At 42.9% G+C, this 70,828-nt stretch overlaps 2 protein-coding genes, 1 long non-coding RNA gene and 3 other non-coding genes across 11 annotated transcripts; 2 read left to right on the top strand and 4 right to left on the bottom strand.

The window, feature by feature from the left end:
• Positions 1 to 21,603: 21,603 nt before the first annotated feature.
• Positions 21,604 to 26,243, bottom strand: Rpsa (ribosomal protein SA). The gene is made up of 7 exons (XM_020178445.2): positions 26,156 to 26,243; positions 24,896 to 25,061; positions 23,964 to 24,082; positions 22,886 to 23,131; positions 22,237 to 22,365; positions 21,979 to 22,144; positions 21,604 to 21,768 (listed from the first exon to the last, which is right to left on the bottom strand). The coding sequence occupies exons 2-7, from the start codon at positions 25,026 to 25,028 to the stop codon at positions 21,674 to 21,676; spliced, it is 888 nt and encodes a 295-aa protein (XP_020034034.1). The 5' UTR covers positions 25,029 to 25,061; positions 26,156 to 26,243; the 3' UTR covers positions 21,604 to 21,673.
• LOC141418685 (small nucleolar RNA SNORA62/SNORA6 family) lies at positions 22,691 to 22,838 on the bottom strand. Its single transcript, XR_012443343.1, has one exon. It is a non-coding gene; the product is annotated as a small nucleolar RNA SNORA62/SNORA6 family (small nucleolar RNA).
• Positions 24,222 to 24,371, bottom strand: LOC141418684 (small nucleolar RNA SNORA62/SNORA6 family). Its single transcript, XR_012443342.1, has one exon. It is a non-coding gene; the product is annotated as a small nucleolar RNA SNORA62/SNORA6 family (small nucleolar RNA).
• A 4,041-nt stretch (positions 26,244 to 30,284) lies between the features above and the next one.
• Slc25a38 (solute carrier family 25 member 38) lies at positions 30,285 to 41,280 on the bottom strand. Of its 4 annotated transcripts, none has more exons than XM_020178452.2 (7): positions 40,992 to 41,280; positions 37,340 to 37,461; positions 36,542 to 36,626; positions 35,267 to 35,446; positions 34,856 to 35,030; positions 32,296 to 32,462; positions 30,285 to 31,043 (listed from the first exon to the last, which is right to left on the bottom strand). In XM_020178452.2, the coding sequence occupies exons 1-7, from the start codon at positions 41,058 to 41,060 to the stop codon at positions 30,921 to 30,923; spliced, it is 921 nt and encodes a 306-aa protein (XP_020034041.2). In that variant the 5' UTR covers positions 41,061 to 41,280; the 3' UTR covers positions 30,285 to 30,920. The 4 variants fall into 4 exon arrangements, with proteins under 4 accessions (XP_020034041.2, XP_073916136.1, XP_073916137.1 ...); XM_074060035.1 differs by lacking the exon at positions 40,992 to 41,280 and adding an exon at positions 40,478 to 40,578; XM_074060036.1 differs by lacking the exon at positions 40,992 to 41,280 and adding an exon at positions 37,547 to 40,384.
• Positions 40,684 to 61,030, top strand: LOC109695734 (uncharacterized). Of its 3 annotated transcripts, XR_012443256.1 has the most exons (4): positions 40,684 to 41,062; positions 51,098 to 51,216; positions 52,629 to 52,923; positions 58,709 to 61,030. It is a non-coding gene; the product is annotated as an uncharacterized lncRNA (long non-coding RNA). The 3 variants fall into 3 exon arrangements; XR_002213248.2 differs by lacking the exon at positions 51,098 to 51,216; XR_012443255.1 differs by lacking the exons at positions 51,098 to 51,216; positions 52,629 to 52,923.
• Positions 60,182 to 60,267, top strand: LOC141418687 (small nucleolar RNA SNORD62). The gene has a single exon (XR_012443345.1). It is a non-coding gene; the product is annotated as a small nucleolar RNA SNORD62 (small nucleolar RNA).
• Positions 61,031 to 70,828: the final 9,798 nt, after the last annotated feature.

Raw genomic sequence — 70,828 nt, 5'->3', positions numbered from 1 at the left:
TCCTCCTGATTTCTGCCTCCTGAGTAGCTAGTATTACAGGCATGAGCCACTCGCACCCAGCACAATTTATTCTTAACTAGGTATTCAGAGTTGATTGGTTAATCACAGAGTTGAAATGCCTTTTTGTAAAAAGTATAGCACACAGTAAGTGCCCAACAAACGTGTTTTCCTAAGCCTCTTCTGTTGAACTCCACATCATACAAAGTTGGATATCATTTCTATTTAGAAATATAAATACGGGTACTGACTCGTGGGAACAAAATTAAACAGTTGTGGTCCCCTACTCTGCGCTACACGCTGCTAAATCTTCCCATTGTCCCAGGCTGCCAAATTCAAGCGGATTTCTCCAGAAGAGCTATCTGACTTCGGAAAAATTGGGTACTTAGTCTTTTTTTTCCCAGTGCTGGGTATGGAATCCAGGGCCTCACGAATGCTAAGCAAGCACTCCACCATCAAAACACTTCCGCAGCCTGGCGCCTGGTCCTGTATTGCCAGATGAATAACACACGTGCAAAAGTAATGCCTTCATTCTCAATTAGGAAATTGTGGACAAGCGTAAGTATTTTCTATGTGCTTTGTATATATTGCCCTGCCTATTCCCCTCAACAACTCTATTTATAGATATTTTTATCACCCCCATTTTACAGGTGATGAAACTGAAACACCAAGATCTCCAGTAATTTTCTCAAAGTCACCAAGTCAGGGTGGAAATGGATCTTAACTCAGGCCTTATAGTGTGCGTGCGCCCCCGCTCTGTGCTGCCCCCTGGTGGCCATCATGAAGCACAGCAGTGGCAGGTGTCGCGCATGAAACCTGGCGTATGAAATCCGGAATGGGATTTCCTAGATTTCAGCTCCCTCTTCCTCATGACCAAAGCAGCTCCCACACTCCACCAAGGCCCACAAGCAGGTGCAGGTGGGTGACATGCTTGACAGAGGGAAGCAGCCTGGGACAAACCCACTTAGATTCTGGTGCCTGTGTCCTTTCCGGATTGTCATTTGTCCAAGATTTTCCATGTTGTGACAAGGTATTGTTCTTAATCGCTGCATTTAAATAAGGCAGGATGGGTTTGGAGGGCTCCACCGTGTAACCCCGCATCTGCCATGACCTCTCTGGTCATGGCGTGTGACGCATATGCAGTGACCGTCTCAGCTTTCTCCTTCCCAGCAGCAGTTGCTCCCCGCTTTGCAGGACGGCATGGTCACTTCCTACTTGTCTCAGCTGATGTTCTCTGCTGTGGGCGCATCCAGCCTGCAGGATTGGCCATGTCAAAAATGAAAAGAAACAGCTGGGCACGGTGGTGCGCCTCTGTCATCCCACACTGCACGGGTGGCTAAGATCGAGAGGATTGACAGCCCTGGCTAAAAAGTTTGCAAGACCCCATCTCTAAAGAAAGGGCATGGTGCGCACCTGTCATCCCGGTGATGATGGAAAGGTTAAAATAAGAAGATTGAAGTCCAGGATGTCCTGAACAAAAAGCAAGACCCTATTTCCAAAATAACCGAAGAAAAAAGGGCCGGAGGTGTGGCCCAGGCAGTAGAGCGTTTGCCTGACAAGCCTGAAGCCCTGAGTTCAAACCCCAGTACTGTCAGAAAAGAAAAAGATTGAAAATGGCACTTGATAGGTGTACGATTTCTAGTAGGATGGAGTTTGGAAAACAGTTCCAGCAGCTTTGCTCCCCATGTGCCTTGGTGCTTGAAAATATAGAATGCGTGTGTACTAAAATTTTTACATGGTTAAAAGTTATGGGATCTTATAAATTACTAGTATGTAAAATGACAGACCATAATGAAATGTATTATTCGTCTTAGCTTGTATATCACAATTTTAAAAATCTTCTTTTATTGAGTTTAAAATTAATCATCCTGGACTTGGTGGTGGGTGACTGTAATCGTGACTGTAATCCCAGCACTAGGGAGGAAGAAGCAGGATGATTTGGTGTTTAAGGCCGGCCTGGGCAACATAGCAAGAGCTCAAAAAAAAAAAGAAAATTTTAATATAAATTATTACATAATTCACATATAAAACTGTTTCTATGGAAAATGCCATCAAACACTAATTTGTCATGTTAAACAACCAGAAGCATATACATTTTGGGGGAACCTGTAATTTTTCATGGGTGTCACTGGATGTCTTAGTTCACTTTGTGTTCCTATAACAAAATATCCAAGGATAATTTATAATGAACAGAAATTTCTCACTGTTCTGGAGGCTGGAAAGTGCCATCAGTGTGCCAGCACCAGGGCTTTCTTGTGTCAGCTCATGACCAAAGGTGAGGGAGTGAGAGAGGCACGAGAAAGGTCAAACTTCCATGTGGCCTGGACCTGTCCCTGAGAGCGGAGCCCTCATGGCCCTGGCACCTCTTAAGGGTCCCACCTCTTAATAGCTTCACAATGGCAATCAAATCTCAGCATGAGTTTTTTTGGGGGGTCTGGGTGGGTAAACATTGGTCAAAATTTTACTTAGATGAGAGAAATATGTTTGTGGATCCATGGCATAGCATAGTGACTACAGTCAATGATAATGGATTCAGTATTTCAAAATGCCCAAGAGAGTAAATTTCAAATATCTCACACACTGGATGTGTCAGTTAGCCTGAGTCCACATCATCTATTTGTACCACTGTATCAGACATAAGAGTACACCCCTACATGTATACATCTATGATTTGTCAATTAAAAATAATTTCTTAAAAAGATTATTCTTAAAGACAAGCTAGGGACAGTCCTGGATAAATAACTCATTTCTAAATACAGAATTAAGTGGGAAGATGGGCATGGTGGTGTACACCTGTAATCCCAGGTGAAGCAAGAGGATCTTAAGTTCTAAGCCAGCCTGGACTATGTAGTGAGTTTGAGGTCAGTGTGAGCTATATAGCAACCTTGTCTTGAAATAAAAACATGACCCAATCTGCTGAAGTAGCATTGCTACACGACAGACAATATTCAAAGGGCTAAAGATATGTTCATTCATTTGCTCCTCCCACAGCCGCTGACATGGCACTACTACTGTCTAATTTACAGGTGAAGAAGCCAAGGTCATGGAACTGACTGGCAAGGCCTGGCTTAAACCTGAGCTCTCTGGCCCCTGGGAGCCACTGAATGCTGCTCTGCTCCTGCCATGGAAATGGGAGCTGTGGGGCACTTGGCATGCAAAGGCACTGGGTTCCATCACCAACACAAGGAAAAGCAGCAACAACGATGACATCCAAGATCCAACATATTCTGTGATTGAAAACAAAATCATTATTTCACGAAATTCACTGCATCTGGACACCAGTGGCTCACACCCGTCATCTTAGCTACTCAGGAGGCAGAAATCAGGAGGATCACTGTTGGAGGCCAGCCTGAGCAAATAGTTCAAGAGACTGTATCAGGAAAATACCCAACACAAAAAAAAAAAAGGGTTGGTGGAGTGGTCGAGTGATAGAGCACCTGCCTACCAAGCATGAAGCCCTGAGTTTAAACCCCAGTCGTGCCAAAAAACAAAGTAAAAAGTAAAGAAAGAAACCCACTAGATTTTATGATCAGTAATGTTCCTGGTAGTATTCGATATTGGCTAACTCAGTTTCATTCTTACTGAATTGCAGTGTGCAGCATAACTTTGTAGTTTACAATTATTATGAAAAAAATTAAATATACACAAAATTAAGGGAAATTTTCTCTTTTTCGCCTGTGTTCAGTACCTATCAATATTTTCTGTTTTTTTGTTACTTATCCTTCATCCTCAGTCACCTCTCTCCTCTCATCTTCTCCAACTGCGCACTTTGTGGATGGGGGTGGGGAGGAGGAGGTATGTCTAGAGTTTAAAAATCAAATCTCAGCCACTGTCTTTCTTCACCCACAAGTTGGAATTCCACCCTGTGAGTTTTGACTTTTTTAAATGATCACAATACCATTATCCCACCTGACAATTTAATAATAATTAAAGACAAAAAAGATGGGGACTCAACACATATATGACTTAAAATATTCTATTTCAGACTGAACATTTCTCCCTCTGAGCCACCTTCTCTTTTTTTGGCTGTAGTGGAGCTTGAACTCAGGGTCTCACACTTGCAAGTCAGGTGCTCTACTACTCGAGCTGCTCCACCATCTCTTGAGTGCCTTCTCAATTGCAAGTATGTGCCAAATAAACCACCACCCCAGCTGGGAACAGCCCAAACCCTCCCCACTCTCGGATTATTGGTGATCAAGAATGAACCACGTTTTTCCCCTCCCACAAGTTAGCACAGGTTTTACAAGCACCCGGATACAGGAACAGCTCTCTCTCTTCTTCTCCCCCTCTCCCCCCCTCTCCCTCCTTCTCCCCTCTTTCTTTCCTCTCTCCCTCTCTCTCCCTCCCTCTCTCTCTCCTCTTTCTCTCTTCTCTCTCTTTCTCTCTCCTTCCCTCCCTTCTCTCTCTCTCTCTCACTCTTTCTCTCTCTACTGGCTCCACCTGGCCTACCATGATTTTCCATAGCCTTTAATAAACTTTTGTTATCACACTCACCACATCTACTTATCCTGCCTGGATGTGTCCATGTAGGATAAAAGAAATCTGGATTTTTTTTTAACCAGTGACTACAATGCCTCTGTTAACTTGAAGACGCATTGGTTCTGGCCTTTCAGGAAAGAACTCAGAAGGCAGCGAATGTGCTATCATGACAGTACAAACTGTCGTAGGACTTTTGCTTCTGTTTCCAAGTCACCTACTATTTTTTCCCAGCATGTTTGGTATATTTTAGGAAAAGAACACTTAGAAATGTTTGGGGCATATACAAAAAGAAAGTTTCTCTGTCCTTGATTTTATAAAACTGTTTGGGCTCTCTTGTGCATTCCAGAATGATATGCAGGACTGTGCCTACAGCTACAGCCTATGTTCAGCCTTATTTATTGAACTTCCAGGGTACTAGAAGCTTCACAAATAAAATAATGCATTTTCATGCAGTGTCAATCTTACTCTGGTATATTGTGGGTTAAGTCTCATATTTTAAAATGAAAACAAGAGTAGTTAAAGAAATACATTCTTCTTTATCTGGGCTGCTTTCCCTACCCTTTCCCCCTTGGTTAAGTTCAGTCTTACCTCTTCTTCCTCTGCCAAGGAGAGGGGTGTTCTTTGATGAAGAAGTTTGCAAAGAACAGAGGTAAAATCACAGCCCACAGGGTGTGGTGGTTCACACCTGTAATCCCAATTTGGGAGGCTGAGGCAGGAGGATCATGAGTTGAGGCCAGCCTGGGCTACATAGAGAGACCTTGTCTCAAAAAACAAACAAACAAAAAAGACAGGTGGATAGATGATAGATGATAGATAGATAATTGTATATATTCATGGAGTACAAAGTGATATTACGATTTGTGTGGAAGAACTGAGTCAAGCTTATTAATACATACATTACCTCAAATACATTTTTTATGGTAAGAACATTTGAAGTTTCTTCTCTAGAGATATTTTGAAATGCACAATAAACTATTATTGACTATATTTGACATGCTCTGTAATAGATCTTAAAAAAAAGAACGCTATTCCTCATCTCCTCCCCCTCCTCCCCACCCCCAGCCCCTGGAGGCCTCTGCTCTCTGTTCTCTGCTTCTAACCGTCTGATTGTTTTAGACTTGACATAACTGAAAGCATGCAGTATCATCTTCTCCACTGGTTTATTTCACTAGCATAATGTTCTTCAATCCCAACCATGCTACTGCAAACAAGAATCTCCTTTTGTAAGGCTAAGCTGTAAGAATACAAACTTTATTTATCAAATTGCATCAAATCTAAATATATGGCCATAGATAATACAAAGAAAGATCCAGAAAAAAAATAGGTGCACACATCAGAAACTAAATATACAAAATAAATAGTGGCATATTATTTGAACATAATCAATTTTTTTTTGTGGGACTGGGGTTTGAACTCAAGGCTTTGCACTTGCTAGGCAGGTGCTCTACCAGTAGGGTTTCATCCCCTGCCCTCAATAATTTTTTGAGACGGTCTCGCAAGGTAGCCCAGGCTGGCCTCAAACTGAAGATCCCTCTGCCTCAGCCTCCAGAGTGCCGGAATTAAAGTTGTGCACCTTAAAATGAATAACGTTATCTAACTAGACATATATGAAATTCTGCCTCCTAGTAATTAAAATATTGCTCTCAAATACTAATGTATATATTTTCCAAATTCAAAAATGTTTTGCATCACAAAGAAAACTTTGACCAATTGTAAAATTTATGAGGAATACAAAACACATTGACATGCAATAAAAATAAAAAATGGCAATGTTTGATACTAATAAAAAGTGCTCTCAAACAACACTTTGCCAAGGAGTAACTAAACTACAGCAGCAGATTACCTGGAAAACAGCAACAATGAAATGAATTCATAGTATTTTATAATAAATTCATTTTACCCATTGCTGAGCAAGAATGAACAAAAGTGTGAGTTCATAATTTTCTTAAGTTTGAATGCAGTAAATGAAAAGTGTAAAAATCAGAAGGAAAACAAGATAGAGTAGAAATAAGAATTTGAAAAATACAAAAATAGTGTAGAATTGAAAATAGTTTAAATGTTGTCATTGACTATTGTGTGACAATCTTTGGAGATAAGTGAGGGTGAGGAGGGTGAATATAAGTATGTTATAAGCAAGTATGAAAATGTCATAACCCATTATTTTGTACAATTAATTTACACTAATTTTTTTTAAAGAATTTTAAAGAATTGATCTTACCCAAATAGAGGTCTGGCCTTTGCCCTTGGTTCCCAGGAAGTGAACTCTAAGCTCTTGGACTTGTATCTGTTTATCTGGAGGGCTTCAGTCACATGAGGAAAGTCTGAAGATCCTTTCTGGTAGGGTCTCTAGCTTACACGATATCTACTCTAGAGCTAAAGGTCATCCTCGTGCACAATCAGGCACCAATAAGAACTCTGGACCTCAAGGCTCAGGTGAGCGTCCCAGGTTGGCAACGGATATTGCCACACGTTGTTGAGAGAATCCACCACTGCCAAAGAGTCTGCAGCTGTTAACAGCTGGAAGCCCCCTGTATGGAGCCCTCCCGGCTACTCTGAGTGCCTCTTCCCTAGCTGACTTTCATCTGTGTCGCCTTTCCCTATAATAAACCACAACCATGAAAAACTACAGCTCTCGGTGAGTTCTGGGGTTTTTACAGCAAATTATCCAACCCAAGAAGGGTCTTGAGTGCCTCCCAAACTGGTAATTGGTGTCAGAAATGAAGGTGTTCTTCAAACTCTCATTAACACTGCACTAACTGTCAAACTTAATAGTATACATAATTAGAAATAAATAAAATGACGCACAGTGATAATGTTCCAGGGAGTAGGAAGGATCCCTTGGGGAGCTTTGTAGATCCGATTCACATACTACTTCCAGGTCTGGATCTCCAGAACTTTTCTGGGCAGCCCTCTGCAGAGGACATCTCCTTGGCAAACTGCTTTCTTCAGAGGATCATCTCCCCCTCTTCTCCACTGACAATTCATATTTTCATGGTGACATTGCAATTCTCCTGAGATATACAAATAAAAAACCATTGTTTTCTAACCTCTTTCCTCAAGTTGGTGCGAAGCTGGGCAGTTTGAGGACTGAAGCAAGGCCTAGGTAATAATGACTACAGTGAGGCAAGTTTTCAGTGGTTAGGAGCCTTTAAAACATTCTGTGAATCCATGAGGGTGAAGGCCTGTGAGAGTCCTGTGTGCAGCTGGGAGCCTTGGAAACGCCTCTCCAGACCAATGGCTCCTCTCAGTACAGGAAAGAAACCTCTGGGGCTAGGACAGGGTATCAGGCCTAGAAAATGGAGCAAAGGCCCGAAATGTCCACACCTGTAGTCTATTCAGGAGGTGAGTCTAACGTTTTAGGTAAAGTTTTCTGGTTCCTGGGAATAAAAGCCCAGCTCAAGGCCTAGATATAATAAACTGGAGGCCACTGGTCCAGATCCAACTGCCCAAGTGGTGCCACAGGCACCAAGGCAAGGGGGTCATCACAAGGATGGGAGGAGAAGCAGGTGGTCTTTGTACCAGCATGAACCACCCCACTATTCATAGAGAGGGGAGAAGGCCCCCTGGGCCACTGTCCATTAGAAAAACCAAAGCAAGGAGCAGAAATGGGGCAATTGTCATTGTGGACAAAAATACCAAGCCCACCAAACAGTCCCATCCCCAGACAGACATCCAAATCAATGGCTCAGAGCAGTTGGACCAAACTTCCATGGGGCTGGGAATGAGCGAGAGATGAGGGTGTTCTCTAAACCCAGAGGTCACGGTTGGGAGGTTGGAGGTGAGGTTGAAAGTTCTGGCCCTTTAATCACCTGGTTGGTTTCTCTGATGGCCATTCCCATCCTAAAGCTATGTCGCCCCCTCCCGCCTTGAGCTATTTTATTAACATACACTCTTCTTAGCACTTATGACAACTCAAGGGTTTTAGGAGCTCTGTGCCAGGAATTAGGGACAAAGACGAAATATATTTTTATTATCCCATAGGAGAGGAGTAAGAAACTCTGTTGATGTTGTTTACCTACAAAGATGTAGGTAGAGGCCTCCTCCTGGTCCACATATGACTTATAGGCATTATCTAACAGGGAGAAGAGAGAGAATTCACAGTGAAGGGCCCCCTCCTGTCCCACAGAGTGAGTTCCAAGAGCCCCATAATTCTCCCCTGTGGCCCTATAGGACAAAATCCTATAGACACTCTTGAAGATTTTCCAGTCCAAGTTGGCACCTAGATCTATGAGGACTATTCTGTAAAGCAACCGAACTTTGACTCAACCCACATTACAGAATGGAACTGGTATCTTGAAATTGTTCATTCAGGCTATGAATGTATTACACCAAACACTGTTCAACCATATTAAGAGTGACTTTTTTCGTATTTTTATTTTATTGGCCACAGTACCACTGTTTCATTATAAAGATGCTCATTAGGCTGTTTAAATTAATGTAAATGAGAACTAAGAGTTCTCTATAGTTTGAACATTGTTTTCTTTTATTAATAAGAAAGTGGGGAAACCCATGCGTGATTGAGGTCAAGGAGTTTTAAGTTTATAAGTTCCATTTCTTCTTGGTATATAAAGTGAAAATCTTCCCTGATGAAATCTGAAGCTTTTCCTTCCTTTTTCAATGATTAGTTTTGTTTTGTTTCCTTTTGTTTGGTTTGGTTGTGTCCTGTTGTGTTGTGTTTGATTTTCATTTTATTTTTAGGAAAAAGCAAAGATTTATTAGGACACCATTCAAAAGGGAGAAAATGACTGGCCAGGGGAGAAGACGGTGGGCCAGTTCAATGATTAGTGTTCAACATGTGTCTTTCAGCTCCCTGATGTTGGGACAGAGAGGATGGAACTGGTCCAAGGAGTAACAAAGAGTTTGGGAGTCCTGTGGATTCTGGGAAGCTACCAGGAGGAGGAAAATGTGTCAGACAGTTGTGCTTTCACACAAAGGCCTTCTCTTTTTTGTTCTGTACTGTTAGCAGAGGGGCAGCTGGAGAAAGGAGGATGCAGATCGTCTCCCATTCAGTAACCTGAGCTCCCAAAGTTGTCTAACAGGTCTCCTAAAAGAAATTTTGTTCCATAAGCTACCCTAAGGAGCATGTACCAGTGACTGAGAGGAAGATTTTACTTCATTATTATACCAAAATCTACACCCAGGAAAGAGTTTCAGCCCCACTTCCATAGCACTAGAAAGATGTAGGAACATGTCAGACTACACCAGAGAGAATCATCCCTGCCCATGTGTGTGATGAGGGCTTTTTCTCTCTTAAATATACATTTCCTGTCCAGATAAAACTGTGGCTTGCCTTAGCTGGAGGAGTCATCATTTTGGAAGTGATTCCTTATAGTATCCTTATTTGCTGAAAATAAATTTCACTCTGTGTGACAGTTAGTCTTGGTGCTCTGTTCTGATTCAATTCCCATCAAGAAGCAGAATCTGGTGGCAGAACTACCATCTCTCCAGTCAACACTGCATCAAATGCTCCATCCAATCCCAGCTGTTGTTTCTTTGCCTTGTGACACTGGACACCTGTAGGACTTCTGCTCCAGTCTCTATGCACAGAAGTCCCCATAGCCACCTTTCCCTTGCTCAAATCAATGCCTTCGCTATATCTTGACACACACCAGGCAAAATGCAATTTGAGTTTCTCTAGCCAAATTCATAAGCAAAAAATTTGCCATACATGTGCCACAGTAGTTTGTAGAGTTCTAGGTCAGTTTACTGGCATTGAGTGGCCCAGAAAGAGACTCATGGAGCAGGCAGAAAACGAGAAAGGCCAAGATCAGCCTCTGTAGGTGGTGAACTTCGCATTTTTTGAGAGGCAGCAGTTGTGAGCAGTGAAGAAAGGACAATGTTTTCAACAGAAAGTGCTAAAGGCTATGTCTGTGTTTCCATGGAGTTTTCTATTTGACTATGAAACTATTGGGCATTATCTGGTCTCATGAAGAGTTTAAAAGAGGGGACACAGATGCTCCTGGGTTGCAGAAGTCATGCCAGAGTAGCCTAGAAAATGAACACTCCTTCCAAAAACAAAACACATTTTGGAGGCAGCCCCACCAGACCTTTTTTTTCTTCTGTGCAGGCTATGGCTTAGCAGCCTTTCCCAGGTCTGCAATACCAGAATCCCATCTCTCACTCTTTATGTTCCTGTGGCAAGTAAAGAACCATGGAGAGGTCCGATGGGATCAGTTCCTCCCTGAAAACCAGCATCTGAGTGTGGCCTGCCTTTTTCTCCACCTCCCTTTCCCTGTGGCAGCCTCACTTGAAGTTCACATCTAACAAGGAAGTTTGAAGTCTACCTACAAGTCATTTCCTGCTAAATATCTGAAATGGATTCTCTCACTTGACCTCATTCCAGGAGACAGTTAATATGGCTGTCCTTGTTTCATGAATAAGAGATAGGAACTTGTCTAGGATCACACATTAGCCAAACCAAGACCTCATCCTTATGCTCTGAGGCCTACCTAGTTGTCAGAGGCACTATAATTAAAATGTTCAGAGATGCTAATCTCTATAATTTTTTTTCAACAAGGCCTAAAGATTCTGAAAACTACCATGTTAGGATCAAAAGAGTACTTGGGGAAGTAGGACAGCTGTGACTGTTGAAAATGCTTAGAAGGCAGACATACCTAGAATTTCTGTTAGTACAGATGTGAAGATACTCAAAGACAGAAAGAAAAGAATAGAGGAGAATAGGAAGGTGATGGAAGGTCATTTAGAAGATCAAGGTAGAAGAGCAACTAACTCCAGTGAAATGAATGGCACCTCACTCATCCAGAAGCAAGGAGAATGCTATGAATCTTCTATGCCACTCTGACACAATGGGCAAGCTGTACACATCATGTGACTGTTTTCCAAGGAGAAAGGAAGCGTGAGGAGGAGTGCTTATGAGTTCATTAGTCACTGCTCCCATTTGGGTAGTAGAATCTCTAAATTCTTGAGGAAGGACCAGTGGTGGAAGCCATTTCAAAGGTGCTGTCCAGGAAAGAATAAACTCTGCCCTAAGATTGCCTTTAGACTTCAACTCTTCCCTGGGTCTTTACCCTGGCAGCCTATCCTGCAGATTTAAGATTTGTACTTCCATATGAACCAATTCCTTAAAATAAATATTTATATTAAAATAGAAAACCAATAGAGGGGGAAAAAACCCTGTTATATATTGATTCTGATATTGGTAGCAAAACACACATGGTTCTTTTCTGGCCAGGTTGGAGAAAGGCCTCCTTGGGAGGGATGGAGCAAGATCTCTCACAGAAAATAGAAGTGGTAGAGAGGCCTGAAGAAGTGAAGTAGGGTCTACAGCCACACCACCCTGAAGTGCCCAATCTTGTCTGATCTCAGAAGCTAAGCAGGGTTGGGGCTGGTTAGTACTTGAATGGGAGAAGTGAAGTAGGAGTAGGGATTTTTGGTAATTTCTATTTATTAGCCTCAATGCTATCATTTCAATATAAAGATGCTAGTTGGGCTGTTTAAATTGACATAAACAAGGATTTTTAAGGGTTCACTCCCTATAGTTTGAAAATGGCTTTCTCATATTAAAGTGGAAAAGTCCATAGGTGTTCCTGTGATTGAAGTCAGGGAGTTTTTAAGCTCCATTTCTTCCTGGTATATAAAGTGAAAATCCTCTGTTGAAATCTGAAGCCCTTTCCTCCTATTTCAATAGTTTTCAAGATGTGTCTATCAGGGACACTGGGCAGTTACAAGAGGCAGAGAAAACAGCACCTCAGGGGCCACCTTAGCCCAGGTCAACTTCCTTCCTTCCCAGGTCATCTACACAGTCCCCTGGCAACTTCCTGCTCCCCACTTGGCTAGACTTCCATTTTCCCTTCTACATAGCATGTTTGATTGCATACCAACCCCTCTTCTTCAAGGCATAGGGACCTCATGATCTGCCTCTGCTTTCTACCCAGCCTCAACCCTCTGCACCTGCAGCCAACTCTGAGGCTCCCAAAGTTCAAGCCTTTCCCAGTGACCTCTCCAGGAGGACATACCCTTGTTGCCCTCAGCCTGTGACTCCCTCCTACCCTTTGTGCTTGTTGTTAGCTCCTACTCGTGCTCAGAGCTGCCTTAACACCACTTCCTCTAGGGAACCCTCCCACACCAGCCTCACCTCACCAGGGACATAAACCAAGGTCCAGTGGGCACTTTGGGGAGGCAACTAAGGCCCACTAGGGGGAGGTGGGCAGGAAGGGAGGTCCTTAGGGGTAGAGAGGAGGCCACTGGAATTGACTGGAGGCCTTTAGGGACAGGCTGGGAGCCCTTGGGGACTGGCTGGGAACCGTTGGGGACAGACTGGAGGCCGTTAGGTGTCCAACGGGGGCCGTTGGGGGGGGCCGATGGAGGCCATTGGGAACAGGCTGGAGGCCGTTGGGGTCGTAGGCAGTACTTTGATCGCTGAGGGAAGCCAGGCATCCGCCCAGGATGGGTCACCTGGGGCAATAGGGGCCAGAAGGTGGGATCTGAGGAGTAGGCACCATGGGGACACCGTACTGGCATCCTGCGCCTGTGGCCTTCACCCAGCTGGCGCCCCAAGGGTGAGGAAGAATCGGACTGGGATCCCCCAGCCGCCCTGGCTTGTGCGGATTCGGCCTGGAGTGGTTAAGGCCAGGCTGCTGCGCTCGCCGCCCCCGCTGCACGCACAGAGCAGGCCTGGTCCTCCGGGAAGCCAGCTGCTGACTGCACAGAGCTGATCTGCCTCTGCAGCTGCATCTGTGGGGACACAGCTTCCCGTCTTACTGTGGCTGTTTCCCACCTGTTGGAGCACAGGCTACAGTTTTGGAGGTTGTGGAGAATGAAGGCAGGGACATCGCTGACTTTTGCTAGCTCTGCTTTCTTCAAACACCCGGGGAGTTGTGGTCCAGGTGACTTTGGTCAGCACTCGGCTTTCTTCCTGAAGTCCAGGCCTAGATCAGCTGCCCGCCCCACATCAGGAACTGCCCGCCCCACATCAGGAACTGCCCGCCCCACATCAGGAACTACCCCCCCCACACACACACACACACTCACTTTTTTTTTTAACTGTTGACCTTGTGTGCTTTCCCATTCCTATATGGGCGGATTTGCTCATGTTCTCCTGTATCCACACTCAGGTAAACCCTCACATCCTGTTTGCTGGTCTTGTGGACTTGGGCAGGTAGCTGGCTTGCATCGGCCAATGGGACAATAGCAAAGGTGATGCGTGAAAAACTGTTTGACTTGTTGCTCTTGGAAACCTGACCCCATATTAACAAACCCTGACTATCCTGATAGATGACATGGTCCTGCACCCCCAAAGACCCAGCTATGAAAGAGGCCATCCAGGATCATCTAGCTCCCAGCCAGCTTGGCATCTACCCCCAGGCAATGTGAGTAAGCCCAGCCCAGGTGAGCAGTGTGAAGCAGATTGTTACATAGCAGGAGACAATTTATATGCTATGCAATCCTTCAAATCAAATCTCCGTGCTTTCTCTCCTGGTCCATCTCCATCTCTGTTTTGACCTTGTTACTCTGAACAACAAGCTAGGAGGCCTAAGAAGCTTTCTAAAGAAGTGTTACCCAGCATTTTTGACATGGACCCCTTTATCAGAATCAGCTGGAAAATCTATTTATTTATTTATTTGGTAGCACTGGGGTTTAAACTCAGGGCCTCAAGCTTGCTAGGTAGGCCCTCTACCACACGAGCCACTCCATCAGCCCTTGTTGGAAAATCTTTTAGAAATACTGAATCCTGGGAATGCCAGAAGTCTTTGGAGAGCAGCATGACAACATTTAATTTGGTTGGGTGCTGTGTTCCACAAGATTCTTTTTCTTCTTTTAGCAGTACTATGGTTCAAACTCAGGGCTTCATGCTTGCTAGGCACTTGAGGCCTGCAGCGCTTTTTGTGTGGTATTTTTTTTTTTTTTTGAGATAGGGTCTGTTTGCCCAGGTTGGCTTGGATCACAATCCTCCTATTTTAAGCTTTCCTCTGTCACTGGGATGACAGGTGCACATCACCACACCCCTGAGATGGTGTCTTGTGAACTTTTTTACCTGGGTTGGGCTGAAACTGCAATCCTCCCAATCTCATCCTCCTGCATAGCTTGGGATGACAGGTGCATGCCACCACCAACTATTAGTTAAGATGGAGTCTCAAAAACTCACTGCCTAAGCTGGCTTTGAACTGTGATCCTCCTGACCTCAGCCTCTCAAGGAGCTAGGACTACAGGCATGTGTCCCACAGAAAACTTTTTTTTTTTTAACAGTTCTTCTTCCATCCACAGGGGTTGCAGTCTCTACTTGCCCCAGTACCTTGACACTATGTGGACACTGACCTAAGAAGATTACCTTGGAGAATTTGGAGGATGTCTTCAGCACAACATGCCAGCTCAGTTTCCACTCTCCTACACACCCCTCAGTTCTCGACTTTGGAGCACCCCACAGCTGACTCACAGGACTCTCTCCTGAGACGATCCTCAAGCTTGAAAATTATGCCTGAGGAACAGTCGAGGCGAGGGCTTGGTCTTCCCATATTTGACTTCAAATTCAGAATTCACTAAAAGGAAGCTTACTTTACAATATTCATTTTCTACGGTGCTCCTGGAGTTGCTTCTCTAAGAAAAAACCCCACTGTTTGTACCCTCAAAGGAATAAATTCAACCCTCTCAGAACGCTTTATCTGCCATCTTTGTCCTCCAGAAAGTGAATTCCAAGACAAGAATTAAGCCTAGGACCACCTGCTCCTGCTCTGCTAGCCAGGGCTCTTCCCATTCCAGCTAAGGGTGAGTGCACAGAAGGCCTTGCTGGCTGCTCGGCCAAGTTCTCATTCCACAGGCTGTGTGCCTAAGCTAAAAAATGAAGACCAAGCTACTTTGTTCTGCTAAATTCCCACATGCTTAATTTTTTTTTCCTAGCAATGACTTAAGACTGTAAGATTTCACATTCCAAGGCTCTTTGGTCCATAATACTATGGGACCATCACCTATGGGGAGACACCCTTTTTAAGTTTTATTAGATAATGCCAAGCTCAGAGAAAGGACAACAGAGGAAACTCTGTTGGCTGGCTATATATGGTATATATAATTAGTTCCTCTTGCCGATTACATTCACAAAGTTCATTACTATGATATAAAGTGGTGGGGATGGTAGGTATCCATGTCTTGTTTCTGATTTTGGAGAAACTGTCTCTAGAATTTTCCCATCATCAGCTCTTCAGTAACTCTCCTAAAGCTCACTTGATTTAAAAACAGTCATTTCTTTTGTTCACAAATGTGCGCAAAATTTGGCAGAAATGACGTGCATCTGTTCCCCGTGGCCTCAGCTGAAATGGTTTGAATTGAGACTGAACAGTGTATTTTCAAAATAGATAACTTACTTAGCTACTAAGTTAATGCTGGCTTTTGGCTAGGAGTGTCTGGGAATGGGGACTTGGGTGTTCGTGTAGCTCTTTTCCTCATTTGCTTGGCCTTTGTCTCTGCACCTACATTAGCAAGACTGGATCCTTCCATTTCTGCTTGCAGGCTGAACAGATCTAGCTGGAGTTCTTGTCTCTCACAGGATTATGCTAGAGCAGCCCAGAAAGAGTCAAAACAAGCCATCTTTCTGGGTCTTTCCCCTTACTCCCTTAATGCCACAGATTTGGTCAAATTATGATCCACTCCCCCAAAGTAAGGCAGGCCCCAAAACCTAACCACTTTCCCACTCACTCTGTGATATACAGCTTTTTAGTCCACACCCAGTTAAAACTCAGCATCGGTTACTATGCAAGAAGGGAGAGTGGACATTGGTGAATTGTTAACACTTTTGACCATAGCTTCCTTCCAGGCTCAATTTTCCTTTTTCCTAATTACTTTTATTATTTATTTATTTTTTTTGGAGAAGTCTGTTGTCTTAATAGTTGGATGACAGGGCAGGATTAGCCACTGGTTCTTCTCATTCTCCTGAACTGTCACTGTGGATAGGAAACAGGCCAGTATTCCTCTTTTTCTCTTTGGCTGCTTTTCAAGAAACTTTTTGTTATTTCTATGATTCTTCAACGACAGGTTTTTTAAAAAGTTGATCTTACTTGGTCACATTGGGATTCCTGAATTTATGGATGCATGAGAATTTCCAAAAGCTCTCAGCCTTCTCTGAAACTGATTTTCCCCATTCTCTCTCTTCTCTTCCTCTGGAACTCTGACTAGATTGTTTCACTCTCCAATTTTAGCATCTTTATATCTTTTGTATTTTCTGTGCCTCTCTGTTCTTGTGAACACAGTAATTCCTTCACATATTTTTTGCTAGTTGTCCAAACCTCTAACAGTGTCTTATTATTTAATCTGAGCATGAGTTTTAGCTTGTGATCATATTTCTTGTTTCTCAGTTGCAAAGCCACAGAGTATTACATACTGTTTTGAAAAACAATTAGAAGTATATCTATATGAGATGATACTAATAAGAAAAAAAATTCCTAAAAGGAATTTTGAAACAAATGTCAAAGCAGCCCATACATTCCTTCAGGCTGGAATGCCTGAGCAGAATGCTGCATAGGGCAGGGATGGTCAGGAGGACTATTTCACCATGCTGAAGACTGTAACTTGCTTTTGCAAATCAAGATAACCCCTAGGGTTGAGATGGATACAGGATGGATGGAAATGCAGAGGTTGGGAGCTGAGGAGGTGGTGGAGAGCCTTCCATTGGGGACACAATAATGGACACTTTGGCCATGTTGGGAGCTGTGTGCACCAGCAGGAACTGAGTCAGTCATCCATGAAGAGAGGCGAATGTTCCTTAAGCCTTTGTCTTTTCTGCAGCAAAAGGCAGAAATAGGGTAGATGTCTGTGTGGGTTGTCTTTTCCTTATTCTCATTTTCAGAGTTACCTAAAGGAGAAAAGAGAGCACTTAGATGAGTTTCCTATGGATTGGCAGTGGGGCCCTGTCCAGTCTCCCCCACATCCAGCCCAGGGTGGGCTCCAAGAGACTCCATGGCATCTGGTATAAGGCTCCAGTTCCCATGAGACTTCACTTGGTGAGGCTGGGCTGAGACTCCTCTCTGAGGAAGTTTCTTTACTCTCACTTGATTCTCTCCAATGATTCCATTTCTCTCCCTTTCCTGTAGCCCAATGCCTGTGATTCTTGCTTTACACAAAAGCTTTCTTTACATTCCCATTATACTCACTTCTCTTCCCATGAGCAAATGGCTTACCTGTTATCTGGTTCTCCAATCAAAATGCGAGTGCCATGAGGTGCCACAGGCCTGGTCTATTCCCTGTTCCATTCCCAATGCTTAGAATAATGCTTGGTCCAGAGTAAGTGCTTAATAAATATTTGTTGAATGTAGAATCTTATTTTACTTGAGATCCTTTGAAAAAGTAAAATTAGGTCATTCTGGGATTATTCCAAAGTGAAGCCTGCAGAGCTTATCACCTATCAAATGAACAGGATGTTTTGCAAGTAGGTTTGGAGCAGTGTTTCCAAGGATGGAGGTGAGCAACCCCATTTCTGCCTTGAAGAAAAGGTCTGGATGTGTCAGGATAAGTCAGCCTGTCTATTACATATAGACAGTAACATTTACCACTAGATGGCGGGGGCGGGGGGAGAGAGGAGCAGGATCTTGCTATGTACCCTTGGCTGGCCTCGAACTTGCAATCCTACCCCAGTGTCTCTAGTGTAGGATGTACAGGAGTGTGCCAGCATGTCTGGCTAGATGTCTATGTCATCTAGACATCTAGCTGTTCCCAACCAGATCACTAATAGTAGTGAAAAGAGTACAATTTAATATGTCTCCATTACCTGTAAATTTACCAAAGGATATGGAAAATCTCTACAGAAAAAAAAACTACAGAATTTTACTGAGAGACATAAAAATGAAAAAATGGAATAGATTACAGACTGCTTATGAATTGAAAACTCAATATTGTAAACCAGTCGATATTACTCTAACTTACAGAATCAATGCAACTGCAAAAGGTTTTATAGTAGAACTGGACTAACCAACTGGAATTTTTGGGGGGTGGCAGTACTTGGATTTGAACTCAGGGCTTCAAGTCTGCTAGGTAGGTGCTCTACTGCTTGAGCCATGCCCTCTCCAGCCCTGGAATAAGACAATGCAAATGATTGTTCTACCCAGTGCTGCATTAGATTATGGAGGTCTAGCAAACAGACCAGTGTGGCATTGGCCCAGGGATAGACTCACAGAGCAGGCAGAAGATGAGAGAGACCAGCAGCAGCCTCTGAAGCCTCTGGATTTCTGAGAGGCAGCAGTGGTGAGCCTTGAAGAAAAGAGGGTGTTTTCAGTGGAAGTGCTAAGGGTGTGTTTCCATGGGATTTTCTATTTGACTGTGAAACCATTGGATATTAATCTGGTATAGCGAGTTTAAAACAGAGAGGAAAACTTGCACAATGATTATCAAAAATGTTCAAAGTGGCCCTGTTGGTGCTAAACCAAGAACCCAAATGGTCTTTGCAGTACACTGCTGTCATGGGTGATTCTACAGAGCATGGCTACCTTGTTGAACAGCACAGAGATAAACAGTGAGGGGAAAAAGCACATTAAGCATGTTGTGATGTTGATTTTATTTATTGGAAGCTCAAAATCAAACAGGAAACCCAGTAGCTTATGATTGCAAGGGTTATACTTAGGTGGTAAAGAAAGCCAAGGAGCTCTGCGGCCTTGAAGAAGAGCAGAGAAAGGGGCACATGGAGGCTTTACTGGTGGTCCCGACACCTTTCAATTTCATAACCTGCATGTGTCCTGGTTACAGAGGTTTTAACTTTTTTTTTTTTATAGTACTGAGATTTGAATTCAGGGCCTTACATTTGCTAGGCAGATGCTCTACCACTTGAGTCCACCAGCCCTCTTTTGTGTTGGGTATTTTCTAGATGGGGTCTCTCCAATTTGCCCAGGCTGGCCTCCAACTGTGATCCTCCTAATCTCTGCCTCCAGAGTAGCTATGATTACAAGTATAAGCCACCAGCTCCCAGGAACTTGATTCTTACTCCCCGAGAATGTATGGATGTCTTTTGTAATCATCTGTATGATATATTTTATAATAAAAATTATCTTTAAATACTAACGGAGGATGATGTGATTCGTAGGATGAGCATTTGCTACATGCCCAGACCCTGCTAACTGCTGTGCATGACCATCTCACTGAATGGCATCAACCCTGTTATCATCCCCATTCGATAGTGATGTCACTTGGGCCTAGAGACATGGTCACTCACCCAGTCATGGACCATTCAGAGTTTTCTCCATCCCAGATGTGTCCCATTCCAAAGCCCATACTCTTCCCTACCTCAATGGCCATATCCCTCCATGGACCACCTGACAGGTCCTACCCATTCACTGACCAGACCACACCTGGGTTGACCTTGGGAGTGCAGCAATAAGATCTCAAAGCACCTTGTGAGTCCCAGCAGCCCTAGAGCCATGTGCAAAAGTGAGAAGGCACCCCAAATCCTGTGGAAAGCCTTTGGCTTGCAAATAGAATGTCTCCAACATTTTCTTAAAGGCTAAGTCAGACTTACTCCTAATCATCTTATTTATTCAAAAATACTATGACCTACCAAGTGCCAGGTTTGTGGTAGATGGATTTAATGGGAATGGTCACATCTGCCCTTGTATGGGGATGAATTAGAAAACTTAATTGCCTAGTCTTGTGAAATTCAGGTCCTTAGGAAAGCAGGGGAAGAGAAGTAAAAGTAGTTCTGTGTGGGATCCAACTTCTGTTAACATAGAAGATAAACTCCCAAGTATATCCAGAGCTGCAAGCTGTGATGGGAACAAGTCGTTCACGGCTACCTGGTTTTCCAAGATCAGGCCAAATAAAGGAATTAAGAATTTCTGGGCAAACCTGCACCTGTGTGGTCAAGGAGAGGTGATGGGGAAATGAGGTGTTACATTTGGGTGTCAAGTGTAGTGCCAGGGAGTGAGGATAAGGGACAAGTTTCTGCCTAACTCAGCAATGACTTCATGATAGGGAGAGGCCCAGACTCTACAGATCAAAGCTGTTGACCTCATGCCCTGCAGCAGACTGTTGCTTTCATCCAGCAGGGCTTGTGACCTCACAAACAGGTGGCTCTGTAAGAGAACTGGGTTTGAATTGGCAAGTTTAAGATGGTTATTCAAAGGCCAGGTGTAGAGGCATATGCCTGCAATTCCAGAACTCAGATGGTTGAGGCAGGATTCCAAGTTTGAGGACAGCCTGGGCTACAGACCTTGTCTCAAAAATTTTCAAGATCAGTTTGAGGGCCTTGGCTCTGCAGCCATAGGACAGTTGTGGAATCTGAGAAAGATGACCCAGTCCTGGGTTGAACTAGAATCTGTCAGCAGTTGGTGACATGGGGAACAGGATCTAATTCTCAAGGATTAGATATGACTCCAGATAAGCAGTAATTGGGTATATGGGCAGAAGTCAGAGCAGGGTCTGCAGGGATACAGCCAGACCTGCAAACTGGGCAGGACACTGGGATAGAGGAATCTCAACTAAGTGCTGACCAGTCACAGCACAACAGCCTTGAAGTTCCAGAGTGCTCTTCACATGAGATACTACCAGCAGTGACTCACTCAGTTTTGCTCCTGCAGAGCCAGATGCTTGACCATCACTAAGGACAGCTCACTGCCATGGGAAGGGGCCCTGTGAATGTGGTCACATTTCCTAAAACTGTACGTACCATCCAAACCTGGATCCAATCCATACAATTTTTCCATTCTGTGTCTGCTCCTAAGCAGTGAACACATTACTGTGAAATCAGTTTCAAAGGGAGCCATCAGTTTAAAAAAGCAATGTATACAAATGCAATGTGGAGAGCATAATGCAGCTAGCATTTGAATAGAGATTCCAGGAGTAAGACCATACCCCAGCTTTGCCTGGGGCAGGTCTGTAGGAGCCAGAAATCACCCACTGGCCACACAACTGGTAAACAGCTGGGCTATAGGCCAATCTGGGATCTCCAGTGCTTACATACACAAATGGTAATGAAAGTCATTATCAGGACCTTGGGAAAAAAAATCCCTGAGGTTATGGTGTTATCATCTACATCCACACAACCATTTAAATCTATACCCAGAATTCAGATTTCCTCAAACAGGAAGTTCAGGAAACTCCCAAATGAAAAGCAGTGTCCTTTATGAGTAAAACTGGAGTCAAGAGACAAAGCAATCACACACATTTTGATTTGGAATAAAAAAATCTGAAAGAAACAACTTTTAGAAACTGATGTTTTATTTTCCATCAACTTTTTCCCATTTTGCTGAAGGGATGGCAGATGAACAACTTAAGACCATTCAGTGGTTGTCCCCACCCACTCAGTGGCCTGAGCAGTGGGAGCTGCAGACCAGTCTTCAGTGGCTGGTTGGGCACTCCAGTCTTCTGTTAATGAACCAGAAGAGTCATCAGCTCTGAAGACAAGAGTACTGTTTCCCTCACCCCAACCCCAAAGCGATCTATCAGATACACACTGCATGCTTTCGGGTACAACAGGTATTTGAAGGCTTCACTGGGACAAAAACATCTAACACTAGTATGATTTCCACAGAAATTTGAAGCTAGAGTAAAATAAAAATTCAAAGCCATACATACCAGTAGGGAATTGCTGGATAGGCACAGAAGGCACTTGCACACCTTCTGACCAGTCTGCGACCTCAGGCTGGGTAGCAGTGAACTCAGGAGCTGGTGCAGTCCATTCACCCTGAAATTCCTCCTTAGTCACAGCCTTTTCAGCGGCAGCCTGTTCTTCCTTCTCAATCTGGTTATTAAAAAAGTGAAAAAGGTTTCTGCAAAGCACAGACCAAGGTGTCCCATTTGCTTATGTGACCACAAGCTTTTGAGGACGCTTACCTCTTCAGGATCTCTGTAGAAGTACAGATCAGGCATGACCTCCCATGGATGTTCACGGGAGATAGTTCCACGCATGCGCAGAACTTCCCGGGCCAGCATCCACCACATCAGACCCACCGAGTGAGCTCCCTGAAAGAGTACCAGAATACCAAAGTAACTGACACCTGCCCAGCCCCAAACAGCAAGCACCTCACAATTCACCTCACCCAGAAATCCAATGTCTCTTGAAGTGTTTCTAACAACATTAAGGGGTTCTCAACCTTGAATATACATCAGAATTATGGGGCTCAGAACAAACACTACTGCCAGGTCTCCAACCCATACAACTGTAAGATTCCTGAAAACCACATGATTTAAAAAAATGTGTCCCTGTAGTCATAAAAGGCCAAATAGTGCGAGAGAACTAAGTAGACCAAGAAATGTGGAGAAAGGCACCTTTCAAAGTTACGATCATACTTGTAGCAAGGGTTACTATCAAGCTCCATTCACTGGGCCAGAATGGAGTGTTAGCGAAAAGCTTGCCACTCATGTAGCACACTACCTACACTTGGGAGTTCATCGGCCAGCGGTGACCTCAACTCCAAGCTCTAACAATGTGCACAGGAACATCGGGTTCTTTTTCTCAAACTCTAGATCATAAAGTTATTACCTTGTTGTTGCATGGGATGGCAATGTCCACATAGCGCAGAGGAGAATCTGTGTTACACAGAGCAATGGTAGGCAAGTTGACGTAAGATGCCTCTGTGAGAGGCTGATGATCAGCCCTGGGATCAGTCACCACCAGAAGACGTGGCTCACGGAAGGCCGCCTGGATTTGGTTAGTGAAGGTTCCTGGAGTGAAACGGCCAGCAATTGGGGTGGCTCCAGTGGCAGCGGCAAACTTCAGTACTGCCCGCTTTAAGAAACCAAATTAACAGTTAGTGTATTACTGTTAATACCATCCAGGGATGATTTCACAGAATACTTGATGCTGACACCCACTTCTGTAGCTTTTATGATGGAGCCTACAAATCACATTCCCTTTCCTCAAAAATGCAAATTATCAGACACTTAAGGAATCCAACAATTCCTTTAGGTTAAGTGAAAAGTGCATGCATGCCTGTACATCTATAACCTCCGCTTGAAATGCTCTCCTTGCACCTGCTTCACTTTTGGAGGCTCTAGAACCACACTGTTTGGTTCAAGTACGTGTGCAAGTCACTCTTGTACCTTTAAGTTCCTCGAGGGCTTATAAGATATGAAAACACTGAGTAGAAAAGTCCCTGGCATCTACCCAGCAATCTTTGGCCTCCATCAGTTACCAATGCAAAGTAACCACACACCTTTCTTTACTCTTTCTTACTTTCTCTTTTCCAGAGGTGGCATCTCTTCAGAAAGGAAGACCTCTCTGCTATATCCCAAATACAGGGTAATCACTTTTTATTCTACAACAATAATTAAAACTTCCCCTTTTCTATCATATCATGCACGACACCATAAGATGTCCAGTCATAAGTGGACCTCTAAGGAATAACCACTTACAAAAACCACTTTTATGTATACCCATAAACAGAAAGGGTCAGTCCCTATTTTTAAATTTTTTTAAAAGTGTACTTTTTCCAAGATCCTTAAAAACCTGGTGAGACTTGAGTAAGAAAATTTTTCTGAAATACTTGTAGCTAACATTTCCTATTTCTCTATACACCCCCAAATGTCTATAAGCTTCACCCCCACACTGTTCTACAAACCTGGCCAGTATTCCTGGAGGATATAACACTGACATCAGCAGGGTTTTCAATGGCAACAATGGCTCGAGCTGCCAGCAGAAGCTTCTCCCAGGTCCTCTTCAGATTTATGATGTAGATACCTAGGTGAGAGCAAATGAATTCTGGGATGGGTAGGATACTAGGGACCAAACCCAGGGCCTTGTGTATGCTAAGCACACACACCACCACTGAGCAGGTACACCTGACTTGACTCTGCAAACTGGCATTCTTTTGTAATGTGTATGTGGCAGCAAGTACTATCAAACTCCAGTCACAGAGGCAAGCTCTACTGGTGTTAGCGAAAATCCTGCCGTTATGTAGCACACTTCCGACACTCAGAAGTTCACTGGCCAACACTGGCCTCCACCCTGAGCTTTAATAGTGTGCAGCCTTGGCCAAGTCCATCTTTTCTCCTGTACTCTCTCCATCAAGCCCCCTGGGCTACTGGAAATTCTTACCTGCTTTCTGCCATTTTGCCAATCTTCTCCATCATTTATCTGGCAACCCCTCACAGCATGCCACTCCCAGGCTTAAATCTTCTAGTTTTAAGCTCTATCTCTAATCTGAAGTGCCTCGGTCAGTTTAAGGACTTCAACTGTCTTCCCACAACCTTGCACCCTCATAATCCTTCCAAACCATTTATTCTCACCTCTTCTTGCCTTACTTTCTTCTTAGAAGACAGTTCAATAAACCTGTATCAGTACCTATTAAGGATATGCTACAGGAAACAAATTAAGAACTCATCTTCACATCTCACTACTTCTTCATGCCCTAAGCCAGGCCCACAATCTAGCAGTTGCCATGCTCTTCTTTCAGGGCCCAGAAAGCTTTCCTCCCAACACTGAAACCACTATTATTTATCAGGATAGACGTCCTTATAGCTTAAATAACAAAAAATTAAAGCAGTAACTGACCATCACTTTTCCTTTTGTAGATGTACTGTTCCATCTGGAAATCAAGGTTGGTGCCACCTAAGTGGGTTCCTGCTGCAAGGAATTTGAGGACATCCTCCTCCTTCATTTGCAGGACATCAAGGGCTCCGGACATTGTGTTAGCTTCCCTTTAAGTTACGACAGGAATCTTAGAAAATATTAACAACCCAGTTATTTTCATTCCAGTGGGTGAAGGTAGGGAAGGGTGCATTTCCACTCCTCCCAAATTCAAAAGCAACAAGAGGTTTACATTCAGCACTGGGCTTACAAGGTAGTTAAAAGACAGTAGGTTAACATCTACCCATGCATTAAACTGCAGCAAATCTTCAGAAAGTGGGTAAACAGTAACATAACAGGCTAAAGTAGCAAAATTCAACACTTCAAGGGAAAAGTTACAGATGAGCAAAGGTTACAACTAGATGTGAGCTGAGCAGTCTTTTCGAGGATAAGAAAACTCACTAAGCACCAGGTATTTCCAGAAGATTGTAACTAGCTGTTTCAGAATTACTTCTCTGTGCTGTCACATCCATTTTTCCAAAACCTTGCCAAGAACCTTAACTATAAACGTTTGGCTACCTCATTTGTTTGAAATGATGCCCTGCTTTGTGGTCTGAAGCTCAGAAGCTCTAACAGGCATCTCCTTTCTTCCGTGGGCTCTCACCGACGGATATGATTAAAAAATACTGTAGTTGAGTCTTGCCTGCCTCCATTTGGCCATCCTTGTATAAATCCTGTGACTGTGGGCTTTTTAAGAGCTGATGCTCATAAAGAAAGTGACTACTTAGAACTGTGCCCCCAATGAAATACTACCAAAGTGCAATTCTTTACAAAGCTGTGTCATATCACCCTTCGCACAGCTTGTTGGACAAGTAAAAGTACTTCTCAGTGCATCTAGTATAACAGATGCAGGGCAGTACTGTATCATGCTTCTGTCGGGGTAAAATACCCTACATCTACTGTATTATACACAGCAGCGACTGCTTCATCAGGTGTTGAGGCACAGGGATCCCCGCCCACCCGCATCCCGGCTCCAACAGCCCCGAGCTTGGACTGAAGCGCGACTTCGGCCCGCTCCCGGGCCGGGCCCGGCCAGATGCGGGCCGCCGACGAGAGGCGGAGAGCGCCGAGCCGAAGTGAAAAGCCGGCCCCCACCGCTCTAACCGAGTGTTCTCACCCCTCATCTGGGCAAGAAGCGCGTCCTGGTGGCGTTTGGAGGCGCTGGGAACCCCAAAGGAAACTCACCAAGAACAACGCCGTATGGACCCCTCTTTGAGCAGCGCGGAAAGGACAGGCGGCCGGAAATGACGTTTTTATATACTCTACTGCCAGCCAATGGCGAAGAAAGCCGAGCGGAAGCAGGGCGGAGCCGCGCAGGCGCGTTGCGAGACAGGCGCGCTGCCCAGGTGCTGGCGGGCGGCTTCCCTTTCCGGAGGGCGGGTTTGTGGCGCAGGCGCAGACTCGCGGGTCGGGTAGCGTCTGGGTTGGAGCGGCACGTGGGCTTAGGGAGTTTTCCCTGCCGCTCGGCACTTCGTGGCCTGCGCCTTCTTGCTGTGGTTTCTATGAGAGCGTGAGGGGAGACTGGCCAGTCGGTCCCAGAGCCCTAATGTTGCCGCCGGTACCCGTGAAACTGAGCAGACTCCTCACCTGAGCTACGTCTGCCTCACTGGTCACGGAGGAGGTTCGTTGAGCACAAGCTGTGCTTTGTCAGTGAAGGAAACTGGGAGTGATGCTTTGGGGGAACGAATTAGCGGCACCTAACTCAGATTTGAAATGTTCATTCATGGAACGTTTTCCAAAAAAATAAGTAAATAAAAAGGACAAGACTGCACGGGTGGTATACATGAGAATTCTTTCTGATTAAAAAAGATTGCGGGCTGGAAGCCTGGCTCCAGTGGTACATCACCAGCCTAGCGAGCACAAGGCCATGAGCTCAAACCTCAGTACCTCCGAAAACAAACAAAAAAAGCAATATCCATTAATGGGTTAATTTAAGATACTGTCCAATACTGTGCATCCAGTGTATAATGAAACTCATTATATAGTAATGAAACTCCATTATTTTGGACAGTAAGAAGTAAATAAGTTCTATGATACAAAAGAATTGCAGGATAAGGATGATTTTGAAGAAAAATCAAAACCCTATGAATTAGGAATGTAAAACAGGTACTGTTTGGGGTGGGAACAGCAGGAGAGGGAAAAGCAAAAGGGGAGAGGGGTGGGACTATCATGGAAGTATCCTATACACATATGTGAAATAGAACAATGAAACCTGTTGGGTTTTTTCCAAGGATGGGGAGAAGAGGACCAACAGAGATGGAGTATACTGTGTGCACATACGGAAACATAATGAAATCCCTTTGTATGACAAATACAAGTTAATTTAAAAATAGCCCTCTGTATTGAAAAGTGGCTGTAAATAGTCAGATTGTTAGTAATTTTATGATAGGTCTCAACCTTTGCTGCACTTTAGAATTACTTGGAAAGCTTTTTCATCCAACCCCAAACCAAGAATGTAATAGCTCCCAGCCAAGCTGTGAACCACTGATGTATGAGTTATTTCTACCACCATATTTTAGTACTTTTGAAAGTTTCTGAGTGTGAGAATCAACTTAGGTTGGGTCTTTCCTGTCAAAGGATTTTAATCAGTAACCACCACTGTTAACAAATGTTAGTCTCACTAACTCTCTTTCCATATGCTCGCTTCATGGACTCTGCTTAACGTGGTAACAGCTTCTACTAAGAACAAAGGGTTTTTATCCTCAGCTGGACAAAATTCTGCTTACATGTTCTGGTTAAGGAGCTGATAACCTACAACAGTTATTGATTCCCTGAGCTTTTAAACTTCTTTGTCTTCAAAGCCCCCTCCTGATGTCCTCTTTACAATTAGCCAACCATTTAGACTGAACCCAAAACCTGCCCAATTCAGGGGAGGGGCAGCATTGCATTAGAGATAAAACCCCAGCAGATGCTGAGTGTGCTTGCTATTTGTCTGTGGTGAACCCTTCTGCAGAAGTAAATTTTGCCTTGCCTGTTGACTTCTGAACTGTGTTGCCTCTATCTCGTGACACCCCTATATCTTACAGATATTTCTAACATGAGGAACACAATTATTTTAAAATTTAAACAAAACAATAGGGATCAATGGACAGTGTTTCCAAAGCTAGCTGACAAGCTCACTAGCCACTCATTTCTGTGCTTTAATACTATGGGACTGAGGGGGGAAAACTAAGTTGTCCTTGGGACCTGGGATGTTTTAGGGCTACTTACTGCTAGAACTAGAGTTCAGAAAGGCAAATGTCAGTCTTACCTTATGTTTAGAGAAAATTAAGACTATTACACCTAATTTTATGCTTTATTGCAAACTCCACCCCCCAAACAAAATCAAATGAAGAGCTCCTAAGGGGATTTGTCACTAAAATTCACCAGCCAAGTATAAGGCAGGCAGATCAGCATGTGGAAGCCCACACTTTGGGGCTTATCTCTGCCCACTCCTCTCCAAGGGGTCTCACTGGCATTAGGATCCTTGGCTCAAGATGAAGGTTGAGACTGAATAGACTTTGGGAAAGGACATAGAACATCCTGCCCAGAGACTAAGATTTTAGAAGGCAGGCACTTCCATCCAACCTACCTTTCCATCGATACTTCTAATCCTGAGTGCTTCCCTCAGCACAAGGGTTCACAACATGTAGGTCATGGAACTGGTGGCTTGGATGCCTTTGAGAGTGGATCCTGTTTTATCCTTTCCCACATCCCTACTCAAATTTAGGTTAAAACCTCAATTGTAACCTAAAACCAAAAAGCAGACTTAAAACTGCAAAGTTATAAATCATTAAGTTTAGTGTGTATTATGAGTGGAGTTCCTCTCCCCTGCCCCAAGACATGTTAGAATGAATCCTAATTTGTAGTACATGTGAATGTGACTTTACTGAGAAACAGGCTGTTTGCATAAAGATAAGGTCATCCAAGGTGAGAGTGAGACCTAGTCTAATGACTGGAGTCCTTAGAGAAAAATTTGGATACACACACACACTGGAGACAAGGCATTGTGAGGATGGAGGCAGTGATGCATCTACAAGCTGAGAATTGCCAGTAACTACCAGAGGTGAACAGATGAACAACTCTCCTCTAGAGCTTTCATCAAGACGATCCTGCTGACCCACTGAGTTCAGATTTCTGGCCTCCAGAACAGTTTCTATTGTTATACACCATTAGTTTGTAGCTAATCTGTTGGGGCAGCCCTATGAAATGAGGACAATGTTCTACAACATTTACTCACTACCACCCTAGGAGGTAGGACATAGTATTTCTATGGCACAATTTCAGTATCATGTCTTAAGTGAAGACTAAGCTTTCACTCTTAAGCTTCTTGGATCAGAGCCCAGACCACATTCCTTCCTCCTGCCTTCTCCTCAGATAAAGTGATGGTTCTTTATCAAGACACATGGGTACCCTCCAGAAAGGTTATCAGACAGCAACAATTGTTGAAGGGGTGTGGAAAAACGGACCGCCACACACTGCCGCTGGCCGTGACTTTGACAACATTGTTAATAGCTTCAAAGTGGAAACCCAAACATTCATCAATTTCTGAATGTATAAATAAAATGTAAGTTACTTGTCCATATCCTTGGGTTCCACATGTATGGATTCAACCAACCATGAATTGAAAATACCAAAAAAACAAAAACCTGCATGTGTACTGAACATGTATAGACTTTTTCTGTCATTATTCCTTAAACAATACTGCTAATCAACTACTTACATAGTGTTTATACTGTATCAGGTATTATAAGTAATCTAGAAATGAAGTATATAGGAAAATTGTGTAGGTTATATGCAAATAATATGGCATTTTATGTAAGGGAAAGCATCCTGATTTTGCCATCCATTGGAGGTCCTGGAACCAATGCTCCACAGATACCAAAGGACAACTCTACATGCATATAATAAAATACTTGGCTATGTAAAAAAAGAGCAAAATATTGACCATGAATCATGAATGTACTTCAAAAACAGACTACATATTGTATGATTCCATTTTGTGAAGTGTCCAGAAAGGACAGTTATAGCAGAAAGTAGATGGATGGCAGGCTAGACCTGGGAACTGAGGATTAATTATGAATGGACATGAAAGGTATTACTAAGGGTGAAAATCCTATAAAACTGATTTATGTTGATTGCTGTACCATTCAGGAAAGTTACCAAAAATCACTGAATTGTATACTTAAAATAGATGAATTGTATAATACATTTAAAAAAAAATTAAGTTTTTTTTTTTTAAATAAGTTTCAGAGACCTACAGGACCAGAGCCAGGCAACCTAGAATTATTTTTGTTATTTTCAAACAGAATAATAAAAACATTTTCAAACCGCATTCAATGATAAAATGCTTCACTTTATTCGTCTGAACTTTTAATTGTGGAAAAATGCCAGAACAATTTAAAGTTGAAACAGCACAGTGCCCCAGACCATAACATTTTCTTTTGAGGCTAGGAAGTCACTGTCCCCATTTTCCAGAGCCTCTGAGAAGTTGATCAAGAAGGAATTACATAATGTCTGTTCTTCATCCTCCTGGCATCACCTCACATGTAAGTCCTCAGCCTGCTCCCCAGCTGGAGCTCCTCAGACATAGCAGGAGGCCTACAGCTTCTCTGGATTGTGATCCCTTTCCCAAGAACATATTCAAGGAGTCCCTGTGGTGTAGGTGGATGGTTGAAGCAAAGCTACCAGGCAGAGGTCTCTACAGAAATGCCTTTCAAGTAATTCTGTGGGACATACAAGCCACTTTGACAGCTCCCCAGTATGCTGTGTATATCAATGACTACACTTCTTGGAAATCTGAAGGCTTCAGCCAGTCTTCTGTTCTCTCCCTGAATGGGGAACTGAAGGCAAAGATATTTCCTCCTGGCTTTCCAGGCAGGACTTCATCTGACTCCAGGATAGTGGGATGCAGCAGCCCTTGGCAGGAACCACGAAAGACAAAAATCTCCCCTTTCCAAGTCCTGTCTTGTCAGGACTTGAGGCCCATCTTGGCCATCATCTCTTCATAGACTGCCCATGCCATTGCTGCCATCAGAGTTCTGCGGAGGGCCCGGGGGACGCCACCTTGGAAGAAGCCACGTAGCCCATAGTTCTATGATGAAAATAAATGTCAGAACTCCAGAAGTCATGTAGCAATACTACTAATTATCCAGCTGGAACCAGAGAGCTCTGTTTCCTCATTTTTTCGAGTTTTAGTTTCTAAGCTGTATGCCAATAAACTCAAATAAAGCTTTTTTTTTTTTTCCGTAACTACTAGGCTCTACCATTTTAGGTCTGCTCTAGCTAAAGGAATTTCTTTTAAAAAACCTCCCCTGCCTCCCCCCAGATGCTAGGGATGGAACCCAGACCCAAAGATGCTCTCTACCACTGATCTATGCCCTCAGCACCCTTAGCTAAAAGTCTTTATGCAGGGCTGCTATGTATGCTTATAGTTGCTTTGGATTTTATCTGTCTGCTTTTGTTTTTTTTGAGACAGGGTCTTGCTATGCACCCCATCATTCTGCCTCAGCCTTCAAAGTCCTAGAGTAATCCTAACTTTGCTACTAGGACTGTGATACTCTGCCTAGCCAGTTGTATAGTCTGTACACTGTGCAGAATCATTGAGCCTCAAGTAACAGATGAAATACAGACAAAGGTTTGTTACCCAAGTCCTGGATCCTGGATCCAGGATGAGAAAAAGATGCCTTCTTGCCATTTGTGTACCAGAAGGAAGCACTTTTTTCTAATTCGGTATATGCTCTGGGTGGCCTATTTTTGTAAAAATTAAAGGCAAAACACCTCTTCCTCCCTTCTCATAATCTAGGATAAATAGCAATTTCATTTGTCCATTTGTATTACAGCAAACTGCTAAAACAAAACAATATACTTTTTTCTGACTGTTTTGTTCTCAGTCCTTGATTACAGAACTAGAACTGCCTACACATCCTGATTCAGCAAGTCTGGGGTAAAGTCACACAGTGTGCGTATTGATGCATAGATGATTCTAATGTAGGTGCCCCTCCCCTCAAAAAACATAGGTTTTTGTGGGTTTCAACCTTGGTGACACACACTGGAATCACTAGGAACCTTTAAAAAACAGTTTGGTGCTAGGGACTGAACCAAGGGCCTCACACATGCTATACACATGAACTACACCTCCAAACCCTCAAAATAAAACAAAACAAAGAACTATTGATAATGGGATGCTCCACCCATTCTAATATAGTTGACCTAGATTTTGACCTGGAAGTGGAGATTTTTTAAAGCTCCCCAGATGATTCTAATATGGGTGAAAGATGACAAGCACTGCTCTAGAGAGAGACTCTTAACCACAACAAGAACCAATACATAGTCTACAGTCTTACTTTGAAAATGAGTGTTACTGCTTGGCCAATCCACTGGAACTTCACTGGGGAGAGCTGCATATGAGTTTTGATAACATCTGCAGGTTGAGTTACCAAGGAGGCCAGAATACCAGCAAATACCCCACAACTGAAATTCACAACAGGAATAAAGGCTGCGTCCAACTGATCTGAAACAGAACACAGGTAACATATAGTCATAAATCTCACATCCATCAGATAAAGGTCAATGCAGTGGCCTGTTCATTCTTCCAAAAAGTCAAAAACACTGCACTGAAACAGGTTAAGAATTACAATTTTCCAGGTGCAACTAGTAAGTGCAAATGGAATGATGGGATTAGAAAAGCACCTTTTACATCCATGACTCACTAAACCATGCTAAAGCAGATGGGTGAAAGAAACAGGATTCAAAGTTATCTTTCCACAAAGACACTTAGAAACTACAAAAGGAAAATGAACTGGGTTTTCAGGAGTGATACCTAGTAGACAATGTCTTATCCAAACGATAAAAAGTTGTCCACAGCAGGTCAAACACAATGTCATGAGTTTCCTGATAGAAATGTAGCATCACTGTTTGGCCAGTGGGCAGCCACCCCATGGTGATCAGGGACTCTCTGCTCACTTTCCACTCCATCCCCTCCTTCCCTTCATGATTACCATGGCAACTCCTGCTGGCAGGCAATGGGTCCTGACCCCCGAGCTCCTCCCCACCAAACCTCGACCTATCCCGATGCCCCATAATACCTTAAGCTCTTGACTTCACTCAGGATATAAAAACTGGGCTGCCATTTCTCCAGCGCGACTTCTCCGGCCCTGCTCTTTGGGGACGGTGAACCTCGCCCGAGAGCACGCTCTCAATAAAGCCTGCTTAAAGCCTGCTTGCTTTGTTATTTGGCTTCAATTTGGCCTTCCCATCAGCGTCGACCTAACAATCACATATGTAGTTCACTTGCCTAATTTCCAAAATGCATCAGATAAACCCAACTTCAGGTATGACCACTGGTCTATGCACTTGGAAATAAATAAAATTGCTACAAGGTGTATTACTGGGACAATTATAAAAATTAGAATATGAACTATAGGTTAAACAATTCTATCTATGTTAAGCTTCCTGAATTCAATTTGATGGTTCTATAAGAGAATATCCTCATTCCTGGGAAATCAACATTGAGGTGTTTAAGGGTAAAAAGGCCTGCAATTTACTCTCAAACAGTTCAGGAAAAATGACATATATTGTATTGTTATTATTTTTTTTCCTTTTTGGTTGTTTTGAGTCACTATGTAGCCCAGAATGGCCTTGAACTCATGAGCCTTCTGCCTCTGCTTCTCAAGTGCTAGGGTTATAGGCATGTCCTATACCCTTTATACCCTATTATTCTTATGGTTTCTTCCAAAGTTTAAAATTCTTTCCAAATACCAAGTAATTCTTTTTGGTGGGACTGGGGTTTGAACTCAAGAGTTTTGTGCTTAAAAAGCAGGTGCTCTTCTACTTGAGCCATACCTCTAATCTACTTTGCTTTGGTTGTTTTGGAGATGGAGTCTTGTGAACTATTTGCCTGGGGTAGCCTCAAATCTCAATTCTTCCAATCTCAGCCTCCCAAGTAGGAAAACAGGTATGAGCTGCTGGTGCTCAGCCCAAATAAAAAATTTAAGGTGGATTGAGAATGCACTTCCAGGGGCTGGGGATGTAGTTTAGTATCCTTAGCACCCCAAAAAACAAACAAAAAAAAATCACTTCAGTGCTTCCTTATTGCTTATTACAAAGTAAACCTTTGACCTGCAGGGTCATACCTCCTAGTGGCTGGTGGAAGAAGCAAACCTCCCAAAGCACTTCAGCTTCATATGACCACCAGTCAGGATGGTGGGCATTCCAAGCTTCCCTAATTATCTAGACACTTTATTGAACACAGGCTCATTGTACAGAATGGGTGTGTACCAACACCTTGCTCTGCATTCTGCTTTGGTGGGTGTTTACTGCCCATAGATTTTACCTATGTCTTGGTCAATACAAGCTTACTGGTGGGGCGGGCCTGAAGAATGCCTGAGGTTTGGCACTTTCATCTCCTCCCTAACAGAGGGCTCAAAACAGTAACCGGGAACACAGGAAGGGAGGTAAAAATAATATTTGTCCTCAAATTCCTAATACACCAGTGTTTCCCAAATTTGTCTGATGGGACTCATACCAAATGCTTCTTGAAAAATACAGGGTCTTGGGTTATACCCCAAAACTTCTGATCTAGGCCTTGGATGGGGGTACAGAATTCTTAAGATCAAGTTTGGGATGCATTAGTGCATGACCTCTGCAAAACACACTTTACTCCTCACCCAGCGTACCCCATTCCCAAATTGTAGTACTGTAAAGATTCTGCCTGAAGAAGATACAAACTCCAGAGGGTAGGGAACAAGTCTGTCATATCTACTAGACCTCTGTATCCTAGCACAGCCCAGAACTGGACACAACCCTGGTATGGCTCAGTTTCCAAGACTACCAGGAATATCCCAGGGAAAATGGCAAGATCCCAATGTCTCAGAGACACCTCTTCCCCACCACACTTTCCTTTACCTGCACCATGGAGCACTATGTTTTTGGTTTGGCTGTAAAACATAAGGTAGATTCCTGAAAAAGGCGCATCACGAAGGAGAGTTGCTGTCAGGCCACTGAAGAGGCCTCGGTGCCCTTCGCTGCGATAGATGCTCCTCAGGGCTGCGTAGATGCTCTCATAGCCGTATTTCCCACTCTGCAAAGGGAGCACAGTCTGACACAGAGGCTCTGCATTTGAATGTGACTCAAGCCAACTTCAGGTTACACAGCCATCACCAACGCACCAAGGGTTCCAGTTCACACATGGTTTGGCCTACTTGACCACATCCGACTCTAAGTTAGAAATAAATCAGGGGTTGACACAAGTGGTCACTACCCAAGAACCTAGAGGCTCTGTGTCCCATCCTGGAGTTCTAAAGCAGTCAGACTTACCTCATAACGGGTCTTAATCACTGTAATAGGTGACATGCAGATCCCTGCAACAGAGCGAGAGCCCATGCCCAAAATGACAGACTCCAGGGCAGTTGGGGGATGGCCTCGCAAGAAATACTGCTTTGAAGAGTAGAGGGTGCCAAAGTAGATTCCAACACCAGGGACGCATCTCACAATGGACTGCAGAAAAATCCAGAGAGAGGAACAATAAAAGCGAAGACCCAGTACTGTAAGATAGTCTTAGCTGGGTCTTCCCTAAACATCCCAAGATGATTTGCATGCAAGCAGCTTAACTTAAGATATGGAGACGACACCAGCAGGGAGCAAAGAGAGACAGACAATAAGACAGCTAACAAAGGGTATATTACAGAAGCGGTTACAGAAGCTATGGGCAACTGATCCCTCTGCAGAACTCTGGGAATCAGTGTACAGCACAGCTCAGTCACCCCTCTGCCTGAGTGGGGAGGGAAGTAAAATTTAAACATCAACTCCCAGTTTTCAGTGGTATAGGACTGCTATGCATTAATGCTTTGGTTCTTTCAACAGAGGGATTCCTTAGGGCCAGGAAAGGCCTTTGAGCTATGAAATATAGGTGTAGAGGTCCAGCCTGCTTTCACTGAAGTAGTAAGGGCACTGATACACTGACAGGCATGAGGTCAGCTTTTCCTGCTGTAGAAACTGTGCCACACTAACAAATCATACCTAGCATGTGATTTTTTTCCCTGACCCCTCAAATGGGAATCAATGACAGTCTAAGAGATAAGCAGGAAGTATAGAGGTCCCCTCTTATCTGTGGAGGGTAGGTTCAAAGATCCCCAGTGGACGCCTGCCTGATAGAGCAGACAATACCAAACCCTATGCTCAATATGCTTTTTCCTTTACTGCACATACGTACTATGATAAAACCTCATTTATAAACTAGGCACAGTAATGGGCAAGGGGTGCACATAGCATGGACATGCTGGACAAAGGGATGATTCACCTCCCAGGATGGATAGAGCAGGACAGCACAGGATTTCATTGCACTACTCAGGGAACAATTTAAAATTTATGAATTGGTTACCTCTGGACTTTTCCATTTAGTATTTTTGGGCTAGGACTAACTACAAGAAACTTAAACCATGGAATGTGACACTGTGGATAAGGGGGACTACTGTACCCCTGCCACTTCCACTTCTTTTGTATTCTTAGGAGTTAGTGAGATGAAAGAGAAATAACTGGTTATGAAAGGAGAGTGCTGCAAGAGAACCCTGACCCAGAAGGTAGCTTGCTTACAGGGGACATTCCTCTCCAAAGGCCCAAAAGACTCTCTGTGCGAACCACCTTTAAGAGTACAGCCAACATCCCAATGCGTCTGGACCTGAAGGCAGACAAAATAGAGACAGGGAAGGAAAAAAAAATCACTGAGACCACTTCCTCATAAAAGAAGTCACCAGACTACTTTGAATATACTCTCTTCTAAAAACAGAGGAATCTACAATGAATCTTAGAATTACACTTGGCTTCCCATGTACTCAATAGTTTGGTACGTTTATCCGTCTACTACACTCAAGCAATGCACAACCTCCTATTTTACGTACACTTTGATACTTCCCATAGTGCTGAGCTCCATATGAGGGCACAAAACAGTCATTTAAAACAGACATTATTTCCAGAAAACCACCCAGTAACCAGCATCATAAGCTAGCACAATAAAATACGAACTATCACCAAGGCAGATCTATGGAGCTGCTCAGGAAAGGGTCTCATTTAATTAACAAGAAACATCAGTACACACACACACATATTTTTTTCTCTCCCTTTCCACAGAGAAAAGTATATACAAAACACATAGCCCAACACTCAGGAGGCTAAGACAGGAGGATTGTGAGTTCAAGACCAGCCTGGGCTACACAGTAAAACCCTATCTCAAACAAGAAAAAAAAAAAAAAAAACCCACAAGGAAGTTAGGTATGGCTTATGCTTCCCTTTGAGTATCTGAAACAACGGAAGTTGATTTAACTGCTAAATATGCTCCTGTGTCTGAGAAGTGCTGAACCCAGTTCCTCCATGAAATGCTGGAGCAGGTCCTACCCCTGGTTTGAGGGTCGGAGAGTCTGCAGACGTGTTTTAAGGAGATCCAGAGGCTGGAAAAGGAGGGTAGAGCAGGTTCCACTGATAGAGCCACACAGGAAAGCCTTGATCACTGGATGTAACTGCAGAACAAGAGAACATTGTGTCAGCAGTTCTGTCTAGCAAGCCACACACACACCTTTCCCCCAACCTGGACCAGTCACTCACCTGTTGGTGCCTCATATTTTCTTATCTCAGAAAAAGAGAAAGTGTAGCCAGAAATTAACAACACTGGAATATTGTTGAGGACATTGTGCACTGCAAGATGTGTCTCTCTGGTCTTAGTATTTACTGCTAAGCATTTAGAAACCACTGAGCAACATGTCTATTTCCATGCCACTGATTGTACTTCCCTATTCTGACTTGAAAAGTTACTGATCATTTCTTTATGTCTGGAAAAGCAAAATCAATTGAGCATGGTGTTTTCACTCTAAATTTAGTTTCCAGGCTCTTTTGGCTGTAGGATCTGTAGGTATTTACAGAAACAATGCACCTTAAGCTCACCTAAAATGCATAAGAGGAGTGCCACTTCTGGTGAAATCTATGAGTTTCCTTTGTTTAAAACTTCCCCTGCTCCGATACCTCCCATCTCACTGGGACCTAAGCAGATCATAAATGGCTCTGCAAACCAGTAGTAGCCACTCCTGGGTTTCTTGCCTCTCCTTCAGTCCTTGCACTGTCACACACACTGGCTTATCTATGGGTACCATACTGCAGTATAGAACTAATTTATCTTCCTCAAGCACATCCTGAGAGCCTCAGCTCTCAGCACTGGTGCCACTATGACAGCAATGTCATTTTTCCAGGACCCTAGAATCACAAATGATGATGAAAAGGCACTTTTAAAAAGCCCCCTTCTCCAAACAAGACACTCGGCAAATTACACCTGACAAGACCTCTTTCCTCATTTATCTATTATTTTTATTTTTTTTAATAAATGATATACTGTAGGTCTAAAACTGTAATTACACATATTGAATAATTACTCATCAGGAACTAAGATGTCTGTAATTTGTGTCCTTGTTTCAGAGATGAGACATCAACCCAAATCCCATCAAATGAGCTTTATAACTAGAAGTACTTACCAGACTTGTGGAGGACTAAATCAGTTCATATAATTAAATCACTGGGCTTAGAACTTCCAAAAGGCCTAAACTATCAGTCAGTGCTTTGATAAGACAATAGGCAAAAACAAGTAGTATCCTGCTGAAACTGTCCTGAACTGTATCAGCAGCCAACTCCCTCTCCCCCAGAGATGCTGGCTTTTCTACTAACCAGTGTTCCCACGAGTGCTGTGCTTCTCAGCCTCACCAGACTTTGAAGAATGAACAAACCCAGCTTTGGGCTTCTCCCTTCCTTGGCCATCTCTCATCTGCCTTGGCTATGCTCCAAAGCCTTATCTTTCCACCTGATGCTACACCATCTCCACTCTCTCTTTGCCACTCACTCAGCCCCCCAGCTTGCCATCCAGCTACATCTCCTCCATTAAAGCGGCTCTGAGGACTCACCAAGGACCTGCCTACAAGGCCCACCTTCCTGCCTCTTTTTCTTACTTGGACTCTCAGGGCATTTGATAAAGATGACTACCTCTCTCGCAGCTTTGGTTTCTCTCCTCCTCCTTTCTGGCTACCCTTCCAGGTCTCCGTTTCCTCGGTCTGCTCTCATATGCTGCTGTTCCTCTTATCTCCCCTGTCTGCAGCCCTCTCAGGGAAGCCTCACCCACACCCATGTCTTCACACAGATGTGGGTCTTGCCCACACCTCCTGACACTTCCGCTATCCCAGAAGCTATTCCAGTGCCTCCTCCTTCCCTCAGTGGCTTGCCCCCAGGCACTTCAAACTCAACAGGTCCGAAATGGAAACTTGGTCAACAGTTCTCCACACATTTGTCTCTTTTATAATCCTCACTGGGACACACCAGTCATCAGTGTGGATACCCAGGAGACTTGTAAGGCTCACTCTGTCTGCTGCTTCCTGACCATGACTGTAGACTGATCTCTCAGTCTTTCTTGTCTGCCACTGTCAACCTAAATAGCAGAGAGACTGAAGAATAAGGAGTTTATTCAGGAATGAGAACGTGATTTGCGAATCTGAGATATATGTGCTGTAAAGGCTCACAGGCATATCTAAGGTTACTGCAGGGGAAGCTTTTAAAGTTGTTTTAAAACAAGAATCATGGGTCACAGAAGCTCAGTACAGAAGCTGGCATTTGCTCATTGGCAGTACTAGCTTTTATTGGTGAATTGTCTTCACAGAATGGACTGCAAAGCTACAAAAGCTGACCCTTTCATCCCAGGACATGTTAAACCACCCCCAGCTCCTTCAGACCCTTTGGTCCAGCATGGTTATAGTTACCTTCGGAGCAATTCTCCTAGGTGCTGCTTTTCAATGCTCCCATAAGTTATTGCACCTAATTTATTTGAAGGCTGCTGTCCTTCACTGCCACAACTCTGACTGCAGAAATTTTTTAATGTCTATTTTCACAGCAGTACAACAGTGATTGGACATATTACTGGCCCAATTAACATTTGCTGATAAACGAGTAGAGCCCATAACTTTTTAAATTCTGTGAATTCCCAGGTCTATTAACACACAGCAGAAGCTATATATAAACTAGTAAAAAAAACAAAAATAATAAAATAAAATCCAATAGGGGAAACAAAAGTAAAAAAGTAGGTAATCGAACGGACTTAAGACTTTGTCAATGGTGGGTAGCACATCATTTACAACCTCCCCCCCCTTTTTTTTTTTTTGGCAGCGCTGTTGGTTAATCCAGCGTATTGTGATGCAGGCGCTCTAACTACTGGGCTCCAACTCCAGCTCTTCAAAACGGGCTTAATTTTTAGAAAGAAACTCCAAGTTATTCAAGGTTATTCAAGAGATGTATAACTTAAATTTCTAGGGGTGAGAGGGGAAGGGCAAAAACAGAAAACAAACACAAAGGGAACGAGTAGCAGTTTGCGAAATGGTCCCACAAACAATTCCTGTTTCCCTTTAAAAAAAACCTATATCCAAGAAAATAAAAACTTATAATTTTTATTCTAAATCCAATTCGTATCCGAAGGCGAAAGTTGTAGGGTCAGAAGGAGAAAAAGGTTACCAGGTAGACCTCGGGAAGAAAGCTGCGGCCGCCGGGCCCAAGGCCTGCCCCAGCACGGGGCCGCGCCCCGCCTCCGCCAATGTCCATCAAGGACTGGGCGAGCGGCCCCGCCCCCGCCAGTGTCCATCAAGGACTGGGGAAGCGGCCCCGCCCCCGCCTCCGCCAATGTCCATCAAGGACTGGGCGAGCGGCCCCGCCCCCGCCCCACCAATGGCGACCCGGCACCCGACAGCGCAGGCAGAGCGGAGCGCAGGGGCGTGGCGTCGCGAGCGGGCGAATTCTCTACGTAGCAGCCGGCCGGTAGGCAGTGCCCAGGTGTCCCCTTGCCGACCGGCAGTTGTCCCTGTTCTCGCCGGTCGTGCGATGGCCGGAGCCCTTCCCATCACTCGGAGGAGCACCTATAGCTCGCCGGGATAACCCGACGCGTCGCCCAGCCACTGGAGGAATGGGGACCCGAGCTCTCTCCGCGAGCCCGCGGTCGCCAAGCCCTGCCTTCCCTTCTGCAGCTCCTCACCATGAGCGTTTCCACCGTGTCCCCGACATCTTGAGGAGGCAGCAGCGCCGGGTGCGCCTTCTGAATCATTGGTGAGGAGGCCCCCGTGAGCTCGGGACTCAGTGTGTCCCGCTGGGCGCGAGCCCCGGGCCTGGCGACTCCAGGGGAGGGCGCGGGGACGCCGGGCAACACGTGTAAGCCGAGGCCCAGGGACAAACGCGCCCCCGCGCACCCTCCGCTGGGGCGCCGCGCGCTCTTCACTTGCAGCGTACACCTGGCGGTTCTGGCTTCCGGTCCATCCCACCCCACCCCCCCGCCGCACGCCCGAGGGCAGTGGTTCCGTTTCCGGGGGAGGACAAAGCCGGAGGGACCTGATAAAGGCGTGGTTTCGCTTCCGGGTGGGCCTCTGGTGATGGCGCTCTTAGTGCCACCTGGTGGACACGCCCAGAACTGCCCAGGAGCTTTACTTGTGGCCATGAGCCTTCTGTGGCTACTGAGCACTTGAAATGCAACTTAACTTTAATTGTACCTAATTTTCATTCCGTTATCTTAAAAGTTGAAGTATTTTTCAGTGTTTTCCTGTTAAGCACAATATTTTTATACACATTTGCCTTTAAACACTCAAAAATAATATGTACTATATATGTAAATCACATACCAGACAACCAAGATTTATAAGATAAAATATCGCATTAATTAGGATCAAACTAAGGGCCTCAGGCTTACAGCAAGTGATAAGCCACACCACCAGCCCTTATTAGTAATTTTTAATATTTTTTACATGTTGAAATACTTCACATAGATTAGATGAACTATGTTATTAAAATTAATTTCACCTCTTTTTACTTATTTCTCAAGACTGGGGTTTTAACTCAGGACCTCACATATAAACCCTCTACCAGTCCTCTTTTTACTTTTTAAAATATGTCTACTAGAGCATTTAAAATTACAAATTGGGAGCCAGACTTGGTGACTCATGTTTATAATCCCAGCTACTTGGGAAGCAGAGATCAAGAAGTACCTCAGAAGCAAAAAGTTATCAAGACCCCCCCCATCTCAACTAACAAGCCGGTCATGATGAGTCATGTCTGTAATCCCATCTAAGCAGAAGGTATAAGTAGCATTGCACACTGAACCTGTCCCCTGACAAAAGTGAGATGCCCTATCTGAAAAAATGCCTAAAGCAAAAAAGTTCTGGGGGCATGGTTCGAGTGGTAGAGCTTGTGCCTAGCAAACATGAATTAGAACCCTAGTACCTCAAAAAATAAAAAATTACACATTGATTCCCATAACATTCTTTTTGGACAGTGCTGATTTAGTGGCTCATCTGCACTCTGCCAATAGCCTTTTTAGTCTCCTGACTTTCCACTATTCCTGTCTGTCTGATCCATGGAGAAGTATTACTGCTGGGCCCCTGACACCTGTTGAAAAACACAGGGGAGGTTGCCCTGGTCATCTGCAGAATAAAGTCTGAACTTCTAACAGCCTTCACTACTTTCCACCATCCACTCTTTTTTAAATTTTTTTTCTTTATTCATTTATTCAAATGTGCATACATTGTTTGGGCCATTTCTCCCCCCACCCCCACCCCCTCCATCTCCCCCCACACCCCTCGCTTCCAGGCAGAACCTGTTCTGCCCTTTTCTCCAATTTTGTTGAAGAGTAGACATAAGCAATAATAAGAAAGACATAGCGCTTTTGCTAGTTGAGATAAGGATAGCTATACAGAGAGATTCCTAGCATTGCTTCCATGCACATGTGTATTACAATCTGAATTGATTCATCTCTTCCTGACCTCTTCACTACTTCCCGGTCACCTTCCCATATTGACCTCTGTCACTTTAAGTTTACTGTATTACCTCCTCTGCAGTGGGGACATCAAACCACAAGTTTTGGGTTTCCTACCTTTCCCCATTCCTCCTGTATGTGCTCTCCCCTTAGCGTGTGACCCAAGTCCAACAACATTGCTGCCTTTGCCCTAGATCTAAAGACCGCATATGAGGGAGAACATATGATTTTTGGTCTTCTGAGAGCTCAGAATGATGTTCTCCAGTTCCATCCATTAACTTGCGAGTAATAAGATTTCATTCTCTTCATGGCTGAGTAAAATTCCATTGTGTATAAATACCACATTTTCTTAATCCATTCATCAGTAGTGCAGCATCCTGGCTGTTTCCATAATTTGGCTATTGTGAATAGCGCTGCAATAAACATAGGTGTGCAGGTGCCTCTGGAGTAACCTGAGTTGCATTCCTTTGGGTATTTCCCTAGGAGTGGAATTGCTGGATCATATGGCAGATCTATGTTTAGATTTTTTTTTTCAGAGTGGTTGTACTAGCTTGCATTCCCACCAGCAGTGTACAAGGGTTCCTTTTTCCCCACATCTTGCCAACACCTGTTGGTGGTGTTTTTGATGATAGCTATTCTAATGGGTGAAGTGGAAATTTAGTGTGGTTTTGATTTGCATTTTCTTTATGGCCAGAGACGGTGAGCATTTTTTCATGTGTCTTTTGGCCATTTGAATTTCTTCTTTTGAAAAGTTCTGTTTAGTTCACTTGCCCAGTTCTTTATTGGTTCATTGATTTGGGGAGAGTTTAGTTTTTTGAGCTCCCTGTATATTCTGGTTATCAGTCCTTTGATGTGTAGCTGGCAAATATTTTCTCCCACTCTGTGGGTGGTCTCTTCAGTTTAGAGACCATTTCTTTTGTTGTGCAGAAGCTTTTTAATTTTATGTAGTCCCATTTGTCCATCCTTTCTCTTAGTTGCTGAGCTACTGGGATTCTGTTGAGGAAGTCCTTGCTTGTACCTATTGCTTCCAGCATATTCCCTGCTCTTTCCAGTACTAACTTCAGAGTTTCGGGTGTGATATTAAGGTCCTTGATCCATTTTAAGTTGATACTAGTACAGGGTGATAAACATAGATCTAGTTTCAGTTTTTTGTAGGCAGATAACCACTTTTCACAGCAACATTTGTTGGAAAGGGTGTCTTTTCTCCATCGTATGTCTTTGGAGCCTTTGTCAAAAATAAAGTGGGCACAGCTATGTGGATTCATATCCAGGTCCCCTGTTCTGTTCCACTGGTCTTCATGTGTGTTTTTGTGCCAGTCCCATGCTGTTTTTATTGCTATTTCTTTGTAATATAGTTTGAAGTCAGGTATTGTGATACCTCCAGCATTGCTCTTTTTGCTGAGTATTGCCTTGGCTATTCGTGATGTCTTGTATTTCCAAATGAACTTTAGGGTAGATTTTTCAATCTCTGTGATGAATGTCATTGGGATTGTGATGGGAATTGCATTAAACAGGTAGATTGCTTTTGGTAGTATAGCCATTTTTACTATGTTGATTCTACCAATCCATGAGCATGGGAGATCATTCCACCTTCTGTGGTCTTCCTTGATCTCTTTCTTCAGGGATTTATAGTTCACCTTGTAGAGGTCATTCACATCCTTTGTTAAGTTTACTCCTAGGTATTTGTTGGAGCAAGCACTGGGACCGTGCCTGTGTGATTTGGCATCTGGCCTTGTGAGAAAGCTCTAAGGAACTGAGGCAAAGGTCTCAGAACCAGACGTCCAGAAAAACAACAGTGCTCAAGATTCCCCAGATGGTTTCATATCCTTCAGATGTAAATAAGAAGGTTATGCTGACCGTGTGCTTCTCCTGCTTCTCTGTTCCCATTTTAAAAGAAACATAACAAAGAGTTAATTTTAACTGTGCTTCCTTGTACTAACGTAACCTTGACATGTAATACTTGGCATGCTTTTTCTGACCAAATGCTCTCTGTGAAAGAGGCATTTATAAAAAGCAAAAGTGATCTTCATTAAAGTGGCTATTGAGCAAGATTCAGTAGTCCCCTCATCTTTTACAGCTCTGGTCACCCAGGTCCAGCCAATAAACAGCAAAAGGTATTTGATTTTTTTTTGAGGCTATTGTAAATGGAATTGTTTCTATATATTCTTTCTCAATTTGTTCATTATTGGTGTATAGAAAAGCTAATGATTTTGTATCCTTCCACCTTGCTTTAGCTGTTAATGGTGTCTAGGAATTTTGGGGTAGAATTTTTTGGGTCTTTAAGATATAGGATCATGTTGTCTGCAAATAGGATATTTTGACAGTTTCTTTACCCATTTGTATTCCTTTTATTTCTTCTTCTTGCCAAATTGCTCTGGCTAGGAATTCCAGTACTATGTTGAATAGGAGTGGGGATAGTGGGCACCCTTGTCTCATTCCTGATTTTAGGAGAAAATGTTTCAGTTTTTCTCCATTAAGTATGATGTTAGCTATAGGTTTGTCATATATAGCCTTTACAATGTTGAGGTACATTCCTTCTATTCCTAGTTTTCTTAGCACTTTTATCATGAAGTGCTATTGGATCTTATCAAAGGTGTTTTCTCCATCTATTGAGATGATCAAGTGGTTTTTGTCTTTGCTTCTATTAATGTGCTATATTACATTTGTAGGTTTGCATATGTTGAACCACCCTTGCATCCCTCGGATGAAGCTGACTTGGTCATGGTGAATGATCTTTCTGATATGTTGTTGGATTCAGTTTGCCATTATTTTATTGAGGATTTTTGCATCAATGTTCATTAAGGAGATTGGCCTATAGTTCTCCTTTTTGGAGGTGTCTTTGTCTGGTTTTGGGATGAGTGTAATACTGGCTTCATAAAATGAGTTAGGCAGTGTTCCTTCTCTTTCTATTTCATGGAACAGTTTAAGAAGGGTTGGTATTAGTTCTTTAAAGGTCTGATAGAATTTAGCCAAGAATCCATCAGGTCCTGGACTTTTCTTTTTTGGGAGACTCTTTATTGCTGCTTCAATTTCATTTTGTGTTATAGATCTATTCAGGTGATTAATATACTCTTGGTTCAATTTTGGGTGGCCATAAGTATCTAGAAATTTATCCATTTATTCAAGATTTTCAAATTTATTGAAATATAGGTTCTCAAAGTATCTCTGATGATTTCCTGAATTTTTCATGGTGTTTATTGTTAACTCCCCTTTTGCATTTCTGATTTTATTGATTTGGGTTTTTTCTGTCCTCATTTTAGTCAGGTTTGCCAGGGATCTGTCAATCTTATTTATGTTTTCAAATAACCAGCTTTTTGTTTCATTGATTCTTTGTATAGTTTTTTGGTTTGTTTGTTTGTATTTCATTAATTTTGGCCCTTTTTTTATCATTATTTCTCTCCTTCTGCTTGTTTTGGGTTTTGCTTGTTCTTGTTTTTCTAGGAGTTTGAGATGTAGCATTAGGTCATTGATTTGAGGTATTTCTGTCCTTTTAATATGTGCACCCATGGCTATAAACTTTCCTCTTAGGACTGCCTTTGCTGTGTCCCATAGGTTCCAGTAGGTCGTGTTTTCATTTTCATTAACTTCCAGGAACCTTTCAATTTCCTCTTTTATTTCATTGATGACCCACTGATCATTGAGCAATGTATTCAGCTTCCAATTGTTTGCATGTTTTTTACTTTGTTTCTGTTGTTGAGTTCTGGTTTTAATACATTGTGATCAGCTAGCATGCATGGAATTATTTCTGTTTTCTTATATTTGCTGAGGCTTGCTTTGTGCCCTAAAATATGATCAGTTTTGGAGAAAGTTCCATGGGCTTCTGAGAAGGATGTATATTGTGCGGAAGTTGGATGAAATATTCTGTAGCCATCAGCTAGGTCCTTTTGATCTATAATGTGATTTAATTCTAGAATTTCTTTATTGGTTTTTTGTTTGGATGACCTATCTATTGGCGATAGGGGGGGTATTAAAATCTCCCACTACCACTTTGTTGGAATCTATATATGCTTTTAGGTCCTTCAGAGTATGTTTGATGAAATTGGGTGCACTGATGTTGGGTGCATATAGGTTGATAATTGTTATTTCCTTTTGGTTATTTCTCCTTTTATTAGTATGGATAGTCCTTCTTTTTCTTGTTTGATCAATGTAAGTTTGAAGTCTACTTTGTCCGAGATAAGTATTGGTACTCCTGCCTGTTTTCGGGGGCCATTGGCTTGGTAAATCTTCTTCCAGCCTTTCACCCTATGCCAGTGCTTGTTTCTGTCAATGAGATGGGTCTCTGGTAAACAACAGATTGTTGGATCTTCCTTTTTAATCCAGTTTGCCAAACAGTGTCTTTTGATGGTGGAGTTAAGTCCGTTAGCATTCAGTGTTAATATTGATAGGTAATGTGGTGATTCCTGTCATTTAGTTGTTTTTGTTGTTTAAGGGTTTGATTGTGTGCTTCTGAATCAATGTTACTCTCTGATTCCTTGCCTTTTCTTCTCCTGTAGTTTGGTACTGCCTGTCTTTTCATGGTTTTGTTTGCTTTCATTTTCTGTGTGCAGAATTCCTTGAAGAATCTTTTGTAGTGGTGGCTTGGTGACCATATATTGTTTTAGTTTCTGTTTATTGTGGGATACTTTTATTGCTCCATCTATTTTGAATGATAGTTTTGCTGGGTAGAGTATCCTACAGTTGAAGTTGTTTTCATTCAGTGCCCAGAATACCTCACTCCATGCTCTTCTTGCTTTTAAGGTTTCTGTTGAGAAATCTGCTGTGATTTTGATGGGTTTACTTATTTGTATGTTATTTGTTTTTTCTCTTACAGCCTTCAATATTCTTCTATTCTCTGTGCTTGTTATTTTAATGATAATATGTCATGGAGTAGTTCTATTTTGCTCAAGTCTGTTTGGTGTCCTGGAGGCTTCCTGTACCTGAATGGGCATAGCTTTCTCTAGATTTGGGAAATTTTCTGTTATTATTTTGTTGATATATTACGAATCCCTTTTGCTTGCACATCTTCTCCCTCAATGCCCATGATTCTCAGGTTTGGTCTTTTGATTGAGTCAGTGAGTTCTTGCATATTCCTTTTGCAGGTCTTGAGTTGTTTGACTAATAGCTCTTCAGTTTTTCCTTTAATTTCCATTTCATCTTCAAGTTCTGAGATTCTGTCTTCCGTTTGTTCTAGTCTGCTGGAGTGGCCTTCGATTGTGTTTTGTATTTCTGTTTCATTCTTTTTCCTGAGGTTTTCCATATCATGGGTCACTTCCTCTTTAATATTGTCTATTTTTGTCTTTAATTCATCTATCTCTCTATTTATAGTGTTCTCTGTTTCACTTTGGTGTTTATTTAGGGCTCCTATGAGTTCATTTATTTGTTTCTGTGTCTTCTCAAATTCTTTATTTTTGGTGTCTTGAAATTTCTTGAGTGCCTCTTGTATGTTTTGGTTGACCATGTCTAGTAATATGTCCATGAAATTCTCAGTGATTACTTGCAGGATTTCTTCTTTGAGAGTGTTCTTGTGGGCATCGTTGGGTTCCTTGCCATCATTTATCTTTGTTTTGTTGGAGTCCGGAACTGGGTATCCATTTTCTTCATTTCCCTCTGAATCCTGTATTGAAGTATTTTTGGGGGGAGAATGGTTTCCATCCCTTTTTTGTCTTCCCATCACTCCACTTGGTACTGTGCAACTATGTTCTTGATAGGCTAGTTGGTGGTTTCAGTCACCTGTTTTCTTGCCCTTGGTTTAATTTTGTTTTGTGGCTGTATTGGGTTTTTAGCTAAGTGTATGTGTGGTATTTCTGTCCCTGGTCTGGGTGTAATTTAGTATCAACTAACTCACAATAGTTAAACTAACAAAACAAAACAAAAAACCCCATAGAAATCAATGGGGGGAGATGAACAAATAAACACAAACAAACAAGAATCAAAACAAACCAACAAATAAAAATTCCATGTTCAGGAACAATGGAATTTCAGTCTCAATTTAAGTTCTGGTGTTATGCCTCCAGCATCCAGTCCTGGTGTTGGTATTTAAGCCAAAGTTCTGTCGTAGTCTTGCCAGGTGGTTGGGTAGTGTTTTCTTCTGTCCTTCAGAGGCAGCTCTTTTGTCAGATCCTTCCTCAGTGAGGTATGGCAGTTTAAGTTTGTATGTTGTCCTCAAGTTCCGGAATCAGCTCTGTAGCCCACCAGCTGTCCTGCTTTGGAGTTGGGTTTTCACTGTGCTTGTTTACTGGGGGCTTGTTTCTTTGCCTCACCCCCTTTCTCTGGAGCAAGGTCAATGATCCATCAGCTGGCCCCCTGTTGTCAGCGTGTTGTGATGGTTTGCTGTTTATTTTTCAATTATGCAGTCGTCGTTTGACTTTGTCCACCATCCACTCTTTATCCAGGGAAAAAAAGAACAGAAAGTAGCAGATATTTAGGAAGGTGGCTTCATTCCCCTGCTGCTGGGCACAGGAACAGGCTATAATTGAGTACTTTGCTGCCATTTATTATAAGCTGCACAGTTCATTTTCTTTGTGCAATGGTTGATGACTACGCTGAAACTTCTTTTTAAAGGAAGACCTAATTTTTCCTCCCCTGTACAACAGGGATTCTTACATTTGAGAAATCATGATTTGGATATTAAAAGGTTTCTCTTGGCCCTCTTGGGGTAGCACATACAGTGAAAACCAGTGGCCCACCACTTCACTCTTGCGGGTGTCCCACGTGGCTCTGGGTCCAGAAGAAATGAGCCAAGAGTTTCAAGGAGTGGCAGCTGTCTCTCCTCCCTCCCCCATGGCCCTGTTCCTGCCACATCTGCATCCCCTTACCTTCCACCTCATGTTGGTGATCCTGTGAAATCAAAATTACCCATCAATAGTGAATGGGGGATTGGAGCAGTGCTTGAGGCAGGAATGAATTAATATCCTGCATCATGGTCATTCAGACCAAGGCACTAACACCAGACAAAGTGTCTCTGACTTATCTGAAGTCAGTGGGGTGTGACTTGGCTGTTATGACCTGTGACTCCCACCATGTACATGCTGAGTCCCTCAAAGGTCCAACATGGCCTTTGCTTTCTGGGTTGGATATTCAGGTCATGTGATGCTTTCACATTCTGGGGAGTATAGACACCCCTATCTAGCAAGAAATACAACAGACCCTTGGAATCCACAGGTGTATGGTTCCCAGGAGGACACCCTTGAGGAAAAACCATGTGCTCAGGATGCATAGTGTTCAGGACTCTAAAATGAATCACATTTACCTTTACTGTGTAGGCATCCATAGTGTGAAACCGCATGGAGCTGGCCACATTACTGTCACAAAAAATGGCTGTTGTGCACATGAATACTCACCAAAAACTAGATCTTATTTCATGCTGTTTTCTGAAATACTGCGGATGCCTGATTGATTTTTTCTATCACACTGCCCAACTTGCACTAAAGACTTGCTGCTTTTCTACAAATCCCAGATGTTCATTTATCACTTCAACTAAGCACATTCACTTTTATCTTGTTTTGGGAGCACCATTTGCTTCTTGGGAGACATTTTCATTTTTTAATTTTTAAGTTTTTATTAGCATTAATTGTACAAAGGGTTCTAATTGTGATACTTACCATATGCATTTATTGTACTTTGATCAATTTCACTCATCAATATTTCTTCTTCTTAACCCCCTACCATCCTCCCCACTCCTTTTTAACAATTTTTGGTGAGTTTCACTGTGCTATTTTCATACTTGTATAAGATGTACTTCTATAATATTTGTCCCTCTCCACTCCATCACCTTTTCCTTCCCCCTTCCTGGCAGGTAGATTTTTCCCAAAATGAAGGGCAGGAAAACACTCAGCAAATCACACAATTTAAATACAGCTCAAGACAGCACCAGACCAACCAAGAGCTTCTCCACATCTACCATGCTGCAATGTGCATGTAGGAATATATAAATTTTGTTTTTGAAATTTCTTTTGATTACTTCATTTATTTTTTTTAACCTCACTTGTTCAAAAGCAAGTGTAATAAGTCTGTGAACATAGTGGGCTTACCTTCCACATATATCAATTTGGATATGTGACCTTTTCTTAAAATTAATCACTAGCAAGATGCCAATGGCTCATTCCTGTAATCCTACGTACTTGGGAGGCTATGATCTGGAGGATGAAGTTTTGAGGCTAGCCCAGGCAAATAGTTTGTGAGACCCCCATCTCCAAAATAACCACAGCAAAATGGACTGAAGGCATCTTGCTTTGCAAGCAAGAAGCCTTGAATTCAAATCCAAGTCCTGCCAAAAATGAATAAATACATACAGAAAAGCAAAAACAAAAAATTTTATTCACTGTGAGGTTTGACATTGGAGGACTTTCTGCCATCTGCAGAGGAAAACTGGAGATGAATGGGAGAGACAGAATCTACTCCAACAGGGGCTCAGGTTCTTGTCCCTCCTCCTCAAGGTCACTTTATTTGGAAGAAGGTCACTGGAATGATGAACACAAAGGTAAGTCACCCCATGCTTCCAGGAAAACCAGCCCAGCAAGCTCTTTCTGCTTCTATAAATATCTAAGTATTTCTACAGATGCCAAAGCAATGAGCCCCCTTTGCCTTTTGGAAGCCAGTAGTGGGTGGAGGGGAGATGCCACGGACACTGCTGCTCTGCACTGGCTTTCTTTATAAATCTCTGTATGCCTGGGCTCTGGGAGAGGTCCTATGGACATCTTGTGATGGTCTGCAACCTACAACAGTCTGAAAGAACAGCCTGAAGGGCTCCAACAGCCCTGGTTTCAGCAGTGGGGAAAGCCATTTTGTGTGCCTGTCCCCAAGGTTGGGCTCAAACAGCAGGAAAAGGGAATTCTAGTGTCCTTACCAGAAGCTTCTGTATAGAGGCTGTTCCTGTCACTGCTTTGGGCTTCACAAGAGAGAAACACCTTTCTTCCCTCCATTCCAGTGATCCTTGCCTCTAGTCTCACCACCGAGCCCAGAATGAGTGGGCTACAAGAAAGCAGTGAGTGAGAGAGGCTTCCTGGCTTGTCTCTGAGGGAGGGGTGGGCGATTGTGGGGGTGGCATGTGTCCCTGCCAGAATGAGGTCCTCAGATTCTGCTCTAAGGGCTGAGATGACAGAGGTAATGGAAGAAAGGTGAGCCCTAAAACAAGCCCAGATGGTGTGGTCCTGTGTTTTATCATCACATGGAAGCCACAGATCACTCCACCAACATTTTGACACACCAGTTCCCTATCTGCTGGACAAATCAAACTCCTGTTCTTTTTCTGTTATCTTCCAAACTGGAAACATACACAACATTCTGGCCAAACGTTTATAAACATAGCACTTATCTTCTGGTCACAGTTCTCCCAGAACCTTGACCCAGTCTTCCTTTCCTGGACATATCTCCATATTCTCCTAGAGGTGTCTGCTGAGGAAAAAAGGGGTACTATGGCCAATTAGAAAGCTTCACATCCCCAAGCTGGGGGCCAGTAGCTCACATCTGTAATCCTAGATTCTTCTGAGGCTGAGATTGGGAGGATCAAGTTTCCAGAGCAGCCAAGGCAAAAATTTAGTGAGACCCCCATCTCAACAGAAAAGGCTGGATTTGGTGGTTCACACCTGTCATCCCAGCAGATGCTGGAATCATCAATAAGAGGATTGTGGTCCCGGCTGGCCTGGGCAAAAAGTGAGACCCTATCTCCAAAGTAACCAAAGCAAAAAGGGCTAGGGGCATGGCTCAAGCAGTAAAGCACCTGTCTAGCAAACAAAAAGTTCTGAGTTCAAACCCTGGTACTGTCAAAAAAAAAAAGTTTAGATTGGTCCATGTGAAAATCACAACTAGAAACTCCTCTTTGCTATCAGGACAATTGCTTGATTTACCATCATAACACGTGGAGTGACCCAATACCATCCTCCTCCTAACTAGAACCAGGCAAGGAAGCAGACCTCTTGAAGGTGATGGTCATCGTCCCTGTAAAGACTGCATTAGCACTTCTGTATGCTGTCATGAAAAATGTGGAGTCTATCATGGTCCCCAGTGCACCACCGTGGACAATCCTATAAGGCCAGATGAAAGGAGAAAAGGAAGAAACAGTCACTATACTGGTGAGATGCTGGTGAAGGGTCCCTGTCAACCAGGACCAGGTCCTGTTTCACTCAGTGTGGAGCAGAGAAATGAGGAAAACACAAATGCCAAGGTAAAACAAGCAATGTTGTCTACGGTGAGTTGTACCTGCTCAGAACTGGGAAAGCCCTCTGCCCCAGCATCAGCCTCAGTCTCAAATTCTGAGGAATCTGTATTCTCTTCTGGGTTAGTTTCAGATGGCAGTAGAATGGTACAGTGAAAGCAACAGGAAGAAAGACCTAACACTGAATCCTACCTCTCTAACCATGTGACCTCAGTCACACCACCACTTGGGGCACCTGTTTCTTCATCTATTAAATAGAGAAAGGTAATATAAGACTTCCTATGACCATTACATTAACATAGCTAGGACTGGGAAGGGGGTGCAGCTCAGAAGTAGAGCACTTAACCTAGCATATATGACGTCCTGGGTTTTATCCCCAGCATGGCAAAAATTAAATTAATATGGAAAAAAATGAACATAGCCAAAAGGTCTAGTATATGGCAGCCACTAAACAAGAATACTTTCTCCCCCTTCTCATTTCTAAAGTCACTTCAGTTCAGGGGAGTGAATATCAGGAAAGAAGAATTCCCCAAGTAGGGAGAGGCCACACCTCAGCTGGGTACTGGGAGGAGTTCCCTACTTAGGAAGTCAGTGGAGCTAGACATGTCTCCACTGCACTATAGTAACCAAAACCCTGTGGGAAGCAGCCATGGACCCACCAGCTGGCCTCTCACCTCATTTTCTGCTCTTTGACCAAGTACAAGCCCATCTGAGCTGCTAGCTGGGATGACCATCTGTGTCTTACCCCAGCAGCCCTTCCAGGAAGGGCCCAGGCTGGAACAAGCATACACATTTCTTCTCTGAGTCATTGTGGAAGATGACGTACTCAAAGCCGAGTCTCTCCATCTCTATTATCCTGAGAAAGAGGTGGCTTTTTTCTGTCATTTGGAGAAAAGGGTCATATCAGTTAGAGGGGACTCAGGTGGCACAGGTCTCCAGGGCAGAAAGTACCTGACCACAGGGGTGTCCTGGGGAAGCCCTCATTCCTCAGGATTCCCCGTGTGCTCTCTTGAAGAAGAGCAGCTTCCAGGGAGCTGGAGAGATGGCAGGGTGAATGGTCGGATTTGCAGGACTCTGGGGACCCAAAGTCAAAAGACACGGTCTTTTCCTGCCTCTTCCTTCTCAGCTCACAGCCCCTCCATGCCTACCTCTCTTGTGTTCTCCAGGCTCTCCCTCTTTCATGTGCCATATCCAATTGCCTGCCATTTCTTTTCCATCCATTCTTTACCCATTCAGACTTCCAGCTCAAGTTGACCACTAGGGGGAACATGTGGCCAGTCCACAACAGTCTGTCTCCTGACACCAGAGTGAAGGCACTGCCCTCCTTCATCCTGCACCTTCCTGGTCCACCCAGGTGGACCATCTGGTCCTCCAGGTGGGCAGGCATGAGGTATAATGGGTTGCCAGGAGTAACTGCCAGGACTGGAGAGAGAACAGGAACTCCTGAGTCTGCTCCAGCCTCTGCCCAAACCTCACCAGGTCACTTCTCTAGGCATTCCTTGGTTTTCTCACTTATAACTTGAGGTTGAACTATGTGGACTCTGAGTTGTTTTCCTGGCCTAATGTCACACAAATCTGGGATCAACATGACCACCCTGGTCCTGACTCTCAGGCTAATGCAAGCCTCACCGGACACACAGGAGATGGGCTGGGGCACAGAGTACCTCTGTACATTACAGAAGCTCAGTTTGGCCAATGGCTCTGTATTATTTATAGTCCTGCTCTCCTCCCCGCTCCAGAGTTCAAATTAAGCATTCCTGAAGTGAAGGTGGGGTTTAACATACCAGGGGCAGCCTTAGCAATCTTTGCCAGTTCTGCTTCTTTAAGGAGATGCTCAGAATTCTGGTAACTAGCAATCTTAGCCAGGTCTGCTTCTTTAAGGAGATTCTCAGAATTCTGGTAATTTGGAAGTCTTGTCCATGGCCTGTCCCTGGTCTTCTCCATGAGCTCATTATACAGTTGCATCATGACAGGGCTCCAACTGGCGTTAGGAAGGGAATAATCCTTTAGGTTGGACTGGAGGGAGCTGCTGCTTGAGATCTACAAAAGCACAGAGGCAGCAGACTGTGCCCAAAATTATTTCAATCTGACTCATTCAGTCAAGCATTTACTAACTAGAAGGGCCTGTTTTCACCAGGCAGAGCACACAAATAAATGGTCAGAGGTGAGAGAGAGAGCATGTTAGATTCCAGAGCTGTGCAGGTGGAGATGTCTAGTGGGAGAAAAGGAATAGCAAGAGAGAAAGACTGGGGGCCTGACAGCCATGGTAAAGAATCTTTGCTATCCTGAAGAGTTTTAAGCAAGAGAGTGAACGGTCAGATTTGCAGGATTCTGGGGACCCAAAGTCTAAAGACACAGTCTTTTCCTGCCTCTTCTGAGCTCACAGCCCCTCCATGCCTACCTCTCCTGTGTTCTCCAGGCTCTCCTGATTTTCCAAGACTCTTCTGAATACACCTAGGCTAAATATCTAGTTTTGGTGGTGGTGGTGATGGTGGTTTGTTTTTGGCGGTACCAGGGTTTGAACTCAGGGCCTTACATTTGCTGAGCAGGTACTCTACCACTTGAGTTACTCCAAAAACCCAATATCTAGTTTTTTGTGCCTTCTTGCTGTCCTATAGAGGCAGGCTAGAGTTAGGGAAAGTTTGGGGCTCACAGAAAATATATGACTTAATATTGTGTGTGTGTGTGTTTGCAGGTGCCTCACCCAGTGATGGCTCAACCATCCTCACCTGGGGGGGCACCTATTCCCCCCCTCCCCACTCATTGATTATTGGATGGGAATCAGCTGATTCCTCCCTTCCCCTAGGTTAGCATACGTTTTAAAAGCACCGGGAGAAGCTCTCCTCTCCGCCCCCCCCTCCCACCTCTCTGTCTCCCTCCTTCCCTTCCTTCCTCTCCCCCCACCAACTTTTAATAAACTCCATTTATACCCACAAGTCCCACCATGGATTCTTCCTGGGACACAAAGAATTTGGAAGTCTTCTGATTGAAGACTGCACAGTGGTGCTGCTAACACTGTCACAATTGAACACTCTGCCAGGGACTTTTTTTTGGCAGACAGAATGGGATTGGGTCCAGGTTGCTAGCCCTCTCAGGAACTTTGGATAACTTTTTTTAATGACAAGATCTGCTTGTACCTTCTACCTGGCTGTTGTTTGCAGCCAGATCAGTTCTCCCTGTGCTTGTTGCGGTGGCTCATTTTTCTGCTGCATGAATCTGGTTTGCTCCCAATCGCTGTGCATGCCCTTACTATTTACACAGATGCTGAGAAATTGATTCTTAAGTTATGTTCAGACAGGCTCTTATGCAGGGATGGATAAAAACTCTAGCACCAAGGAATAATCACCCATCCCTACTATCCAACTGGAGGGGGCTCTGCTTTTGTGAGCATTTGAATTCAAGTCTACAAAACTGCTTACAGTTAATACTCTGCACTTCCTGCCATGTGTCGCTTAAATGCTGTGAGCATCAGTTTTCCAATCTGTAAAATAGGAATAACACCGCCTGTCCAGCAGGTTGCTGTGACGACTGCATGAGAGGATGATAGATGAATACACCTGGCCAAAGCAAACATTTCAAGATGTCATTTTCATCTGGGTCCTAAAGGAAGAATCTCCCCTTCCCCAGCTGGGTCTCAAGGAGTTCTTTCTTAGCACTCTTCATATTAGATCCTGGACTCAAGTCTTTTTGGAATGAGGTTACCAATGAAAATATGAAAGGTGGGACATCCAATTGATGTATTTAATTTATATATAATTCACTGTTAATTTCACCTACTATATTTTTTTGACCTGGAAATATCTCATTTTAATGTAATCATTGCTTTTCCTCCAGCCTCCACTGCTCAGATTTTCTTGCCCCAATTCTGCTCACTCTGCACATTGGCCACCCAACTTTCTTACATCAGAATTGGTCAGCAGGAATTACAGGGTGGCCTCAGAGTCAATAAGAGCAGAAGGCTCAGAAGATACTGTCTCTAGTTTTGAGGCAGGCTACAGTTAGGGAAAGTTTGGAACTCATAGAAAATATATGACTTCATATTGTATTTCAGATTGAATATTCCTCTCCTTCTCTGAGCCTTCTATTCAGTTGCAAATGTGTGTAGGTTATCCGCACCCTAGCTCAGGGACAACTCAAACCACACTAATCTAGACCGGGGACCACCCATGCCCCTCCCCACTCATTGATTATTGGTTGGGAATCACCAGGTTCTTTGCTTCCCATAGGTTATCGTAAGTTTTAAAAGCACCTGAAAAAGAGAAACATGCTCTCTCTGCTTCCAGCTTCCACCTGTGCTCACCATGCTCTCTTTTGTAATTCCCTTCCCTAACTTTTAATAAACTCCATTTACACCCATGTGTCCTGCCATGTCCTGTGTGGACACAAAGGATTTGGAAATCTTCTGATCACAGACTATACCATTGCTGTTAACAGTTTCATTTTGAGTGCCCAGCCCTCTAAACATCCAAGTAAAGGGAGCACCTTTTAAGAATCTGGAGACCATTCTGCCCACAGCTGCTATGGCCAGAAGCAGACCAGTTCATATCTAAGGCCACTTTCGTTCATTTTGGGAGTCTCTGCTGCTTGACATCTGGTCATCAGGATACTCACAGAGGTGGGCTGGACTGGCATCCAGACTGACCCCATTGGCTGGTCCTGGCCAGTCAGGGCTTGGAGGAGGGGTGTTGCTTGTCTGTACCCCACCAGCCATCTGAGACCTCTTTGCAGCATGGTGCCCTTCTGAGGGCTGCCACCTGAACCTCCATGTTTAAAGGCTATCATGAGGCTCTGCCCCAGCCAATCAGAGTTCAACTTTGTTTCCTAGGGACAAAGAGAGGAAAAGCAGCAAAGTCCTTTCCCTTTCCTCTCACCAGGCAAACAGTGAGGAGTGCAACTAGAAGGGACACTAAGTAATCATGCATAGTAAATGACAAATACGTTGATATTTAGAGTGGCTGGAAGCATTTTTTTAATTGAGTCAACTAAGATTATGTAATCCTTGTTGTGTAATGTATGATTGTTTTCCTGAAACAATTGGATCAATCTTACAGTATTTTGCTGGCCAAAGGTTACTGAGTGATTAACAATGACCAGGAACCAGAGTGAACACCTTCAATTGGTGACTTGAGGGCAAATGGCTCTAAACACCTCGCCCTAGTTCTTCACTATCTTGATGGGTCCAACCAATATTAATTAAGCACAAGTTAGGTGTCAGGGACCATTCCAGGCTCTGGGGATGTGGCCATTCACAAAACTAATGGAGTTTATATCCAGTAGGCAAAGACATGACACTGATTGTTGTCCTTTCCATATTCTAGGCACAGTTCTAAATGTTTACACTGATTTATCTCTTTTAATACTTATATGATCTCATATTTAGTCCAAATGCAAATTTTGCCAGTTGTCCCAAAACTGTTCTTCATGCATTTTCTCCCTGATCCAGAATCCAATTTCAGTGACTTGTCATGCCTCTTTAGTTTCCTTTAATTGGAACAGCTCTTTAGCCTTCACTTGACAGATATGTTTTTAACATACTCACATATACACACAGATGCCCAGGAATGAGCTCCAATTCTCTCTCCTGCAGGACTAGTGGTTTGCTAGTCAGTGAGCAGTAGGTGGCGCTAGAACACAACCTCTTCATCCTGGGATACCCTCTAACATGGGCCAGAGGGGTGCTTTTTTGCCACCCCCACTTGACACATAAGGAAATGGAAGCATAAAACAGTTGAAATAAGTTGTCCCAAGTTTTATAGCTAGTAAAAAGTTATATGCTACTTATTTCATTATATTAATAATAACCTTTGTATATTTACAGGTTACAGATGGGGCATGGAGGACAGATACCATCGTCACCATCATCCTCATCAATGACTGCTCTGAGACTCAGGAAGTTCAGGTTGGCTCATACAGGAAGGAGCGGGGCCAGGACCTGTCTTCCAATGTCCCCTAAGGAAAGTGTGACGTTGCTCAACATCCAGGATTCATCTTACTTCAGAAGTATTAGGTACCCTAAATGATTTCTGCAGGGGTCAGAGAGAGAAGAGTCCTGGCAATCAACAGTCTGGCAAAAGGCAGAGGAAACCCTTCTTAAAATCTCACACCAGTTGCAGAACTGGTCCAATCTATTGCACCCAGCATGGTGCCTGTCTCATGGGGTTGACTGCATCAGGGTCACATCCTCCAGAGCACAGCCAAGCAGTAGGATAGCCAGGCTGAGAAGCACATGGCATGTGTTAGCCAATGCAGGAGTTAAGGTGGAAAAGCCTGTGACTCTGGAGACATCCTCCTGGGGATTCCAGTTTGGCAGTATGCTGGCAGCCAATTCATGTTTTTTCTCACCAAATAAAATTTTATTGCTATCCTGTCACTAATAGCCCCAAATCATAAAGTAATAGTCAATTATTGGATTTCTTCCTCAGATTAGAATTTTAAGTGAAATGTTTGACATCAGGAATTTTATTCATTATATTGAAACTCAAGTAATTTTATGTAACTAATCATCTTGAAGGAGTCTTTTTAGATCATGAGCACCAAGATTGAAGTAGTAATAGTCTCCCAACAAATGAAAGCCCAGAACTGAATAGATTCGTAGCCAAATTCTATCAGATCTTTAAAGAAGAATTACCACCAATGCTCCTCAAACTATTCTATAAAATAGAAAGGGAAGGAATGTTATCAAACTCATTTGGTGAAGACAGGGTAAGGACAGATAAGGACACAACAACAAAAAGAATAGACCAGTTTCCGGGTGAGCATAGTTGCAAATTTTCTTAACAAAATACTTGAAAATCAAATTCAGCAACATATTAAAAAAGATCCTCTACCAAGATCAAGTTGATTTCATTCTAGGGATGCAAGAATGGTCCAACATATGCAACTCAATAAACATAATACAGAACGTACACAGAATAAAGGACAAAAAATCAATTCCAAGTAGATCAAAGACCTTAACATAAAATCCAAAACTTTGAAACTCCTACAGGGAAATACAGGAAAAAGGAAATAGGTATAGGCAAAGACTTTCTGAATAGAAATTTAATAGCTCAGGAAATAAGAGCAAGAATTGACAAATGGAATTGCATCAGATGAAAAAGTTTCTGCACAGCAAAGGAAACAATTGCCAGAGTGAAGAGACAGTCTATAGGATGGGAAATAATTGTCAGCTATTTGTCTGACAAGGGGTTAATATCACCAATATATAAAGAGCTCAGAGAATTAAACACCAAAAGAACAAATAATCCTATAACAAATGAGTAAATGAAAAGACAGTTCTCAAAAGAAGAAATGCACTCAGTGATATGATTCCAGTTGATCCTTCTGACTCACCTCTGTGGGCTCAATAGCAGGGAGATGAAGAGGACAGTGACTGAGAGACCAAGGGGAAAAAAAGAAGAGATACAAACGCCAATAAATATATGAAAGAATGTTCAGCATTTTTAGTCACCAAGGAAATGCAAATTAAAACTACATTGAGGTTCCACTAACCTCAGTCAGAAAAGCCATCATCAATGAAACAACAAATGAGGATGCAGGAGAAAAATGAACCCTCATACACTGTTGGTGTGAATGGAAATTAGTGTAAACACTATGGAACTCTGTATGAAGGCTCCTTAAAAAACTAAAAATTGAATGAACATATGACCCTGCTACACCACTCCTAGGCATATACCCAAAGAAATCAGTCAGCCCACAAAAGAGACCCTACACACTCATGTTTATTGTGCTACAATTTATAATAGCCAACTTAGGGAATCAGCCTAGGTGCTCAGCAACAGCTGAATGGATAAAGAAATTGTGGTATAGATATATACTATTATTTGGCCATAAAGAAGAATGAAGTTATGTTCTTTGCAGGAAAATAGATGGAACTAGAAATCATCATGTTAAATGAAATAAGCTAGACTGAGAAGGACAAATACCACATTTTCTCTCATATGCAGAATCTAGACCTAAAAACCAATCAACCAACAGACAAAAAGACATGAATGCACAAAGGGAATTATTTGCTATTTGGAGGAAGCTAGTGGGAGGGTGAAGGGAGACTATGGAGAATAATGGGGGGTAAATATGATTGAAGTACATTGTATACATGTATGAAAATGTTATAATAAAATACATTATTTTATAAAATAAGAAAGACTGAGAGGGCTGGGATATAGTTTAGTAGTAGAGCACTTACTTACTATCCGAGGGGCCTGGGGTTCTAACCCCAGTGCATGTACACACACACACACACACACACACACACACACACACAGGTAAAGCAAGAAAATGTGGGTAAGTACTCAGCTTAGAGTAGGTGCCTAGAAATTAGAGTGTCTCTCTGTTCCCTTCCCCATGTCTATCCTGCTATTACCATTTCAATCCAGGAAGTATTGATTGAATGCCTCACTGTGCCACTATGAAAAATGTAATAACTGAAATAAACAGCAACACACAAACACCTCCCAACCCCCTTAGGATTAGCTGAAATGAAGGACGGTTAGAAGCTTGTAAGAGCCTGTCTCCCTTTAAAGATAGATTTATTTGCTGCCAGAAGTTGGTGGAGACCTTTGTACCTTTACATTAGTGTAATTACAGTTGATGACAAGAAGAAACTAGGGCAATAGGTTGGCCCCTGTGAAATTGACAGGGAGATAAAAATCCTATAAAGTGACTGGTTATAGCTGTGCATTGTTAAGGACTGAGGCAAGGAGCTTCTAAACAAGGATATCATCAAGTACAGGAAGGAGTAGAAAATACTCTGGAGTTAGTAGGTATAGGTAAGAACTTTCTCAACAGAACTCTAGCAGCACAGCAACTAAGAGATAGCATAGATAAATGGGACTTCATAAAACTAAAAAGCTTCTGTTCATCAAAAGAAATGGTCTCTAAACTGAAGAGAACACCCACAGAGTGGGAGAAAGTATTTGCCAGCTACACATCAGACAAAGGACTGATAACCAGAATATATAGGGAACTTAAAAAACTAAATTCTCCCAAAATTAATGAACCAATAAAGAAAAGGGCAAGTGAACTAAACAGAACTTTCTCAAAAGAAGAAATTCAAATGGCCAAAAAACACATGAAAAAATGCTCACCATCTCTAGCAATAAAGGAAATGCAAATTAAAACCACACTAAGATTCCACCTCACCCCTGTTAGAATAGCCATCATCAGCAACACCACCAACAACAGGTGTTGGCAAGGATGTGGGGAAAAAGGAACTCTCTTACACCATTGGTGGGAATGTAAACTAGTACAACCACTCAGGAAAACAATTTGGAGGCTACTTAAAAAGCTAAACATTGATCTACCATTTGATCCAGCAATACCACTCTTGGGGATATACCCAAAAGACTGTGACACAGGTTACTCCAGAGGCACCTGCACACCCATGTTTATTGCAGCACTATTCACAATAGCCAAGTTAGGGAAACAGCCAAGATGCCCCACTACTGATGGATGGATCAAGAAAATGTGGTATCTATACACAATGGAATTTTATGCAGCCATGAAGAAGAATGAAATGTTATCATTCACTGGTAAATGGATGGAATTGGAGAACATCATTCTGAGTGAGGTTAGCCTGGCCCAAAAGACCAAAAATCGTATGTTCTCCCTCATATGCAGACATTAGATCAAGGGCAAACACAACAAGGGGATTTGACTTTGATCACATGATAAAAGCGAGCACACACAAGGGAGGGGTGAGGATAGGTAAAACACCTAAAAATTTAGCTAGCATTTGTTGCCCTCAACGCAGAGAAACTAAAGCAGATACCTTAAAAGCAACTGAGGCCAATAAGAGAAGGGGACCAGGAACTAGAGAAAGGGTTAGCTCAAGAAGAATTAACCTAGAAGGTAACACACACAGCAAAAACCCTTGGTCCTTCCTATTATTGCTTATACTCTCTTCAACAAAATTAGAGATAAGGGCAAAATAGTTTCTGCCGGCTATCGAGGGGGTGGGGGGGAGAGGGAGGGGGCGGAGTGGGTGGTAAGGGAGGGGGTGGAGGCAGGGGGGAGAAATGACCCAAGCATTGTATGCACATATGAATAATAAAACAATAAAAATAAAAAAAAAATAACCAATGCAGAAAGGGCTGGCAGAGTGGCTCAAGTGGTAGAAACAAACAAACAAACAAAAAAAGATATCATCAAGAACATTTCAATTATAAGAAATGAGAAAATACCAAGTTTGGCTCCTGTGAACATGCTTGCTGCCAAGGCAAACAAAGGTAATATCTCACCCTGGAGCAAAGACTTGCGGGTTCAATGGCATCTCTATTTAAAGACTGAGTTGCCAGAGCATGAAGTTCCTTCATTGTGGTAATGTTTGTTTGTTTGTTATTTATTTTGCACACTGGAGTCTGAATTCAGGGCCACATGTTTGCTAGGCAGGTGCTCTACCATTTGAGCCATTCCACCAGTCCAGAAGTTCCTTAGTTGTGATGCGTAACTATTACCTGCACAACAGCTGCTCAGGCCACTCTGTGTCACCACTTGAAGAGTTGGAGGGTCAAGGAGAACATGTGGGACCATTAAGCTCATGCTGTCTATTGGGATACAGATGACAAAGTCCTTTGTCTTGTCATGTGGTCTCATACCTCCTGCTAGCCTTACTCTAGCCTATTCACTTTCACACCTCAGCCCATCCGCAGGTTCTGGAAGAACCTTGTCAGGTAATTCCTCCAAAAACCTTCTGCAAGAGCCAGGTGGTCCACTGGGGGGCAGTCCATAAGGCCCACGGACACAGCAGGGTCCCAGGCCAACCAGACCAAGGGATGCAAGAGGGCCAGAGGCGATCCATGAAGTAGGAGCCCTCCTCCTCGGGGAGGCCAGGCCTAGCTACCCCTGGTGGGCACCAGCTTTCAGGAAAGATGGCCCGAGGGAGCCATTGCTCCTCTACCACACACCTGGGGTCCTGCCCATCATCATCATCTCCTTCCTCACAGACATGACCTGCCAGTATGTATCTATCCTCCTCAGAATGACAAGAAGCTCATTCATGAGCGAGTCTCCAGCTGTCAAGTTCTACTTTGAAGCAGTCCTCAGGGAATATGGAAAATACATTCCTAAATAATCTGTCTTTTGGGGGAGGAGAGGTGCTGGGGATTGAACCTAGAGTCTTGTGCACTCTACCACTGAGCTATACCTCCAGACCCCAAGTTGTCCTTCTTGACATGAAAATATTACTTCAACAATCCCAAGGATGGATTAAAAAAAAAAAAAAAGCAACCTAAAAGGAAGGCAGTACATCTCCTGACCAATTCTAAAGGGAATGTATGTGATAAATGTCCTCTCTATGATCCTTACTGATGATGGATCAATATACCATTCTCAGGTTATCTTAAAACCATGGTCCAGGGCCAGTGGAGTAGATCAAGTGGTAAAGCACCTGCCTAGCAAGTGTGAGACCGCAAGTTCAAACCCCTAGTCCCCCCTCCAAAAAAAAGAAAAAAACCCAAGGTCTAGTTCCACTGGCTCTTGGTTTTAAGCCTCTGTTATAGCAAGGAACTAAACTACTCAGGTGAGTTCCACGTCTTGGTACTTCCTCCATGGATTGGACAAGTTTGATTCTGGATGAGTTCCACAGTTGGATTAGTATTTCCTCCACGATTTAGGGCTCTTGGTTCTGGGCCAACCATGCTGACCAATCATGAATGGTTGGAGCAGATGACTGGAGTAGCCATGGCCAAGCCCAACAAAGCTTCAAACTAGACATGGAGCTAATAGGTCATCAGCAGACACCAGATGTTGTTGAAGAAGAGCTCATGACCAAAGGGCTCTACTTCAAGGGTATGTTCCAAAAAGGGATTACAGACCTCTATGGGTTTTTTGCTTGTTTGTTTGTTTTGAGACAGTATCTCACTATGTAGCTCAGGCTGGCCTTGAATTCATGATTTTCCTGTCTCAGCCTCCCAAGTGCTGAGATTACAAGTATTCACGTCCACACTCATCTCAGACCTCTCATTTTAGAAGACAGGGTTTATGCCAGGTTATCTCATGAACTCAGCAGTGCTTATGCTTGTAACTCTCATTATAGCTGGAGGTTCTCAGAATATAAAGGATGATGCAAAACTGGTCAGTGTGCAAGGAGGATCATTTTTCCTGATGGGAATTACTTTTTGTGTTTGAAACTAGAGGAAATATGTCCTGGTGACTTCTAGAGAAAGAGTTCTTAAAATGCCTTAAACTTTCCTTCTGTGACTCTAGTAATGAAAGCAAGAGAAAGTGAAAAACGCAAACTAGTGATAATCTGTAAACACCAACCAAAAATTCAGTCTTTGGAAAAAACACAGTCAATTATAACTAATTATTGTGTGACGTCTTCCTGACTTTAAACACCCTGTATTTTACCTTTGATTTGTTATTACAAATTTGTAACTCCCCTCATAGAAGTAATATACTTTTCTTACTGAAAACTTAAAAACTATGAATGAGAAAAATGAATCTCCCTGTATTGTTCATTTTGAGCCTAAAGCATGACAGATAGCAAATGTATCAAACCCTATTCAAATAAATTATTTTCAGAGTGAACACCCAGAGCCAGGACAGACTTAGCAAACTTTCTGTTAATTTTAATACTAAGTGACTCTCAGACTCTGACACTCTCAAGTGTCCTAGATCATCAAAATAGGTTAAATGATGAGGCAACTTGTCCATAAGTTCAGAGTATACCATATCCAGTGAAGTCAGTAGTTCTGTACTGGACATGGCTGTGTGGCTGAACTATTGTCTTTGTTCTCCAGTCCTTCTTGATAATCTAGAGTATACCTTTCATTGAAAGAAAGGAAAGAGGACAATTCCAAGTGCTGCCCAAGGAATCTTTCTGTCTGGGTGAAATGGCCCAGGGAGGCAGGGTGCCTCTTCATTACCAAGCGGTGGATGCAGTTTTCAGGTTGAACACTGTAATCAAGAACAAATTGCTTGGCATATTGAGGGAAAGGCAGGAAGGCCCTCCTAATACACTACAGACCTTTCTCCAAGTGGCCTCTCTATGTTTGTAGGAGTGCCAACAGTTTCTGGTCTGGGGGAGGGGGAAAAAGAAAGGAGAAAAGAATGAATGAATCCTGACTATAAATTAAACCATCTGGTATCTCTTCTAGGGCACAGTCTTCCCCCATTCTGAAGTCTGCTTATTCATTTTATTTCCAGTGCTGAGGAACAAACCCGGGATTTGAGCCTGTGCTTGAGAGGCAGGCGCTATGCCACTGAGCTATATCCCTAGCCCTAATCACTTTCTCTCTTTCTCTCTTCCTTCCCTTTTTCCTCCCTCCCTCTCTCCCTCTCTCCTTTATTCCCTCCCTCCTTCCTTCCTTCCTTTTCTTTCTTGTCTTTTTTTTTTTTTTTGGGATAGGGTCTCCCCATGTAACCCAGACTGACCTCAAACTCTCAATCCTCCTGCTTCAGTCTCCCAAATGTTGATTGTTCAGTTTCTCAACCTGTCTTGGCAGGTTGAGTTTCTGAAAAAGCAAATTCTAAGATGGAGACCAGTGGGCAGGAAGTTTATTTGAAAGTACTTTTGTTATCAACCAACATGGGGGAAGGATAGGAGGGAGGAAGGAAGAGGGCTGAGAGGGAGCAGATGTGGTACTCCCAACAGAAACTTGAGTTGATACAATCCTTCAATGAGATTACAAGTGGGGATGAGAGCCAGGGCTTTGTACCTTTGCATTTGTTGATCTTGGGATGCTAGCCACTCTATGAAGGAGGCCAATGAGGCAATACCCAAAGGGGCTTAGGGCTAAGCAATGTCTGCTGGCAGCTGGAGTATCACTTCCTTTATTCCTTAGCACCTACCACTTTGTCCTTTGATGAATGGAAGCTCTTAACTTCAGTACAGTCATATATCACATATGGTTTATATTTTTGAATCCTATTACATATTATCTTTCCTTATTACAGGGTCATGAAGATCTTCTTTTATATTATTATCTAGAAGCTTTATTTTCATCATTGAATTGTGTCCATATTGGACACATTGCATTAAAAAATAAATTCTGAAATGTTTTTCAGTTACCATTATTCCTAAAAGATATCTTCACTGGATGTGAGCTTCTATTTTTGTAGCTATTTTTTCTTAACACTTTAAAGATTTCATCCCTTTTTCTACTGGCCTTCACTGTTCTTTTTTTTTTTTTAATTGTTGTACTGGGTGGGGTGCATTGTGTCATTTACGGAAGTTCTCACAATGTATCAAATATATCATACTTGAATTCACCCCCTCCACCACTCTCCTTTATCTCCCCTTTGTCCCCTCCTTCACTGTTCTTGTTGAGAGATCTGTTCTTGCTTTTATTGGCACTCCTTTGAAGATAGTATCTCTATGGGCTGGAAGAACAGCTCAGTGGTGGAGTTATTTGCCTAGCATGCCTGTGGCCTCTATGGTCCATCCCTAGCACTGAAGAAAAAAGACTCAGGATTAATATTTTATTTTTCATTTCAGCTTTCACCAATTTTTCATATGCCTCTGTGCAAGGTTTTTTTTTTTTCCTTTTTCAGTGCTGGGTATGGAACCCAGTACCTTGAGCATACTAGGCAAGTGCTATACCATTAAGCTACATTCTCATACCTGAAGATATTTTGATTAATTTAATCCTACTTGGGATGGTAGGGCTTCTTGAATTTGTGTCTTGGTGTCTTTCCTCAACATTGAATAATTTTCAGCCATTACATACATTCTCTCTCTCTCTCTCTCTCTCTCTCTCTCTCTCTCTCTCTCTCTCTCATGGGATTTGAACTCAGGGCCTAGCACTTGCATAGCAAGTGCACTACCACTTGAAACACATCCCCAGTTCTTTTGTTTGTTTTTAAGATAGGGTCTTGAGCTAGCTTCACCATAATCATCCTCCTACCTCCACTTCCTGAGTAGCTAGGACCCCAGGCGTGTATCACCATTCCCAGCTTGTTTTTGAGATAGGGTCTTGCTAACTTTTGCCCAGGCTAACCTTGAGCTGCAATCCTCCTGTGACTCTCCCCACCCCTCAGGTAGCTGAGATTACTGCTGACATCACTACACCTGATATTTTCTTCTTGTTTATTTTCCAGTTCAGTAATTCTTTCCTTAGCTATGTTTAATCTATTGGAAACCTTATCTGTAGACATATTGATTTTAATTGTGTTTCTTTTCAACTTTAGTCAAAAATGCCAGCCTAAGTTTCACCTTTTGGAAAACAATTCCAGGGGCAAAACAGCTCCAAATACTGAGTTCACCTCTCTGGATTTATGTCTTTTCCAAGCAACTGAAAAAAAAAAAAAATATATATATATATATATTTAATTTTGCCCAGTCTTTTCACTTTTCAATAGAAGGGTTGGTCTGGCACACCTAGTCTGGTAGTCCTAAGGGTGGAAATCATGGTTTAAAATAAACCTCATAAAAAGGAGTCAGACTTGAAAGCATTTTACTTAATGAAAGAAGCCAAACACAAAGGTTATATATTGGATGGTTTCATTTATATGAATTCTCCACAATAGACAAATTCACAGAGACAGAAATCAGGTTAGTGCTTAGATTAAGAGAAGAGGAATAAGAGGTGTCCATGGAAATGGTCTGAGATTTCTATCTGGGGTAATGAAAAATTCCTGAATGTAGATAGTGGTGATAATTACAAAACATTGTTCTAAAAGCCACTGAATTGTACATTGCAGAATAATTGAAGTGATAGATTTCAGATTATGTGAGTTTTACCTTAGTTTCTTTTTCAATAAACAATCTAGGAAGGTTTCCAGGCTGGTTGAATAGACAATGATTTAAGAACTTTGAGTTGATCTCTCTTACTGATAGGGTTGGGTTTGATTCCAACATTTTGTTAGTGGTTTTCTGTTACACCTGTTTCTTATTCCCTTCTTGGTTTCTTTTTGCATGAGTCAAGTTTTATTCTAATTTCTCTTCCATCCATTAGCTTTTTAGTATATGTTGTGCTTTTTTTTAACTGACTATCCTAAGAAATTTCAGTATGCATCTCTGATCTATTGCAGTTAATCTTTGGTTAAGACTTTAGTACTCCTCAAGTGGGCAAGAACTATACAAATGTTTAATTAACTTCATCTCCTCCATTTAGTGTCTCCTTCCTTTTGTACTGTTACTTCATATGTTTTTATTAAGTTTAAATGGACTAAACATTCAACTAAAAGACAAAGGTTATTAAACTTGATTTTAAAATTACAGGCAGTGGCACTTTTCCCTTTACAGTTTGAATAAACCAACTTCCAAGGGTAGGAACTGCTTAGATTCACTTATGAAAATGTGAGCAGGGACATAAACAAACCCCGAATATTATAAGAGCATGGTGTTCTAAGAACTGGGGCACAGAATCCTGAGTCACTCTCTCAGCTTCTCCATGAGCTCAGGTATGTGTGCTGGCTGAATGCACTTGGGAAGATAGGTGTGACAGTCAGGGGGTTACTGTTGACACTGCCAGGAAAGTAACTGTCAGTGCCACCACTTGGAGGCCTAGGGGGTTGAGGTGGGGCTTAGAGGAAGGAAGTTAGGTCACTGCAGACATGCCCTTGAAGGAGATTTTGGGTCCCCAGCCCCTTCTTCCTTTTCTTTCTCTCTCACTCCTTTTGCTTTCTAACTGCCACAAAATGGACAGTTTCCTTTGTCACATGCTTGAGCCATTATGATTGCCTCACCACAGTATTAAAAGCAACAATGCCAACCAACTATGGACTGGAGCCTCTAAAACTGTGAGCCAAAAAAGAAACATTTCATCTTTTTTCTTTTTCTTTTTTGTTTCTTTTTTTGGTGGTTCTGGGGCTTAAACGCAGGGCCACATGCTTGCTAGGCAGTGCTCTACCACTTGAGCCACTCTACCAGCACCTTTCATCTTTTAAGTTGATTATCTTAGGTATTTTGTTACAGAAATGGAAAGGTGACTAACACAAACACCATCTCGAATTGTGCCATTAGCCTTGCAGGGTGTATTCTTTGTAATTGAAGTCATGTTGTCAAACTGGAAAATGAAATATTAAAATAATCTGAAATCTGAAATCAATCTTTTGTATGCTATGCAGTGGAATCCACAGAATATTTTACCTAACTGTGATTTTTAAATCTTGTGCATACTGTGTACCCTCATGGTAGTATAAAACTCTCTGTGTGTGAATTTAAAAAGGCCTCAGCTAAATTATGCTTACAAAAGAGAGCATAATTTCAATACAGGAAAATAGAGTGGAGAATTTAGCTCAGTGGTAAAGGACTTGTCTAGCATGTATGGGGCCCTAGGTTCAAAGCCAGCACCCAAATCAAAACATTAAATTGTGAATCTAATAGTAGAAACTTAAAACTTCTTATTTACTCCAACAAGAATAAGTAAATAAATAAATAGGAAAATAGTCTTATTTGAAATAAACAATAGGCACACCCTGGCACTTACCTAGCCACCCTCCTTGTCCTTTGAGGAGTGCTACTTGTGTTTAGGAGGTTGGTTCTCACTCCACTGCCCACCTCATGGCTTGAGGTATATTTATGCTTTCTAAAACAAATCACTCATTACTATGTCCAAAAAAACAAATAAAGTAGTCAACACACTTACCAGGAAAAAGTCAATGTGTCTATGCTGAGCACAGTAGATTTTAAGGCAAGAATTACTGGAGAAGCCAGGTGCCGGTGGCTCACACCTGTAATCCTTACTACTCAGGAGGCAGAGATTAGGCAGACTGTGGTTCGAAGCCAGCCCAGGCAAATATTTTGTGAGACCCTATCTCGAAAAACCCTTTACAAAAAAATAGGTCTGATGGAGTGGCTCAAGGTGAAGGCCCTGAGTTCAAACCCCAGTCCCCCCAAAAAAAGAATTACTGGACAAAGATATTTCAGGACTGGGTGTGGAGTTTAAGTGGTAGAAAACTGGCCTAGCAAGTGGGAGGCCGTAAGTTCAAACCCTACTACCACACAAAAAGTGATATTTCATAATGATAAAAGAACAAATTTGATAAAAAGGCAAAC

The sequence above is a fragment of the Castor canadensis genome, chromosome 17 (assembly GCF_047511655.1).
Source record: "Castor canadensis chromosome 17, mCasCan1.hap1v2, whole genome shotgun sequence".
Lineage (NCBI taxonomy): Eukaryota > Metazoa > Chordata > Mammalia > Rodentia > Castoridae > Castor > Castor canadensis.
The sequence above is the reverse complement of the archived record's forward strand: the minus strand, read 5'-3'. Positions and strand labels throughout refer to the sequence as shown.

Excerpts from the sequence above, each read along its gene's own strand:
- Rpsa (XM_020178445.2), bottom strand. The coding sequence starts at position 25,028 with ATGTCCGGAGCCCTTGATGTCCTGCAAATGAAGGAGGAGGATGTCCTC. Across the intron at positions 24,083-24,895 it reads CTACAAAAGGAAAAGTGATG|GTATCTACATCATAAATCTG; the intron begins GTCAGTTACTGC and ends GCTCTCACCTAG. Across the intron at positions 22,145-22,236 it reads TCTACAGAGATCCTGAAGAG|ATTGAGAAGGAAGAACAGGC; the intron begins GTAAGCGTCCTC and ends TTTAATAACCAG.
- Slc25a38 (XM_074060035.1), bottom strand. The coding sequence starts at position 40,564 with ATGGACATTGGCGGAGGCGGGGCGCGGCCCCGTGCTGGGGCAGGCCTT. Across the intron at positions 36,627-37,339 it reads CTCCGACCCTCAAACCAGGG|GTCCAGACGCATTGGGATGT; the intron begins GTAGGACCTGCT and ends GTCTGCCTTCAG. Across the intron at positions 31,044-32,295 it reads CAGTAACACTCATTTTCAAA|AACTATGGGCTACGTGGCTT; the intron begins GTAAGACTGTAG and ends TTTTCATCATAG.